Here is a 72,089-nt window from a genome sequence, read left to right on the forward strand (position 1 = left end):
ATGTGGGACAGGGACTGTGTCCATCCTGATTAGCTTGCATCTACCTTACCGCTTAGTTCAGTGCCTGGCCCATAGTAAGTACTTGACAGATACCATAAAAAGTCTTCTTGGAGGAGACTAGTTTCCTTCATTCATTCAATCAATCATATTTATTAAGCACCTACTGTGTACAGAGCACTGTACTAAATGCTTGGGAAAGTACAGTACAGCAATGAAATGTGTCATTCCCAGCCCACAGTGAGCTCACAGTCTACAGTCTAGTTTTCATGGGAGTACTGAAGGAGGGGAGGGCTGGATGGGAGGGAGAGGAAATATCAGGAGGGAAAGGTGGCACGTGCGGGGAGGGAAGGAGAGAAGTTGGGGCTTGGCATACCTCCTCCAAGAGGCCTTCCCTGACTAAGCCCTCGTTTCCTCTTCTCCCAGGCCCTTCTGCTTCACCCTGGTACTCGGGTTTGCTCCCTTTCTTCACCCCTCCCTCAGTCCCACAGGACTTCTCTACGTATCCATGGTTTACATATTTATCTATATTAATATCCGTCTTCCCCTCTAGAATGAATGAATTAACGAACGATGGTACTAGTTAAGCATTTACTATGTGTCAAGCACAGTTCTAAATGTAGAAATGGGGTAGATACAAGCTAGGCAGGTTGGACACAGTCCCTGCATCACCTGGGGCTCACAGTCATAATCCCCGTTTTCCAGATGAGGTAACTGAGGCACAGAGAAGGGAAGTGACTTGCCCATGGTCACGCTGCAGACAAGTGGCCAAGCTGGGACTGGAACTAAGGTCCTTCTGACTCCCAGACCTGTGTCTCAATTCATTAGGCCATGCTGCTTAGCTTGCTGCCGGTACGGAACGTGTCTACCAACCCCGTTGTGGTGGACTCCCAAGCATTTAATACAGTGCTGTGCACACAGTAAACTCTCAGTAAGTACCACTGATTGATAGAGAAGCAGCATGGCTTAGCGAAAAGAGCCCAGACTTGGGAGTCAGAGGACATGAGTTCTAATCCTGGCTCCGCCACTTGACTGCTGTGTGTCCTTGGGCAAACCATTTCACTTCTCTCATCTGGAAAATGGGGATTAAAACTGTGAGCCCCTCGTGGGACAACCTGATTACCTTGTATCTTAGAACAGTGCTTGGCACACAATAAGCGCTTAACAAATACCATCATTATTATTATCATTAATAAATACAATTGAATGAATGAATGGCTATGGCCTTCAAGCCGAAAAGGAGAGTCGTCCAAAGGAAGGAACAGGATTGGGATTCAGGAAAACTGGATTCTAATCCTGGTTCTGCCAACTGCCTGCTGTGACCTTGTGCAAGTCCCTTACCTTCTCAGTGCCTCCGTTACCCCAACTGTAAAATGGGGATTCACCTCCTGTTTTCCCTCTTACTAAGACTCTGAGCCCCTGAGGGGCTGGAAATGTGTCCAACTTAATTATCTTGCATCTGCTCTAGTGTTTAGTATAGTGCTTGGCATAAGAACCACAATTATTCTCTCCACCGGGAATTTCCCACCTCACTTCCAGCTCATTTCTATTGTTCCAGATAAACCCGTCTCTGGCACACAATATTTCACCTCCTTTTAGTCATCTCCCATGTTTCTTGCCATTTAATAACTCCAGGTCCTCATCACGGAAAATCTGTCCCCACTGAACACCAGCTCTTATCCAATCCACTAGCATAATCTTCTACTCAAATGCTCTTGGAAGAGTTATTTTTTTTCAGGATAAATTTATGCCAATTACACGATTATCGGTTGTGCATCTCCTTAGTAATAGGTTTTTTGCAATGGGAAAAACGTATACAGACTTCAGTGTAGATTTAGTGTTCTAGTGCAAATTAGATTTAAACCCACTTCCAGAACGAGAAGCGGCGTGGCTTAGTGGAAAGAGCCAGGGCTTGGAAGTCAAAGGTCATGGGTTCTAATCCCGACTCCGCCACTTATTAGCTGTGTCACTTTGGGCCAGTCACTTAACTTCTCTGTGCCTCAGTTCCCTCATCTGTAAAATGGGGATGAAGACTGTGAGCCCCACATGGGAAAACCTGATTACCTTGTATCTACCCCAGCTCTTAGAAAAGTCCTTGGCACATAGTAAGCACTTAACAGATAGAATCATTAATATTATTATTATTAACGTTTGTGCTAATACTTCTTGTCACTGGGAAAGTCAGTGCATGAAGAGAAACAGCTATTTAAGTCAATAAATCCAGAGCATATATGGGGCATTTACTGAGTGCAGAGCAATACAACAGAGTTAGCATAATTTTTATCATCATCACCACCATCATCATCATCATCAATGATTTTTATTGAGTGCTTATCATGTGCACTAAGTACTTGGGAGACTACAGGCACAATCCTTTCCCTAAAGACATTTACAAACTAGTGGGAAAGATTACAGATTGAGGGAAGTAGCTAATAATACTACTACTAATTATAAGAATACTATTTTTACCGACTTACTATGTTCCAAACACTGTGTTAAACTCTGGGTTTCATCCAGGATTATCCAGTTAGATGCAGTCCCTTTCCCACTTGGGGCTCCCACTATCTTAAATATATGTACTGGAGTCTTGTGGAGAGGATAAAAAAGACATTAGAAAGAGGAGGGGAGGATTTAGTGGAGAGATGAGAGATTAGTCGGTGAGGAGATGCGATTTTAGGTGTAATTCATGCATCACTGTCTACCTGCATGATTAAAGAGGCCAGATGCATGTGGAAAAGGTCTTAGAGACAACATGACAGATCAAAAGATGAGAGAGAAGAGAGGAGAAGAAATGAGTTTAGAAGATAAGAGCAAGAGAAATAACGATAGTAAAAAATGAGTGGTTTTTATTTTAATGAAGTATAAGGAATAAAGAAACCAAAAAGGGCATTGTGATGATGCCAAGCAAGAGTGGAAGACAGTTTTCATTAAGGACCAGAGTGAGCCATTGAGCGATTTACGCCTTGGAGATTGAAGCAGTCAATAGGACTCATTGTTTACCATTTCCGTGGCTCGAAACGTAAACTAATCTACTTAACTCACATTTTAAGACATTTCCAGGAAAAAAAAATAACAACAGCAAAATACTTTGGGCCAAAAAAAGAAGAAAAAAAAAGGTTGTTTCCCCAGTCAGTTCTTTTTATAACATTCTCCAGTTATTTCAATGTTAACCCTTTCACATCCTCAATCCCTACTCTTACCTCCGGAGTTACAACTCCACTTAGCTTCATTTTTATATATATATGGTTTTTGTTAACATGCTTACTTACTTTGGGCCAAGCACTGTACAAAGCACTGGGGTAGATGGAGATAATCAATCCCATATTGGCCTCTCAGCCCAAGGAAGAGGGAGAACAGGTATGGATTCCCATTCTACAGATGAGAGAATTGAGGCACAGATAAGTCAGGTGACCTGCGCCAGACCACAGCAGGAAGGGGAAGGAGCCAGAATTAGTTAAACCCAGGTCTCCTGCCTCTCAGTCCTATGCTCATTCCACTAAGCCATGCCGCTTCCTGAAATAAGAAGAAATTAGCTGTGGGTAAATGATTCTTATGAATTGTTGCATTTACACATTAGTAATGGTAAGTTAATGAATAATTAAATAAATATTCTCTCTGAGAATACTCCAGAAAACAAGTCTGTTACAATTCTCCTAAAGGATTTGATATAAATATATAAACTTTAGTTCCTTTAATCTTTGTTTAATAAACAGAAGATCTCATCCCAGATTTAGAATGCATTTGTTCATTAGAAGACATTACTACTTTGAAATAATATCAGTTCCAGTAAGTTTCCATTAGGTAATTTGCTTGGTGTTCTGAGTTCTCAACTTTTCCATCCAAAGGTAATACCTTCAAACTAAAAAAAAAAGAGGCAGAGAATTGCAAATAACCTGCTTTGCAAGTCTATTTCTAAGTTTTTCACTGCAAAGTCTTTTAAAACGTTCTCTGAAGAGCCATGCTTTTCATTCCATGCTACCTGGGGCAGAGAATTTCACCTGGGGCAGAAGAAAAGAAGGGAGAGATCCTGGTTTGAACACTTTGGCCAGGAAAGGCAAAGTGGAGGCTCTTTGTGAAAGCGGCATGAACTTCAGGAACAAGCCCAGGACTGGGAGTCAGAGAACCTGAGTTCTAATACCTGATTGACCACTTGACAGCTGTGTGACCTTGGTCAAGGCACTTAACTTCTCTGTGCTTCAGTTTCCTCCTCTGTAAAATGGAGATTCAGTACCCGGTTCCCCTTTCTGTCCCTTAGTGTGTGAAATCCGCTTGAGGCGATGAATGTTTGTGACCTGATTAATTTCTATCTACCCCATTCCTTAGAATAGTGCTTGGTACATACTGAGGCCTCAACGAATACTGCAGTTGTTATTATTGCACCCCAAAGAAGGGTGAACTAGACAGAAGTTTGTGCAGTGTAAATAGTGAGATGGTTATTAGTCCATTTCTGAAGATGATGCTATTTTTGGTGAAATTTCTGCATCCATGGGCATGGACATGAAAATATCTGCTAAACCAGCAGCAGTTCGTTCCACATTATATTCATTCATTCATTCATTCATTCATTCATTCATTCATTCATTCATTCACTCAGTCGTCTTTATTGAGAGCTTACTGTATGTAGGACACTGTACTAAGCACTTGGGAAAGTATAATACAACAATAAACAGTGGCAATCCCTGCCTACAGGTAGCTCACAGTCTAGAGGTGGAAGACTATTCCTCTCCAAACTCCTTGAGCAACTGGTCTACGCCCACTCTGTCCAGTTCCTCTCCTCCAATTCTCTCTTTGACCCCCTCCAATCTGGCTCCATCCTCTTCACTCCACAGAAACCACCCTCTCAAGGGTCACCAGTGATCTCCTTCTTGCCATCTCCAAAGGCCTCTACTCCATCCTAATCCTCTTCGACCTCAAGGATGCCTGTGATGCTGTGGACCATCCCCGTCTCCATGAAACACTCTCCAACCTTGGACTGGGCAACAACTAAGCACCTGGGAGAGTGCAGTGTTATAGATAATAGACACACTCCCCACCCACAACAAGCTGACATTCTAGAGGGGGAGACAGACATTAATATACGTTCATAAATAAATAAATTACAGATATGGGCTGCGAGATGGGAGGGAGGATGAATGAAGGAGGCAAGTCAGGGAAACACTGAAGGGAGTGAGAGAAGAGGAGAGGAGGGCTGAGTCAGGAAAGGCTTCTTGGAGGAGTTGGGTCTTCATTAAGACCTAGAAATGTAAGAGAGCAATTATCTGTCTGATAAGAGGAGAGAGGGCATTCCAGGCCAGAGGCAGGATGTAGGCGACGGGACAGTGGCGAGGTAGATGAGATTTGGCAAGAAAGAGGACATGGTGACCTCAGAGAGGGCAGTTTCTGTGGACTGAAGGGGACAGAAGCCCATCCTCGTTCGCTTCCTTTCAGCTGAGTGGTTCTAGTAGAGTTTCATGAGTAGATTGAGTTTATTTTTCTGATGAATGAAGTACACTTGTTACTCCAAAAAAGAAAATTCAGAGTGAATAGATTTAGTTGATCAGTATCAAGTGATTTTCCTAATTTCTTTAGGTAATATCTTAGAGCCATTAACGTGACACTCATTTAGACAAATGAGCCAAGTGTATCTCCCCCAGGATATTTTTTGGGTAGAAAGAGGGCCCAGGAAAGTCTGGTATCTGGACCACTGCTGGGACCTGAACACCTGTTCTCTTTGGCCTCACTCATCAGGGGCCCGTTACCAGCATCAGGTAATCCTTTGGAGAATTTGAGGTGAGAATTCACCCACTGGTTTCAGGGATATAGTCTTCTCAAAGAGAAAGCACTTTAACTTTCATATCATGCTAAGCAAAAATAATTTTTGCATATCCCAACTCCAGTGTTTTAGTTTCTATAGCCTGAACAGGCACCTTCTATTTCAGAAGACCAAAACCTTGTTGTTTCTCAAAAACAGCTTTTAGTTCTTAATGCCTTGTAGACTAAAACCAAGGAGCAAACACATGTATCCTCATGTTTATCCAAACCAAACCAAACAAACAAAAAAAAAAGTTTTAATTTTTCTGTTTGGCAACAACCGAGGATCTGTCTCCATCAGACATAGATCAAAAAGAAACTATCACACTATTGGAAATATTGTTTCCTAATGCGATTTCTTCATCTGCCCGGTCTTTTGCTTCTCAGCACCACTTTGAAGCTTTCCCTGTGGATTTGGATTTCAAACATTACTCTAGATTTAATGTGTAAATCTAGAGTAAGCTTTTGGCCTTCGAATGGGTTTAAAATCCAACTCCAAACATTAATCTAATACAGCTGGCACCAATTTGAGAAAATCCTCCATTACAAAAATCTCCTTAGAAGTATCCGGAAATTCTTAGCCTTAACAATATTTTCCAAAGTCTCAGTTTTCTTAAGGGGAAAAAAAGTATTTTTCCTTTTACTCTTTCTGCTATCTAAGTGTTTGACTAGTTCCTGCTTTAGGTGGGAAGAGATTTTAATGCCCTGATCCTAAATAAAATGCTGATAATTAGAGATCCTTTTTAGATACCCCTAAAAAAACATCAATTGCTTCTGAAGCAAATTATTTACCATTAAAGCGTTGGCTACCCCTATCATGTGCTGTAGGGGGATTTGAGGGGGAGAAGAGGAAAAAACCAAAACAGGTAGGAAGACTTAGAAGGATGGAAAAGATTGTTCAAACTTCAAATGGAAATGTCGTATAATACCTAAGGTTTCATCTTGATATTTGAGATTTTTGAGATTTGACCAAAATGCTTAGGTTCATTCATTCGTTCATTCCATCATATTTATTGAGTGCTTACTGTGTGCAGAGCACTGTTCTAAAGTGTGCAAACTATTTTAGGTCCACAGTCAAAAATGTTACACTGCTCTATCGATACCAATCAAATTTGCCCATTCTGAATAGTTCACCAAGAGCCTTAAGTTCCTTCAGGGTAGTACGTCTGTTGCAGTCAGAGGTGATAAGTTTGAAGTTTACAGATGAGGTATCTAAGGAACAGAGAAGTCAAGTCATTTCTCCAAAGCCACTCAGCAGGCAAGTGGTGGGGATGGAATTAGAACCAAGATCTCTGAGTCCCAGGCTTGTGTTCTATGTACTCTTTCCACACTGCTAATATGGGGGAAACTTCCTGACCATTTTAACATCAAAATTAGGGTAAAGCAGAGTTAGGAATTGGATGTTCAATCTTAAAAGTACTCATGGACCCATTCTCAACGAAAGATATGAAGCTGTTTTATGTTCTAGATCCCGTGGTGGTTCTTTCCAAATAAACCAAGAGATAGGCAGCTGACTGTGAATCATATTCAAGAATCACACTGTAGAGTAGCAATAACCCAGAAGAAGATCAAAGTATCCGGTTATCCGGGAGAAATCTACAGTAAACCCATATTCTCATTTGAGACACAGAATGTAATGTTGTCAGAAAACTCTGCCTCCTGGCTAACATTTTATCTAATGGTTTCTGCTCAATAAAGAAGTGGAAAAATAAATCAAAGAGCTTATCATTGTCCCTTGGGAGCTGAACAGTATGCCAATAATGGAATGTCAGTTTTCATATCAACCTGAAAATACTGAAAGCTGTATTAATGCCCAACCTAGGTCAACGGGAGAAAGGCTTCCTTACTAAAGGAAAAAGAACCTTCCTGGGCCACTAAAACTTAACTCAATTTACCCCAAACATCTACACAGCAACAGTCTAGCATGCTAAGGTATGTTTAGAAATGGTAGTCTGTGGAAAAAAAAATTCTGCAATCTTTTTAGGTATAAAATGCAAGTAGAGAGCCCAGGCTTTCATTTCAAAGTATCCCAAACTGTACACAAAAAGTACTTAATTTAGGACATCAAGAAATGGCAATCTGAAAAAAATTTGATTTCAGCTAAATGTTTTAAATTTCCCATAGAATTAAGCATTAAGAATCAATGCTTTCTTTCAAAAGCATTTCCAGTTCACTAACCCGATCAAAGGTCCAGACTATTCGACTCTAATCTGCTGTGAAGCATCTTAAGGGTGTGATTGGAAAGAGTCACCTGCGCTGTTTGGAGAAATGCAAATTTAATAGTACTGCGTGAGGACCCCCAGAGAGAAGCTACTCTGTTATTGTGGAATATTTTTACATTTGTTTTTCCTCTTTAGTCAGGAGACAAGGTGCTTAGCGAAGCAGCGTGGCTGAGTGGAAAGAGCCTGGTCTTGGGAGTCAGAGGTCATGGGTTTGAATCTTGGCTGTGCCGCTTGTCAGCTGTGTGACTGTGGACAAGTCACTTAACTTCTCTGTGCTTCAGTTACCTCATCTGTAAAAATGGAGATTAAGACTTTGAGCCTCATGTGGGACAACCTGATTACCCTGTATCTACCCCAGCGCTTAGAACAGTTCTCGGCACATAGTAAGCGCTTAACAAATACCAACATTATTATTATTATTATTAATGAATGCAAAAGCAATGGGTTCTCCAATTTACAGCCAATTTCATAGGCAAAATAAGAGGCAAATCACAGACGATGATTAATTTCAGGTTGGCACTTTTAGCCACAGGTAAACAGGTCTAAACATCTGTCTATGAATGTTCTTACACTGAAGTTCTCTACCTGGCAAGGGTGGGGATGTTCTGTCTGCTTCATATTCTCAGAACAGATTCACATGAGGATTTTAGTTTCGTGCTCATTCTCACCGCCATCATCATTATCACTGAGTACCAGTTCTAGGAATTTAGGAACACACAATAGAAATGAAAGATGAGGTCACTATTCTCAAGGAACTTATGATCTGATGAGCAGGGGATTTGTAAGGCCAAGAGGGAAATCATGACTTGAGTGAATAGCGAATTTAAGAGCCAGAGCATCTACCAATAATCCTCTAAAAATTTGCCACGTTACACATTCCATTTTTCGCTTGGGTGTGCACTCCTTACTTTGGACAGGTATTGTCTACCATAATATCTGGCTATTTCACCAGGGAGCTCAGCTACATGCAGCCATGACTGGGACAAAATGACTTGGAACAAAGTGATTAACTGGAAAATATTCAGCTCTACTCCTTTGGATCACTTTACCTGTATAGGTCACATTTTTTTACGCTGAGTTTGTTGAAGTTCAATCCCAGTATAACCAGTATGATACAAGATGATATGGAAAACCTCATGAAATTAGGCAGTTTTCTCTATCCCCAATTTTAAGATACATTTACGTCTTAATGCCGCAACTCTGAATCTTAGGATTCTTTACCTAAGAATCAATCGATCAATCAATAGTATTTATTAAGCGCTTACTACATGCAGAGCACTGTACTAACACTGGGGAGAGTACAATGCAACAGAGTTAGCAGACACACTCCCTCCCCACAACAGCTTACAGCCTAGAGGGGGAGACAGACTTTAATATAAAAAAGTATTGGGAGCTTCTTCAATTTTCTGAACCTTCGAGACTCTTTTCTCTGGGCTTTTCATACCTATTCTTGAAATCCTCAGGGAATCAGATTAGGTCCTAGTAATTACTCAGCCCAGTGCTTCCTTACCTGATGCCACCAGGTTCATTCATTCAGTCAATTGTATTTACTGAGTGCTTACCATGTGCTTACTTGGAAGATACAATTCGGCAACAGATAGAGATAATCCCTGCCCAATGACGGGCTCACAGTCTAAAAGGTTGATGGGAAGGAATGGTGAAGTGCTCCTAGAAGCGGAAGATATGGCAAGACTTATGGTAACTAAAACCAGCTGATGCTCTTCACTAACCATTCCTAGATTTAAACTGAAGGAAACTTGTGAAAAGACACTTTCCATGGACTTTCCACCTAACTGAGATTGTTTGATGACTAAGTATATAACTTCAAGGGACAGAGTACTGTCACTTTTAGGTGGGCTATAAAAGATCTAATAAATGCAAGAAAGGCGACAAGGACTGTGTCAGATCTGATTCCACAGTAAGCACCCCAACATGAAGCATAGATCTTGGTGAATAATGACCACTTAATAAATACTACAATTACTATTATAGTATTATCGGTTGTTTGGGTTAGCTAAACTTGTGGACATTCTTTCTGCTACTGGAAGGTGGATGAACTAAGTGTGTGTATATCTATGAGTGTATGTTTGTGTGCGTTTGTGTGTGTGCATGGAGAAAGAAAGGAAGAGAATGATAGTTTTTCTTCACATTTAAAGATGATGCTACTGACTGTGGGATTAATCAATTACTTCATTCAATCGTATTTATTAAATGCTTACCGTGGGCAGAGCACTGTACTAAGCATTTGGGAAAGTACAATACAATAATGAACAGTGACATTCCCTTCCCACAACGAGTTCATAGTCTAGGGGGATGAGTTATCATCACCAACTTGGGATGCAAATGTAAATTCTCCTTTGCGCTACTGATATGGGTGCCTTAAATTTTAATCTATCTCTTCGTCTCCCAATTTTCCTGATGGGGAATACTGGCTTGTTTATCTACTGAAGATGATCTCAGAAGTTTTGTGCTACTTGAAATTATTTTATACAGGGTTTCACTAGGTCTTCAAAGTTTTGGTTGAATCCCCTCCACTCATGTGTTTCATCTGAACCACCCCAAAGCAACACCTTGGATAGACTGCTATCATCCGTTCCCAACATATGTGGTCATCTAATGAAACTGTTTGGCTGTGAATATCGTTTCATTCAGGTGAGCAGACAGCATTTCAGAGCCTCATTTTAGGTGGTCCTGTCTTATTTCATTCAATAGTATTTATTGAGCGCTTACTATGTGCAGAGCACTGTACTAAGCGCTTGGAATGGACAATTCAGCAATAGATGGGCTCACAGTCTTGGACTTAGAGAGGTCACTGATTAAACTCTGGAGATGATACTATGCCATTTGGGTTAGACTAGGTTTTGCAGCCATATAATGACTAAGCATCACAACAGCTCTGCACACCTTCAAATTGAAATGAAACATATGCCCCTAGAAGGCCAAATTTAGTCGGTGTTCCAAAAGACATGCACAGTTAATTTATTTTTTTTTTCTGAAATGAAGAGGCCTAGGTAAGAGAAATGATACCTATTAGTAAAATGTTAATTTTTGCGTATATGATCTTTCAGGGCGGGGTCCTGGGCGTCAGAAGGTCATGGATTCTAATCCCAGCTCCACCAATTGCTCTGTGACCTCGGCTAATTTCACATCTCTGTGCCTCAGTTACTTGATATGTAAAACGGGGATTGAGAATGTTAACCTCCTCATGGGACAGGGACTGTATCCAACCTGATTTGCTTGTATCCACCTCAGCACTCAGTACAGTGCCTGGAACAGAGTAAGTGCTTCACAAATTCCCGCAGTTATTATTTAAGATACGTGTTTCCTCCGTCCGCTTTGGTCACATTATAAGGGAAGATGCTATCAATTTTTGGCTTATCATTTTTGAGATGCCACACAATGTTTTCTCGGCCCTGACCACCAGGACAAGTTAATTAAGACTTGATTGAAAGTCCAGAAAATTTCATACGCATTTTCTAAAATGTTTCCTCTCCCCTGGAATGTGTGCTGACTGTCATATTTTCATGCGTTTAGTGATCGCTATTTAATGTCGAGGACACATTCTCTCTGCTTAGCAAACATTCCTTGAAATATTTCAAAACTGGTCTGTAGAGTTCATCAACTTGTTATTTAGTAACATTTATGTTCTGTCATTTATATTCTGTCTGTCATTTATATTCCCCGAACTACATTTCACATTATACTGTATTTCCTCTCAGAGTTTCTTTCTGCAGATGTTGGACGGAAGCTGTTTTTTTCCAGAAGGTATCAGCTGAATATATATATATATATATAGATCCCTTTTTCTTGGAACATTTCCATCTGTTCCCTGGAATCTCATTAATCATATTTCAAATCTCAGCATTCTTAACAGACATTCTTCCAAATTTTTGGTTTCAAATAATGCAAGGAGTGGTTTCTGATGAGTATTTGTAATGAGCTGGAATTCCATAAGGCTGAATCATGTTTCAAGACTGAATAGCTAGGCTTTCTTTTCTTATAATGTAAGCATTCATAGCTGGAAGTCTAAAGGAATATAGAAAGTTTTTCTGTAAGGGTTATTTTTGTGAGATTTGTCCTTTTGAAACCAAAGGATAGGTTTCTCATTTTTACTAGTTTTCCTTTCCTTTGGCCCAGAGCTTGTGGGGTGCTGAGACTGTTTAAATACATTTCTCTGCTCTGGTTTTACAACTCCTAAGATTTTATGTGCAATCATCTTCTGGTGATTCCAGTGAGAGAGAGAGAGAAAGAAAACTTTCCTAGAGAATTTCGCCTTTCTTGACCCTCTTGCACACCTGTCACTACTAATTCCAAAAGTCTGCTCTTTCTTGGAATAAATTTTGAATGTTCTCCAGTTTATTATATTCCTAAGAAATATGATTCTTAATAACAAGAACAAAAAAAGGAGTCTCCATTTCCCTTGCTTCAGAACAAGAAATTATCTTTCTTCCCTACTCTGCTGGTTTTCTTCTAGTTCTCTCTTCTTTTCTACCGTGAGAATGACCCTAATCTCTAAGTGTGTATCTGGTCTGAGTTTTATTTTCCTGTTCTCAAGTCTTGTTCCTGTCTTAGATGAGTCTCTCTTCCTTTTTACCGCAATAGCTGTAAGAGACAATGGATGCTGCTTTTAAACATTTGGACTATAATTGTCTTCACAGATTGCTGCAAAGTGGCATTTCCACTTCAACTAGTTCAAAAAAGTTGGGGCCCACGTAAATCAAAAAGAAAAAAAGATTGTTACAAAAACATTGGGAAGTGATTTGTAAAATGGTAAGCTCGATCCAGGGAACGGAGCCCACCATTCCCATAAAAAAATAGCAAATTACAGATCATATGTGACTATAGGTTTACTGTGGTATTCTAGTTACAGGGACACCGAGGGAACGAGAATTCTCTCTCCCATTGCCCCACTGCCCACCATAGAACTGAAGATCTGATTACAGCTCCTAATTCAAAATGTTCTTGTTTTTCTCATGTAATAAAAGTTTCCTCTTTTGAACATCTCCTGTTTATGGAGAATTTGGTTAGCCTTTGATGAACATGTCCCATTAGCTTTTATTCCAAGTGTTGGGAGAGTAATTGCCTTATAAAGTTGCATCTGGGCCTCTCTTTGTCTGAGCCCGTGGAATGAATTTAATGTGAAATCTTGGGCCGGGACACCGCTTCTGGGTATTCTTCTCTACTTGATGACCTGGGTCAGTGTGAAGGGGTGATATCTGCCTTTGAACAAGGAGATATTAGAATGGACAGATTGGACTAAACCTGAGAATCACCTCAAACTCAACATACCTCAAACCAGTCTTAATGTTAGCTATTTTAAAAGACCTTATTGTGGCATTTAGGCCTGACTCTCCTGTCTTCTTGGTAAACTATGAGAACTCTAATTTTTCTGCTTCTCTGAGCTAGAATGAATCAGAACAGAAATTTCCTGGGAGTCTGTTTGCTCGGGGTTCCAACCTAGGAACATTCAGCTATTCATTCACGTAGAAACAAATGAATGACAAACTTAATCGAGTTACCTAAACACCTAAGGTCTTTTAAATATTGCTGCTTACGCTGGGTGTTTCAAGGAGGAGTACTGATGATCATTTGAACTTTTCTTCTCCCTTTGCCTCTTTTTCAAACCTACCCAAACATTAGCTGTAGAAGAGAAATAATAATAAAAAAATAATGTTTTCAGAAGGCTTTTTTTTCCCTAGTCAGTTTTATAGCTAGCACCCTGGTGGCTGGGACTATAAACAGACCCTTTGCAAAGAATCTCCACTTTCTACTGACTGCCAAATTCTGGAAACTGAGAACACATTCGATCCTCCTCATAAGCTCCCATCGGGGTGGAACAGCATGTGGAAGATGGAACTTTAAGTAGGGGGCGAATCTGATTTCAACAGAATGTATCCACTGTTCTCCCCTCTTCATAATAGAATGTAAATCTTCTATGCGAGTTAGGGTCTCCAATGACAACACCAGTAATCTGCTTTATAGATCTTCTGCCTTGAGGACCTTCTAGCCCTCGGTTGCCTCCTGACTTTTAATTAGGCTGAAATTGAATTCAGCCCTTCCCCCCTAAACATGTTCTCTCTCTCCCCTCTCTCCCCCCACTGCCCCTGTTGAAAGACTGATGAAAAGAAGCTGAATGTGCAAACCTGACTGCTCAGCACTTCTTTAGAGCCATATTTTCTCAAGCCCTTTTAATCGCTAATCGGTCGTTGGGAACGTGTGTATTTTACTTATCCCTCATTGCTTTCTATCCCGGTGATGTCATTTTGCTTTACCTACGCTTCCAGATCTGTTGAATGCTATTATTAACGTGCACGGAGTTAAGGCCAACAGCGCTTGTAATGTTTGCTTTGTAATGTCGTGAATAAAGCTTAATTGTTCCAGCACTCTCAATGGGCTTTCTGAATAGACATTTTTATTAACTGAAAATAGCTGTCTCAGGCAGGGGGAAAATAATAACCCCTCTCCTTCGATCCAGATGGACAACAAACAAGAGTTAAATGATATTTGCGGTCCTGTGACTGAACAAGATGGCAAATTGTAATTCATTTAGTCCTGGGTTCAAGGGTGAATGGGGCTGGGGGTGGCGGGGGGTTGGAAATCACATTTAATAGGGTTGGGGCTCTCCGTTCTTGTCCTCCGGCAGGCCTCCCAACCACACGACAGATCGAACCAGACGTGTCGGGGTACAGATACGCATGTACACAGGGAGAATGAGGCCGTTGTTTGAGGTATGTGCTTGTCGGCACGGAGGATCGGAGTTTATGAGATATTAGTTTCCCCGCCAATCTTTATTTAGTAGGTACCTGTACAACATCAAGTCGTGCGTTTAGGTACATGAGTGCGTGCGTGCCCGCACATGCTTTTTCATACTTAGCGTGGCCAAATGGCGAGATTACATTTAAAAAGGGGAACTTAATAGAGGCTGTCAGGGGTAGAATTTCTATGTCAATACATGCGTATGAACAGATGTCCCTTATCTGATCAATGTGACACTCCAAAAAAAATAGTAAAAGGAGACTCTTGAGAGCCTACACCATATCGCACTTGCAGAACGTTAGACTCGAATACTCTAACCGGAGACCTTCTTCTTAGATAATCCATGAACCGGGCCCGATAACCGTGGACCTAAAAAGGACCTATTAGAGTCTCAACCCTATCTCCGTATTTCATCTGGATTATTGTTTTCTGAACCTAGAAATTTTCCATCAGTTTATTGTTTCTTTTTTCCTAGCAGGGGGAGGGCTTTTTGAGCCTTCCCTTTCAGCAGCAGGCAAGCAAACAGCAGGGGGCTGTTGCAACTTAAAGAAAATAGCAATCCCAGGGTAGACGACTGATCAAATTGGGAACAAGGAAGGAGGTAAGGAAGGGGATCAGAGAGGGATGACAACTAACCCCTTTTGGAGAGCAAGACTCTACCGGAGGCACTGTGAGGAGAAACAGGCAGCAATAACACTTTTATTTTAAATTAGGCTCGAAGAAGTTAAAGTCATTTCTCTAAAATCTCATTACAAAATGCCCACAAAAGTACTGAGGAAAGTTAACCTGAATTTCATGAGAAAAAAGGATAAACATATGCCAGAGAGAAAGCTAAAATTGCTTTACCTTTATCTGATCGATCTCTAAATAGGCCAGTATAATTTATCTCACTTCACAGGAGAGGAACTTGGAGAGCAAAGTGCTTCTGACTTTCACATTTGCCCTTGGGGAGTTGAGTGAAGAGTGCATGATCACTATCTGTGATTTGATCTTTTTGGACCCCCTTGAATTCATTTGCTCTCCATTTCCTGGGCGTATCAACCAGGATAAAATCCAAGGGCTATTTGAAGGCTAGCATATGGAAAGTTGATAGAGCTTAGTGGATAGAGCAAGGACCTGAGAGTCAGAAAGTCATCGGTCCTAATCCCAGCTCTGCCTCCGGTCTGCTGTGTGACCTTGGGCAAGTCACTTCATTTGTCCATAACTGTGAGCCCCTCATGGGACAGGGACTGTGTCCGTCATGGTTGCTTGTAATTGCAGCAGAACTTAGTACGGTGCCTGGCACATAGTAAGCGCTTAACCAATACCATGATTATTACATGGGTCGGGGGTGCCTTCAAGAGAGCAGCTAGTGGACTAAAGAGCACTATCTTAACAAAATGGCAGTTTCAGGGGGAAATGAAAAGATGGAGTCAACACAGAATAAGTAAGAAAATGCTTAAACACATGTTCAACTTCACTGTGATGAAGCACAAATGTAACTTTGTCTCTTTAAAGAAATCTAGAGTGAAAAAGGGATGTATGTTTTGGCTGTGGATAGGAAATTCATTCAGTCATATTTATTGAACACTTACTGTGTGTAGAACAGCGTACTAAGCTCTTGGAGTGTACAATTCAGAATGAATCCTTTCATGTGGATGTGCCGTAGATAATTCGCCGTGAGTTTCATCAGGTTGAGCAACAGGTCTGCATGAAAGAGGTTTGAGGAAATTGATGTTGTAAGCGCTTCCTCTGCGCAGAGCACTCTACTCTGAGCTAGGAAAAAATATTTAGATGGCATTAGATAGGGTATCTAACCTTTCCGGGGCTCACAATCTAAAAATAAGATGGAAAATGATTTGGCAACAGGCCCAGTAGAAAGGATGAAATAACAAAAGTACCAAACATGAAAGACATAGTTCGAAGTCCGGTGGTTAAGGGGACCTGTAAATGTGATGGGTTGGAGGCAGAGGTGGTAGGTGGTTCCGTTCAGCAGTCTAATGGAGAGAGACTGAGTCTTCCGGTTACCAACAACCCTTCAGTGGTTAATATAATAATAATGTTGGTATTTGTTAAGCACTTACTATGTGCAGAATACTGTTCTAAGCGCTGGTGTAGATACAGGGTCATCAGGTTGTCCCATGTGAGGCTCACAGTTAAACCCCATTTGACAGAGAAGGTAACTGAAGCACAGAGAAGTGAAGTGACTTGCCCACAGTCACACAGCTGACAAGTGGCAGATCTGGAATTCAAACTCATAACCATTAATATAGCAGGCCACAGGAAAAATAGGCCAACTTAAAGGAATGAAAATGGTATTTCTGGAAATTATCTATCTATTGCTGGAAAGAAAGAGTAAGAGATGGCTAAGGTCCGGGCAACAGATCATTCATTTAGTCAATGGGATTCAATGAGCGCTTACTGTGTGCGGAACACTGTACTAGGTATATTTCGATAGAGCTGTTAGATACGGTTCTTCTGTGCCCACAAGGAGCTCATAGCCTACAGAGAGATGGACATTAAAATGAATTATAGATAGGGGAAAAAAAGTTTTAGTAGATCATTATACTCTAAGCTATCCTCATCTTTCTAGACCTCTCAGCTGTCTTCAACCCTGTAGATCACCCCCTTCACCTCGAGACTTTATCCAACCCTGGATTCACTGACCCTGTCCTCCCTTAGTTCTTCTCCTATCATCCCGACTGTTCCTTCTCAGTCTCTTCTGCTGAAGCTCCTCCTCTGCCTCCTTCTTTCTGTCAATGGGTGTCCCACAAGGCTCAGTTCTTGGTCCCCTGTCTTTTCCATCATTGTAGACAACACCACTATCCTCCCTACCTAGCAAGCCTGTAACCTTGGCATTATCTTCGACTCACTCCCCTCATTCCACCCACTTGTTCCACATCACCAAATCCTGTCGGTTCTACCTAAACACCACCAAAATCTGCCTTGTCCTCTCCATCCCAACTGCTTACTTGCTGATCCAAGCCACTTATCCGGTCCTGCCTTGAAAACTGCATCTGCCTTGTCGTTTACCTTCCTACCTCCTGTCTCTCCTCACTCCAGGCCATACTTGACTTTGCTCTATGGATCATTTATCAATCAAAACCTTCAGTCCATGGCTCCCCACCCCTCAAGAACCTCCAGGGGATGGTTATCCACCTCTGCATCAAAGAGAAAGTCCTCACCATTGACTTTAAAACACTCAGTCAGCTTGCCCCGTTCTACCTTACCTCACTAATCGTCTATAGCAGCTCAGCCGGCATACTCCACTCCTCTAGCACCAGTTTACTCACTGTGTCCCCATCTCATCTATGTCTCTGTTGTCCCCTTTGCAAGACTGAGCTCCTCATCTTCCCTCCCAAACCCGGTCCTCTCCCAGACTTCCCTATCACCGTGGATGGCACGACCATCCTTCCCGTATCTCAGGCCCGCAACCTCGGTGCCATCCTTGACTTGTCTCTCTCGTTCACCCCACACATCCTATCCGTTACCAAGACCTGCCGGCTTCACCTTTACAATATCGCCAAGATCCACCCTTTCCTCTCCACCCAAACGGCTACCTTACTGCTACGGACTCTCGTTATATCCCGGCTAGACTACTGTGTCAGCCTTCTCTCTGATCTCCCTTCCTCCTCTCTTGCCCCGCTCCAGTCTATTCTTCACTCCGCTGCCCGGCTCATCTTCCTGCAGAAACGATCTGGGCATGTCACTCCCCTTCTTAAACAACTCCAGTGGTTGGCTATCAACCTCCGCTCCAAACAAAAACTCCTCACTCTAGGCTTCAAGGCTCTACATCACCTTGCCCCTTCCTACCTCTCCTCCCTTCTCTCTTTCTACTGCCCACCCCACACGCTCCGCTCCTCTGCCGCCCACCTCCTCACCGTCCCTCGGTCTCGCCTATCCCGCCGTCGACACCTGGGCCACGTCCTCCCGCGGTCCTGGGACGCCCTCCCTCCTCACCTCCGCCAAACTGATTCTCTTCCCCTCTTCAAAACCCTACTTAAAACTCACCTCCTCCAAGAGGCCTTCCCAGACTGAGCTCCTCTTCTCCCTCTACTCCCTCTACCACCCCCCCTTCACCTCTCCGCAGTTTAACCCTCTTTTCCCCCCATCTCCCTCTGCTCTTCCCCCTCTCCCTTCCCATCCCCTCAGCACTGTACTCGTCTGCTTAACTGTATATGTTTTCATTACCCTATTTATTTTGTTAATGAAATGTACATCGCCTTGATTCTATTTAGTTGCCATTGTTTTTATGAGATGTTCTTCCCCTTGACTCTATTTCTTGCCAATGCTTTTGTCTGTCCGTCTCCCCCAATTAGACTGTAAGCCCGTCAAATGGCAGGGACTGTCTCTTCTGATGCCGACTTGTTCATTCCAAGCGCTTAGTACAGTGCTCTGCACATAGTAAGTGCTCAATAAATACTATTGAATGAATGAATTTTGCACACCCTCCCCTAGCCTGGAACTCCCTCCATCTCCATATACACCACATATCTCTCCACCTTCAAAGCATTATTAAGGTCACATATTCTCCAAGAGGACATCACTGATTAAGCCTTCTTTTCCCCAACTCACCCTCCCTCATTGAATCATATTCGTTCATTCATTCAATCGTATTTATTGAGCGCTTACTATGTGCAGAGCATTGTACTTAGGGCTTGGAATGCACAATTCGGCGCAACAGATAGGGACAAACCCTGCCCAATAACCAATAATGGGCTCACACTCTAAACAGGGAAGGCAGTTGGGAAAGCAAAACAGAACAAAACAAAACAAGTAGTCTGGCGTGGATATCACTGAGATAAATAGAATCAAAGATATAAACATATCATTAACAAAATAAATACAGTAATGAATAATATCTACAAATATGCACAGTGCTGTAGGGAGGGAAAGGGGGAAAAGCGGAGGGAGAGAGTGGGGGTGATGGGGAGGAGAGGAGGAGCAGAGGGTAAAGGGGGGCTCAGTTTGAGAAGGCCCCATGGAGGAGGTGAACTATTGAGCACTCCACACTCCAAGAACCTGGCCCTACCTACTTCTGATTTCCTGGTATCCTGAACCCTTTCTGCTCCAATATATTTAAAAAGCAAACAAACAAAAACTATCCCGAGAGAGAGTGTGTCACAAGGAGGGCTGTGTCTTTCCTCATATCTTGCACCAGTCCAGCCCTGTTCCTGTGCCCGGGGCTTTGGCCAAGCAAGGAGTAGGCCTGAAAGCCAGGGAGTTAGGCTTTAAGCTTTGTCTCTAGACTGTGGGTTCATCCTCCAAACTGTAAGCCCGTCCTCTAAACTCTAAGCTCGTTGTAGGCAGGGGGTGTGTCCATTTATTGTTCTATTCATTCATAGTTATTGAGCACTTATTGTGTGCCGAGCACTATACTATGAGCTTGGAAAGTACGATACAGCAATTGTACTCTCCCAAAAGTTTAGTACAATGCTCTGCACACAGTAAGCGCTCAATAAATACGATTGAATGTGATCGAGTGAGAGAGAGAAAAGATTACCCTTGGCTTGAAGTGACAGCCACTGATGTCAAACTGGTCAATCTTAAAAAAAAACAACAAGAAAATAATGCTGGAGCAAGAGTGAGAGCTTGGAAGTCCATGGAAGTGAGAGGAGAGTTCCGTGCATGGGAGGTGGGGGTAAGAGGGGTAGAGAAAATGGACTCATCTGGGGTGATTTTGAGTAACACTGTGATTGGGGCTTCCATATGCTGAGATAATAGTAGATGAGGCGTCTCTGACTGTCACTTACCAAGGGGTGATCATAGCACAGTGGATGTGACTCCTGAAAACATCTCTGCCCCTTTTATTCTGAAGACGGTGATTATGATGAGATCTTGAAAATCCTCTGGCATTTCCTCGGTGTCGCGCGTATTGAGGAAAAGCTTGTATAGATGTTTGAGGATGAGATGCCCTTCTAGCTAGTAGCTTCATGAAAGGCATCTATCAGATTTGGGTACTCTTCCATTTTTTATAGGCTTGTCTACCAAGGCTCTTTCTTCTAAAGTTGGAGCAAAGGTTATTCAATCACACATTGCTCTTTTTTCATAGACCGCTCGTCGCACCCACTCCGTCCTAGCTGGAATGTGATAGGTCAGGGTGAGAGAAGGTGGAAGACGATGCCCACACTGTTATTATTATCATCAATTGCCTTGCACAGAGTCTTGGGCTCCAAATCTTTGGAACTGAACTGAAGACTCCTTCCATGTGTGGGTACATAGAGCATCTTTAGGAAAGTGTGGAAATCATGAGTTTGGTGGTGGTCAGCAAATGGATCTCTTCAGTTTTAGCCTTACACCTTGATTACACAGGTTTATAGGCTTGATCTGTTTGCCCTGTCCTCGCTTTTGGAGGTCTCCATTTTGTGATGATAATGAAGAACTGTAAGGTACTGTTATTGTAGTCTCTATATTTTTCATTCCCTGAGTCAGTTTGTCATACCAGTTTTGCTGGCATCTCTTTCAAAGCACTGCGTTCTCCTCCAACCCCTATCCCAGCTGTCCTCTAACTAGAAAATGCTATAATGTGAATGTGTGAGAATATGTATTGCTTTTTTACGTAAACAGGTGGAAGGATTTCTTCCCAGCAAAGACATTGACATTAGCCACCAGCTGGTCCAGAGTGGTGGATGTGATGAAGGAGGTAGGTTGTTTTTCAATATACCAAATAAGCCGTAACCTCATGCTTAATATTACAATTTCCCTTCTTCCTTGCAAATTCTACCCCTAAACCTGACGCCACATCATCACTGTCAGCATCGTTATCATAACGATCCCCACCATCGTCATCTTCCGTAGCATTTATTGACATAAATGGGGTGAAGAACACTCTGATCAGTCTCAGTCAACTGTATTTACTCATCCCCTACTGTATAAAGCACTGCCCTAAGAGCATGGGAGAGTATAACATAACCATAAAAGTATAATATAACAATAAACAAACACGTTCTCCTCCCATAATCAGTTTAGAGTCTAGAGGGGGAGAGAGACATTAATATAAATAAATTAATGACAGACAAGTACATAAGTGCTGTGGGGCTGGGAGGAGAAATTAATAAAGGTATCAAGTCAGGACAACGCAAAAGGGAGAGGGAGAGAGGAATGGTGGGCTTAGTCAGGGAAGGCCTGAGCGGAGATGTACCTTCTGGCTTGCAAATCAAATTAAGAAGCTCTTGTACCAAATGGTATGATGCCAAAATTGAAAAGATTCCTGGCCACACACACAGTGCCTCCAAACAACAACTTCTTAAAGAACAACCCCAAGACCATATCATAGATGAAAAGGAATCCTACAGTGACGGGAAAATCACTTCAACCGTCTCTTCTAACCTCCACCTCTAATCTTCCTCCTCCAAGGATGAAACCTGTACAAAAAATGGAGAACTTGCTGATATGCGATGGATTAGCTCTTGTTCAAATTTTTAATGGAGTTGAAACTGTGGATCATAGACCTGAAAAGCTCCAGTAACAGGCAGTCTAGCTGCTAAAATCTACAATTAGAGTACAATTTTCTCCCCAGTGAATATCAACTCGGGCTTCATGTCAGTGCCTAGAATCGGAAAGAAATTCCCTAGGATTTCAAAGGTTTCCACCATCCTCACCAACTCCCAGAAGAAAATCACAAAAAGTGATTAAGATTGGTCAAGGGCTCAAAACCTAAATATTGAAAAAATTATACTTTCCCACCATTCATAAATTTGTTCAGATTCTCCATTTGTTATGCCTGTTTTTCATTCACTTTCTATTTTTGCAATACATTCATGACCTTGTTTTATTCTATGCATTATGGTAAATAATTGATTCGCTAAAAGTTCTTTCATTTCTTTGCCATATCATAGACCTTCATGCTCTAGCAATCTTCTTCATTTGCTAGATTTCTCAATGTCCTACTTCATTCATTCCCCTTCATCTGATTTAGTAATAATAGCTCACTCTGTTTTTGCTAATCTCCCTTTTTTCTCAGCATGACTCTGCTTACTTTGAGTAGGCTTTTTTAGATTTGGTTTTAATTCTATTTCCAGCATAGCTTTTTTATTCTAGAATCTGTCTTCTGCATTTTGCCATTTTGTCATATTTTTTGTGGTTTGCCCCACCCATAATTTGCTTTCTTTTTTTTTCTCCCTTGGATACACTAGCATCAGCTAGAAAAAAAGTCAGTTTTTGTTCAATATCCCTGTTTCACCAACTGCTGTACTCCACTTCACCATCAGTTTTGCCAGATTGACTATTTTTTCCCATCAGCTTTCTCAATTTCCACTTTCCAGGCTTTCAAACTGCCTTGTATAACTGCTTCAAGCTAGTGTGGGAAGCAGTGTGGCCCAGTGGACAGAGCATGGGCTTGGAGGTCAGGGGACCTCGGTTCTAATCCTGACCACCATGTATCTGCTGTGTAACCTTGGGCAAGACACGTCTTGGTGCCTCAGACACCTCATCTGTAAAATGGGAATTAAGATTGTGAGCCCTAAGTGGGACATCGACTGTGTTCAACCTGATCAGCTTATATCTACCCCAGAGTTTGGCACATAGCAAGCACTTATCAAATATCATAAAAAATTAGCTTACTCCTCACTCCCTATCCTTACTCTCCTCTCACTAAAACTCAGCCCATATTTTTCACTCATTTAATATTATCCTACTCACTCTGTCTTTGTCTAAATTTTCCTGCTGTCTACCCCTTGCTGATTCCCTCCCTTCTGACTGGAACTCCAAATATATATATATATATATATATATATATATATATATATATACACACACACACACATATATAAGAGGAGCCATATTAAAAATCCTACTAAAATCACATTTCCCCACAAGGTCCTGGCTAAGCTCTCATCCTTCCACCCAATTTTGGGTCCTTTCTGCCTCACCCATGTACTGAGTTCTTCCCTCTAAATACTTTGATATTCACCCTAACCCAATTCCAAGTGTGGGAGAGATAAATTGTACTCTCATTCATAATCTCCTTGAAAAATCAAAGATGCTGGTGTCTCCTGCTGAAAATGTCAGTGGGCTTCCATCCTGTCACTCACAGTTTGCGGTGAGGCATCAATCCAGTGATCAGTCATATTTGTTGAGCGTTTAGAGTTTGCAGAGGACTATACTAAATGCTTTGGAGAGTACAATACAACAGAGTCAGTAGACAAATTCCCCAATGACAACGAGTTTACAATTTAGAGGGGGAGTCAGACATTAATATAAATACATAAATTATGGACATGTCCATTAAGTGCTTGTGGGCAGGATATGTGGCGACCAACTGTGTTGAATTGTTCTCTTCCAAGCACTCAGTACAGTGGACTGCACACATTAAGCACTAAATAAATACCACTGATGGTGATGATTAGTGTCGAGGGACAGAAGATGGGGTGAGTGAAGGGTGGAAACCCAGGTACGAGGGGGATGCAGGAGTGGGAGAAGAGGAAATGAGGTCTTAGTTGGGGAAGGCATCTTGGAAGAGATGCGCCTTCAATAAGGCTTTAAATGTGGGGAGAGTGATGGTCTGTCAGATACAAAGGGGAAGAGTCTTCCAGGCCAGAGGCAGGATGTGTGTGAGGGGTTAGGGGTGAGAAAGACAAGACAGAGGTACAGCGAATAGGTTGGCGTTAGAGGAGGGAAATGTGCGGGCTGGGTTATAGAAGGAAATCAGAGAAGTAAGGTAGGAGGGGGCAAGATGATTGAGTTCTTTAAAGTCAAGGGTAAGGAATTTCCATTGATGTAGAGGTGGATTTTTTAGTAGCATTCATTGTTTGATAATATAGGTGGGAAGATACATTTCCCCTTAGCATTATGAATTAATGTTGTTTTCTTCAATTTGGCAGTAAAGCTACACACATGTGCCTCGTAATAATAATAACAATAATAATAATAATAATAATGAAGTATTTGCTCAAGGCTTATTATGGGCAAGTGTTGTACGGAGAAGTGGACTGTAAGCCCGTCAAACGGCAGGGACTGTCTCTATCTGTTGCCGACTTGTTCATCCCAAGCGCTTAGTACAGTGCTCTGCACATAGTAAGCGCTCAATAAATACTATTGAATGAATGGAGTAATCTGGTCACATGGGGATCACAGTTTAATCGGGAAGGAGAGCAGCTATTGAATCCTCACTTTACAGATGTGGAAATTGAGGCACAGAGAAGTTAAGTGACTTGTCCAAAGACATCCAACAGGCAAAGTGTGGCACTGGGATGAGAACCCAGGCCTTCTGACTCCCAAGCGTATGCTCTTTCCACTAGGTCAGCTAGGTCAAAGAGAAAATCCTAGATATATGAGTATGCAGATGTGGCTTCACTTCAAAATTCACTCTATTTCCAATCTCTTAGATAGCCATCTCCCTGAGGGACAGGGACTTTGTCTCATTCTCACCTGTGTCTTCTGTGTGTATTCTTTCCCAGGGCTTAGTACAGTGCCCAACAAAGAGTAAATGCATAAAAATACCATTACCACGACTAATGCTTAACTTCCATTTTCATTTCATCTTTCCTGATGCACCAAGCTTTCCAGCCCCTAATTCTATCTTTGTTGTTGTCCTCTGAACTTCTTTTCATTTAACTGTAATCCATCCAGAACCCAGCGTATTTATTCTAAGCATAATCTCCTGATAATTCCATAGTGGGAATCTATGAGTTATATGATCTGTAACTTGATGATTTGGAATAATTAGTTCCAAACTCTATTGCCTTCTTCCTAATGGATTTATCTGGGAATTCATGTGAGGCATGATGATGACCTATCCACGCATGATTCATTCAAATATTTCCCTTCTTTTGACCTTTTCTCTCCCTTATGAAGCACATTTCCCACTGAAAAATCTAAAAATCTTAGACGTAATCATCCTTTTCAGGTTGCCTAGTGGAAAGAGTGCCATGCTGCGAATCAGAGGCCTGGTGGTTCATAGGATTGTCTCTATCTGTTGCTGAATTGTACATTCCAAGCGCTTAGTACAGTGCCCTGCACATAGTAAGTGCTCAGTAAATACAACTGATTGAATGAGTGCTGTGTGCTTATAGATGACATTTCTGCCTCTAGACTGTAAGCTCGCTGTGGGCAGAGAATTTGCCTACTAGCTCTGTTGTGCTGAACTCTCCCTACCACCAGTGGAGTGGAGCGTAGAGAAGCAGCGTGGCTCAGTGGCAAGAGCCTGGGCTTGGGGGTCAGAGGTCATGGGTTCGAAACCCAGATCCGCTGCTTGCCAGCTGTGAGACTTTGTGCAAGTCACTTCACTTTTCTGGGCCTCAGTTACCTCATCTGTAAAATGGGGATTAAAACTGTGAGCAGCACGTGGGACAACCTGATCACCTTGTATCCCCCCAGCGCTTAGAACAGTGCTTTGCACATAGTAAGCGCTTAACAAATACTGCCATTATTATTATTACTCTGCACACAGGAAATGCTCAATTAATGCCACCACCTGAAAGACCCGGCAGTTTGAACAGGACAAAAACTCATTCATTTTTCTGGAAAATGACTCTGCCTGTCCTGGATCCATTTAAGATACATTTTAAGCAAATGAACACTAAGTCTCTGAGGTATTTTTAGATTGACAGACCTTATTTGGAAAGGAGATAACATAATTATCTCTGCATTAAGCTCCTTCTTGACTCTAAAGGATGTCCTGAGATTGCTACCTTGATACCTTCAGGCCAAGGAGTCCCCTTCTGTGGGTGGTAATGGACTGCTGCAGAGACCCAACACTTAGAACAGTGCTTGGCACATAGTAAACGCTTAATACCAACATTATTATTATTATGCATTAACCAATACACAGAATGCATCCCCATAGTGGAGAAGCGGCATGGCCTAATGGATAGAGCACAGGCCTGAGAGTCATGGGCCCTAATCTCAGCTCTGCCATTTATCAGCTGTGTGACCTTGGACAAGTCACTTGACATCTCAGTGCCTCAATTACCTCTTCTGTAAAATTGGGATTGAGATTGACCTGGAGCAGGGACTGTGTCCAACCCGATTTGCTGGTATCCACCCCCACCGTTTAATACAGTTCCTGGTACAGAGTAAGCGCTCAACGAATGTCACAGTTATTATTAGGATAGTGCATCTCTCTTCGATCCCCAGATGCTTTCCACTCCACTTCCTGACACATCATAGAAAAAGCTCCGTGATGGGCGGCCTTAGATATATATTTCTTGAATTTGGCAGGAGGAAAGGTTTTTATTTGTCTTAAGCAATCTTTGAGCCCTCCACGGGAAAGGTCAGTAATGGAGGCATTATTTCCAGGCTTGCATCTCTCCAAGGGAAAATCCTTGCCAATAGTTGCCTTGTGACTGTCATCTAAAATGGAACTCCTTCTTGAAAGGGAACTGCTCTACTAAATTTTGTTTGCAGGATTTCAGAAGGAAAACATTTCATTTCCTTCTTTCCCTCAGCTGTACTTAACTTGGCTTATTGCAGCTGGAAAAATTGAACTAATAGAGCAAAATGTTTCTCTTCCTCACTTTTAAAGTGCGAATGAGGACATAGATAGGATTGAATGAATGAATGAATAGTCCCATCTATGTCACGTTCCTATGAAATCCTTCCCCGGATGCTTTACTGAGAACCTCAGGACTGACATTATAAAACCACCCAGATTTATGATTTAAGGTGAATCACTTACTCACAAGCCAGATCATTTTTAAATAGAGATAAAATCAATAATTTAATTAATCAATTGTATTTATTGTGCACTTTCTGTGTGCAGTGCAATGTCCTAAGCACTTTGGAGAGTACACTGTAACAGAGTTGCTAGAACTTCCCTGCCCACGATTAGCTTACATTCTAGAGGGGGAGACAGACATTATCATAAATGCATAAACTATTGATTTGTATGTAAACGATGTGGGGCTAAGGGAGGGGTGAATAAGTGGAGGAAACTTAAATGCAAAGACAATGTAGAAGGGAGTGGGAGAAAAGGAAATGAGGGCTTAGTCAGGGAAGGCCACGTGGAAGCCAGTAAGGCTTTGAAGGTGGAGAGACTGATTGTCAGCTATGAAGAGAGAGGGCATTCCATTCCAGAGGCGGGATACGGGTGAGACATCAGTGGCTATGTAGGCAAGATTGAGATAGAGTGAAGGGGTTGGCTTCAGAGAAGCAAAGTATGTGGTCTGAATTATAGTAGGAGAGCAACAAGGTAAGACAAGAGGGGACAAGGTGACTGATGGGCAGAGATAGTCTCTGTTACCGAATTGCACATTCCAAGCACTTAGTATGGTGCTCTGCACATAGTAAACTCTCAATAAATACTATTGAATGAATGAATGAATAAAGCTGATGGAAAGGAAATCACCAAAATCACCAATAGAATCCCATGTTGAACTGGGATTAGAACTCAAATACCTTAATTCTAGTGCACATCTTCAATTTACTGACATGCTGCTAAATACATGGACTCCTAATATGCAATTGATATTAATAATGATAATAATAATTGTGGTTTTTGTTAAACACTTACTGTGTGCCAGACACTGTACTAAACTCTGGGGGAGATACAAGAAAATCAGATTGGACACAGTTCCTGTCCTACCTAGGGCTCACACTCTTAATCCCCATTTTGCTAATGAGATTACTGAGACCCAGAGAAGAGAAGTGACTTGCCCAAGGTCACACAACAGACAAGTGGCGGGGCTGGGGTTGAAACCTAGGTCCTTCTGACTCCCAGACCCAGGTTCTATCCACTTGGTCACTTGAAAAAGGATGGAGATTTGAGTCAGGGGACCCAAGGTCTTGTCCCAGCTCTGCCATGATAATGTTATGTGACCTTAACAAGGCTCTTAACTTCTTTCAATCATACATTTATTCATTTAATCATATTTACTGAGTGCTTACCATGCCGAATTGTACTTTCCAAGCACTTCTCTGCACACAGTAAGTGCTCAGTAAATATGACTGAATGAACGAATGCAAAACACTGTACTGGGTGCTAAGGGAGAGTACAATATGACAACAGACACATTCCTGCCCACAGTGAGCTCATGGGGAGCTCCTCTCCATCCCCCAGATATAATCCCTATGTGGGACAAGGATCGTGTTTTATCTGAACATCTTGTTTCTACCTTAGCACTTAGCAGAATGCTTTTCTAGGGAAGGGAGTATATTCAGTTGAAATAAAGGATAGTATTTTTATCTGAAAAACTGTCAATTCAGATTCACCTCAAGAATCATACATAATAGAACTGCTGTCAAGGTGAGTCAACAGTTTCACTTTTGTCTTTAAAGTGTGTTGTTCCGTTGCGGATTTACTTCGGGGTGTTCTTTTAGAGCACGGTTTCACTATGGAAAAGAATGTATTTTTTGGTTAATTAACTGTCTTATGACACTAGAATGAGTTTTAGCTTATCAAATCATATCCCTAAAGTTTCTGAAAGAGTAAATGGGAAGTGCAAAAATTGAATTTCAGTGATTTTTTTTGTCCACAGAGACATTTTTTAAGGGATGAATCCATCTTCTATTTCTACTGTCTTTTAGATCTATTTCACTCTCTCAAATACTTGGTAGAGTTCAGTGGATACTCAATTAATAAAATTATCGGTTGATTGTCCTGCTGAGTCTTGCTTGGATACTGTAATCAGATGGTCCTAAAGTCACTACAGGTAAAAGAGAATTATCAGGTGAAATCTGGATTTACTACACTCTAAAACTAAAATACTACTAATAGACATTTGAATTGAGTAACAGGCTAAACTTTTTTTAAACTTTATCGATCAGGACCATTTCAGATCTCAGGGAATTTTACTCAGGAGGTCTGCCTAGGCTAGAAACTCTATTCTGATTGTCCAGATCAGGATTTGCAGTGATTTGCCACAGTTATTTGATGATATTTGATAACTTTGGACTCTAAGGTATCCGAGTTTTCTTCAGCATCTTAGTGTCATGAAAATTAAATTTATTTAATATTTTAATGAAAAGACAGAAAATGCCCTGTTGATGGGTTAATTGTCTTTAAAAGGTAGTTGGTCTAGGTAAGATGGAGGAAGAAAAGCTATCTTTGGCCATCAGTCTCCTAGGTAACCTGAAGAGATTACAGTTGGAATCCATGACAAAGGCCAGTTTGTATCCCTTTATCATTTCAATCTAGCCTGTTTATAAAAACACTGCTGGATTTGATGAACACTGTGATTTAAAAAGAGCCTTGGAATCCCAAACTTAATCACGTATTGGGTTACTTATTCACTAATGATTTGTTATAACCTAAATGCTGATTTCACAATTTCAGGTGTTTCATTTCTTCTGTTAACTACAATAACAAGGTCAAATCGTATTTCCTTTTCAGATATTATGCCACTGTGATGATTCTTTCTGTTATAAATATTGTCTTGTAAAATTATTAAGCAAGGCCTTTAGTTAGAATTAAACACTAAACTGCATAGTAATCACTGTTCTGGGTGAACACGGTCAATGCAGAGACTGAAAAAGACACTATAATGCCATATCTAGAGCCTTTGTTTCTGACTCTCTTTAGAATAAAGGTGATCAAGAAACATGCAACCAAAATATAACGAGTTACAGTGAACATGCAAATAGCTGGAAATACCCTTAAGGAATGTTCTATATTGCTCACGGAGCCCGATCTAACAGAAACCCTATTCCCGGGGCTTCAAAGGAGAGTTGAAAATTTAAAAAAACAGAAACCTGTCAGGTAAATAATATCTAAGTTCATATATGTGTGAGGTGAGGACTCATGCTTATTAATAGTGTTACGTAGTAAGCTAGCTCGCTGTGGGCAGGGAACACATCTACAAACTTGGTTATATTGTACTCTCCCAAACGTTTAGTATAGTGTTCTGCACATAGTAAGTGCCCAGTAAATACCATTGACTGATTGATTGATTGATCCTAGCAGTGCAGAATACTCTACAGAGACCTGGGAAAAATGAGCTAGGTGGGAGTTAGATAGATGGCTGTACTTGTGTGTGTTTTTGTGAACGCGTATTTGATGACGCTTGTTCACTACTTTCTATATATGAACACCTTACTAAGCACTGAGGTGGATACAAGATTATCAGATAGGCTTGTGTGTGTGCCTTTGTGTGTCTGTGTGAGTATGCATTTAGCAGCATGGCCTAGTGGATAGAGCCCCGGCCCGGGAGTCAAAAGGTCATGGGTTCTAATCCCTACTCCGCCATTTGTTGGCTTTGTGGCCTTTCATTAATTCAGTAGTATTTATTGAACACTTACTGTGTACAAAGCACTGTATGAAGTGCTTGGGAGAGTACAGTACAACAACAAGCAGACACATTCCCTGACCTCGGACAAGTCACTCCACTTCTCTATGCCTCAGTCACTTCATATGTGAAAGTGGGGATTGAGAATGTGAGCCCCATGTGGGACAGGGACCGTGACCAACCGTATTTGCTGGTATACCCGCCCAGTGCTTAATTCAATGTCAGGCACATAGTAAGTGCTTAACAAGTATCACAGTTATTATGTGTGTGTAATAATGAAGTTGTCCTTCATAGAGTTACCACTGTCAGTAAAACTTCCATAAAGGGCAAGTAGGCCTGAGAAGACCGATGTGAATACAGCTGTTATGGCTATTGGCTCTGCCAATTGTTTGCTGTGTGACTTTGGAGATGTCACTTAACTTTTCTGTGCCTCAGTTTCCTCATCTGTAAAATGGGGATTCAATACCTGTTTTCCCTTCAAATTTTCCCTTCAAATTAGATTGTGAGCCCCATGTGGGACAGGGACTGTGTCCAACCTGATTAGTTACATTTAGTCCAGAACATAGAACAGTGTTTGACACATAGAAAGCACTTGACAAATAACATTAAAAAAAAAGAAAGATTATGATCTATCTGGCAGGAAAGATCAGAAAGCCAGTAAATGAATGGAGTGGTCACCAAGGGGAGAATGGGCTAGAACTGACAGGTGAGTCCTGTGGGAATTAACTTATTTTATATTTAAATGTTATCATAGTTTAGAATGTCTCTCAGAAAAAAAAAATAAACCAGGAAGTACTCTACAAAACTAAACCTTTCTCCAACAAATGGAAAAATAAATCAATTAATGGTATTTATTGAGCACTTTCTTTGTGCAGAGTAGAGTGATAAGCACTTGGGAGAGAATAATAAAGATAATTAGCACGATTCCTGTCCTTAGAGAGTTTACAGTCTAGAGGAGGAAATAAAAAGCCTTACTGACAGACAGTGGAAAGAATACAGGACTCGGAGTCAAGCCCGCTTTCTAATCCAAGCTCTGCCACTTACCTTCTGTATGAAGTTGGTCATATGACTTAACTTCTTTGTTGCCTCAGTTTCCTCATCAGGAAAAATAAGATTTGTTACTTGTTCTCTCTCTACCTTCCACTTTAAGCCCCATGTCAGACAGGAACTGTCATCCTCTTTGCTCATATTATGGCTACCTAGCATTTAGAATAGGGCTTGGAACAAAGAGATTAATGGCAAAATAATAATAATAGCAATAATAACGACTGTCATTATTATCGTTATTATTGTCATTGTTATTATTTTAATCCATTAATGGTGGTATTTGTTAATCGCTTACTATGTGCAAAGTACTGTTTTAAGATCTGGGGGAGATACAAGGTGATCAGGTTGTCCCACGTGGGTCTCATAGTCTTCATCCCCATTATACAGATGAGGTCACTGAGGCACAGAGAAGTGAAGTGACTTGCCCAAAGTCACACAGCTGACAAGCGGCTAAGCAGGGATTAGAACCCATGACTTCTGACTCCCAAGCCCCTGCTCTTTCCACTGAGTCACACTGCTTCTCAAAGGGCTGTGCTGAATCACAGTCTATCAAGAGTCCTTTCCCCTTCTATCAATATAACTCCCATGTCAGTTGTCCTCAGAACATAGATCAATCAATTAATAAATCGTATATAGTGTGTGCAGAGCACTGTACTAAGCAATGAGCTTATGCTCTAGAAGAGGTGACAGGCGTTATTATAAATATGCAAGTTATGGATATGTACATAAGTGCTATGGGACTGAGAAAAGGGTGAATAAAGCATGCAAATCCAAGTGGAAGAGTGGTTCAGAAGTGAGTGAAAGAAGAGGGTTTAGTCAGGGAAGTCCTCTTGGAGGAGTTGTGCTTTCAACAAGGCAATGAAGGTGGGGAGAGTGTCTCGTGGCTCAGTGGAAAGAGCCCGGGCTTGGGAGTCAGAGGTCATGGGTTCGATCCCAGCTCTGTCACTTGTCAGCTGTGTGACTGTGGGCAAGTCACTTCACTTCTCTGTGCCTCAGTTACCTCATCTGTAAAATGGGGATTAAGACTGTGAGCCTCAGGTGGGACAACCTGATTACCCTCTGTCTACCCTAGCGCTTAGAACAGTGCTCTGCACATAGTAAGCACTTAACAAATACCAGCATTATTATTTGAGGAGGGAGGGAGCTCCAGGCCAGAGGTAGGATGCGGGAGAGAGGTCGAAGTAGGAAAACAGCAAGGTAAAGTAAGAAGGAACAGGTGATTGAGTGCTTTAAAGCCGATGAAAAGGAATTTCTGTTTGTTGTGGAGGTGGATGAGCAACCACTGGATGTTTCTGAGGAGTAAAGAAAGTTGGGTAGGACGTTTTTGTAGAAAAATGATCCAGGCAGCAGAGTGGAGAATGGACTTGAGTGGGGAGAGATAGGAGGCAGGGAGGTCAGCGAAGAGGCTGATAGAGTAATCAAGGTGGGATAAGATAAGTGCTTGGAATTAAAATGGTAGCCATTTGGATGGAGAAGAAAGGACCAATTTTAGGAATGTTGTGAAGACTGAACCAGTGGGATTTAGTGACAGGTTGAGTATGTGCATTTTAATAGAGAGAGATGAGGATAACAACAAGGCTTGCGAGACAAGAAGGAAAATGATGCAGAAAAGTCAGGGAGAGGACAGGGTTTGAGTGGAAAGATGAGCTCTGTTTGGGAGATTCAAGGTGATGGCAGGACATTCAAGTAGAGATGTTCTGAAGGCAGGAGGAGATGTGAGACTTCAGGGAAGAAGAGAGATCAGGTCTGGAGATGGAGATTGGGGTACCATCTACATAGAGATGGAAGTAGAAGCCAAGGGTGTAAATGAGTTCTCCAAGGAAGTGGGTGTAGTTGGAGAAAAAAGGAGACCCAGAACTGATCCTTGAGGGACTCCCACTGTTAGCCAGTGGTAGGCAAAGGAGGACCCAGTGAAACAGAGAGAATGAGCAACCAGAGAGGTAGAAAGAGAATCAGGAGAGATAGTGTCAGTGAAGCCAAGGATGGATGTTTCCAGGAGAAGGGGATGGTCCACAGTGTTGAAGGCAGTTGAGAGAATTAGAATAGAGTAGAGGCTTTTGGATTTGGCAAGAAGGAGATCCCAGACCTTTGAGATGGCAGTTTCTGTGGATTGCAGGGGGCAGAAGCCAGATTGGAGAGGTTCGAGGAGAGAACTGGAGGAAAGGAACTGGAGGCCAGCGGGTGTGGATAACTGACTCAGGAAGTTTGGAGAGGAATGGTAGGAGGGAGATGGGGTGATAACTGGAGGAAGCCATGGGGTCAAAGTAGGGGTTTTTACAATAGTGAGGCATGAGCATATTTGAAAGCAGTGGGGAAAAAGCCACTGGAGAGAGAACAGTCGACATTGGTGGTCAGGGAGGAAAGAAAGGAGGGGTCAAGAGGTTTGATAAGGTATGTAGGGACGGAGTCAGATGCACGGGTGGACGGGATGGATTTTGGGAGAAGGCAGGAAACATCCTCAGATACTGCTGGGAAAGATGGGAGAGTTGAAGAAAGGGTAGCAGGAAGGAGGGACTGGGGAGGATCAAGGGAGATTTTAGGGAGATCATGCCTGATGGTTTCAAGTTTCTCAATAAAGTACCTGGTCAGAATCTTAGGAGGAAGAGATGGGGGAGGTGGGGCTAAATGGGGTTTGACGAGGGAGTTAAACGTCTGGAATAACTGGCGAGGGCAATGGGCAAGGAAGTCGATAAGTGGCAAAATAATTTTGCTGGGTAGAGGAGGGAGCAGAGTTAACCTGTGGAAGATGAACTTCAGGTGGACCAGTTCAGCTTGATATCGGGATTTCCTCCAGCAACACTCTGGGGTTCAGGCACAGTTGATTCAGTGCTGTTTGTTAGCGGTATGAGACTGATGAAGGGAAGTGAGTGAGTGCAGGAGAGAGGGTGGTGTTGAGGGTGTACATTTGGCTGTTAATGGAAGTTACTTTGGGTATGGAGATGAAATGAGGCAAGATGACTTGAAAAAATTGGATAGGGTCAAAATATTAGAGGTCTCTGTTGAGGAACAGGACAGATCTTTGGGGAAAAGGTGAGTTGGAGAGGAGTCAGGTGAGGAGGTTTTAGACATTTAGAGGGATTTCCAGAGTTGGTGAGGGTAGAGACTGTACCCTGAATAGAGACGATGAGATCAAGATTGTGTCCAAGTCGGGAAATGGGCAAAAAAGGGTGGGAGCAGGAGGTCAAACAACACTTTAGGACCATTTTACAATAAAATCCAAACCAAAAACAGATGGATATATTTTCATTGTAAATTTAAACATGAGAGAACTTTGATTTTTAAAGTCACAATCTGAACAATTTTATTCAAATACAACTTTACAACTGGGAAAGTTTCTGTCCACGGGTTCCTCAGCCAACTCACTTTTGTTCAGCACTTAGTCAGCCCTGCCACATTGTAAAATGCCTCCTGATCCATTGTCAAAGCTTTCAAAATATCTGTTGGCTTTCTTTATAATTAAAGCAATTAGAGTTTTTAGATATTACCCCGGAGTTCTTTTTCGTTTTCTTTTCTGCCAACAAAATGAAACAAAGTGTCCTAAATCACTAAATCAGGAGAGAGAGAAGTGGGGTGGAATGGCACTACAGAAAGCTTAATTATCTCCCAAGCGTATTTTGTAACATCGATTTTTATAAGTCCAGACTTACATCTGGTTTGTCTTGGGCTAGAAACTCTCAGAAACTGAAATTTGGAATGATCCTCAAGAATTTTATCTAATTCTCTTCACCAAGTCAAGGCTCTGGACAAACCATTGTCAAATGGCGTAAAGTTCACCCATATCCCATTTAATCAGTAAATTTTGCAAGGGTCTCATTTACCTGTCATATTCCCTCTTTGCCACTACCTCCCATATCATCAGCTGAGGGGTCAGCAACAGTTTAGCAGAAGATCCAAACAAAATGAAACACTGAACAGTTGGGATACGGGAAGAAGAGGTGTACAATTTGTGACCCCCACGTGTCATCATGTGGCATTATTACATCACTCAGAGAATGGTGCAAAGTGATGATGACATTTTACCAATCAGCTTCTCCATAGCAACAGCTATTGCTGCCAGGATGAAGGGAAAGGGAAGAGTTGGGAAAGAAGAGGGATTTGGAAAGGAGAAAAGGTAGGTAAGGGTGGGAATTAGCATTAAATCCTAACAGTTAATACTCAGTCATCAACAATTCAGTATCCAATTCTTCCCCCATCCTTACTGCTCCCAACTCTTTCCTCACAACTGCTTCCCACTCCTCTCTTCCTTTCTTGGGAGATTCCTCAATTTACCCTCAGTCTCTCCTACTCTTGCTGACCATTTCCATCTCTCCTGAATTTCCTCTCCTCCTTCCTCCAACAACCTTGACAGGTCTTCGTTTTTCTAGACATTACCTTTAGATTTATTCTCAAGGGATCACCTAATTTGTATTCCTTGAGATTCCCATGTGGTCTCCCAACCCACCCATCACTGAACCTTGGCAATTTAACTTCAGAGATGGGCATTATTCAGTGTTCAGTTTCCTCCCTACTCCTGCCCAACATTTTTTCCTTATCTCTATCGCTCTGTCTCTCTCTGTCTCTGATTCTCTCCCTCTCTCACTAACCCTTTGGCAAGTTACATTCCCGCCTATTCAGAGATTCTTTCCTCTCCCACCCTATTTCTTTAGGCTGCTCCCTTCTCTGAGTCTCCCAACTCCCATTGCTTTCCCTGCTTTCTCTGGGGATTTTCTACCTTTCCTTCATCCTCATTCCTTTCTGCCCAAGAGTGATTTCCTTCTTCTTTTTTAACCTCCCCTTAGGTGACTTCATCTCACTAGCTCACTTCTCTACTTTTCAGCTCACTTCTCTCCTTTTCACTCCTCCCATCTTGACCCTTAAGCCCAGAGATAGTATATGACTTGCCCTGATTAAAATAAAGATTGTAAACTCCTCGAGGACAGGGGCCATGTCTATCTACTCTATTGTACTCACCCAACTGCTTAGTAAAGTGCTCTAAATAACTGCTCAATAATTATCTCTGATCGAATGATAAAGTCAATGGAAGAGACTAAAATATGAATTGGAAGGTTAGTAGACAAGAATGTACAAAAGACAACCTTCCATAGTAATACAAATTAATGATAATTTAATTAATTACAAATTAATTTTATGGCTTTCTTATATTTCCTTCTAGAAGGTAATTGCCCTTTAAATCAATTGATCAACCAGTGGTATTTATTGAGTGCTTATTTTTATGCAGAGCACTGTATTAAATGCTTGGGAAAATGCAATGTAACAGAATTAGCAGAGACGGTCCCTGCCCACAACAAACTTATTAAAGTATTGTTAACAGATTTAGGCAACCGGTGTGCATTCGTAGTAAAAGACGGATCATTCTATTTGTTTCAAATAACCTCCTTAAGTACAATGTGAAATACAATGAGAACAAAAATGAGGCAAGATGAACAAATTTATGCAACAACCAGTCAATCACTCAGGTATTTATTGAGTGTTTAAGGTGTAAACAGCACAGTATTAAGCACTTGGTAGAGTACAATATAACAGATTAGGTAGATATGTTCCCTGCCCATAAGAGGAGTATTCAAAAATTAAAATAAATTAAGGATAAGTACCTAAGTGCTGTGGGGCAGAGGTTGAGGTGAATATCGAGTGTTGAAATTTGCACATCTAGGTATAGAGACAACACATCAGGGAGAGGGAGAAGGGGAGATGAGTCTTACTTGGGGAATGCCTCTTGGAGGAAATGTGATTTTAAGAAGGTTTTGAAGGTGGAGAGAGTGGTGGTCTGTCATATATAAAGAGGGAGCACATGGGCAAAGTGCTGGTGGGGAGACAGATGAGACTGAGGTAAAATTAGTTTGGCATTAGAGGAGCAAATCATAATGATTATAATAATAATAATAATAATGTATTTGTTAAGCTCATACTATATGCCAAGCACTGTTCTAAGCACTGGGGAAGATATAAGGTAAGCAGGTTGTCCCACATAGGCTCACATTTGCAGATCCCCACTTTACAGATGAGGTAACTGAGGCCCAGAGAAGTTAAGTAGCTTGCCCAAGGTCACACAGCAGACAAGTGGCGGAGTGGGATTAGAACCCATGACCTCTGGCTCCCGAGCCAGTGCTTTCCACTATGCCGCGCTGCCAAGTGGGCAGACTAGGTTGTAGTAGGAAATGGGTAAGGTATGTTAGCAGTAGCGTGGCTCAGTGCAAAGAGCACAGGCCTGGGAGTTAGAAGGACCTGGGTTCTCATCCTGGTTCTGCCTCTTTTCTGCTGCGTGGCTTTGGGCAAATCACAACTTCTCTGGGCCTCAGTTACCCCATCTCTAAAATGAGGCTTAATACTATGAGTCTCATGTGGGTTATGGAATGGGCCCAACCTGATTAGCTGAATCTACCCTAGTTTAGTATAGTGCTGGGTATATAATAAGCGCTAAACAAATGTCATTAAATAAAAGGGAGAAAAGATAAGATTTAATGGCAGAATGAATATATGGGTTAAGTGAGTGAAGAGACAGGGATAATACCAATTGAGACAGGGCTTGGGAGACAGGGAGGATAGTCGTGTGGTCTACAGTGAAGGGAAAGATGGGGAAGGACCCGGGTCTGGGTGGGAAGATGTGGAGTTCTGTTGGACATATTAAGTTCGAGGTGTTGGCAGGACATCCAAGCAGAGATGCCCTGAGGGCAGGAGAAAATGCCTAACTGCAGAGAGGGCGGGAACTCAGAACTGGAAAGGAAGATAATAATCATGTTGGTATTTGTTAAGCTCTTACTATGTGCAGAACACTGTTCTAAGCGCTGGGGAGATACAGGGGAATCAGGTTGTCCCACGTGAGGTTCACAGTCTTAAAGATGAGGGAGATGATCCTCACTTCCATCCGGGGTCTCAAGGGTGTGGAGCCCAGATCTTACCCTTTCCAAACTGGTTAAATGTCTAAATCTGAACAAGACACTAAAATAGGTAATCACGCAGCTTTCTGTAGTTCTCAAATGTCCACCGTTTATCCTTGGGAAGAATCTTTAGAATAGAAGATGGGGTATCTTTATAAACGTTTTTCACATTCAGGGATTTCATTGTTCTTTCACACGTAAGAAGCGAGAGGCAAATCTGGATTCTTGAACTGTTTCAAGTGAAGTGAATATCGTCAGCACTTCGAATGGTGCTTGGCACATAGTAAGCGCTTTAATATCATTATTATTATTATTATTATTTCTTATCCATTCTGTCTTTGGGAAGCAACATGGTGTAGTGGACAGAGCCTGGACCTGGAGGAAGAAGGTCATGAGTTCCAATCCCTGCTCTGCCACTTGTCTGCTGGACAACCTTGGCCAAGTAGCCTCACTTCTCTGTGCCTCAGTTACCTCATCTGTAAAATGGGGATTGAGACTGTGAGCCCCATGTGGGCTAGGCATTGTGTCCAATCCCATTTACTTGTATCCCCCCCCAGCACTTAGTACAGTACTTGGAACTTAGTAAGCACTAACAAATACTACAGTTATTATTATTATTATTTGTACAGACCACTAGAGTTTCTGCGGATCTTCAGATATTGCCAACTTTTCCATGAGTCTCCTGAAATAGCAGGGACTTGTACCAAAGTCGTTTGGTTGTCCGAACAGTTCCACAACAGGTTGGCATTGTGATACATTAATCAGGTGAAATCCTTCATCTTGATCTGATGAACGAGTGTTCTGTAGTGACTACTGCTAGAGAAGCAGCATGGCTCAGTGGAAAGAGTCTGGGCTTGGGAGTCAGAGGTTATGGGTTCGAATCCCGGCTCTGCCACTTGTCAGCTGTGTGACTGTGGGCAAGTCACTTAACTTCTCTGTGCCTCAGTTACCTCATCTGGAATATGGGGATTAACTGTGAGCCTCACATGGGACAACCTGATTACCCTGTATCTACCCCAGTGCTTAGAACAGTGCTCTGTACATACTAAGCACTTAACAAATACCAACATCATTATCATCATCACCATCATCATAGTTTAAATTACTAATTTGCCCGATCCTCCTTGACCACGAGATGGAACCGGGGAAAAGGGAGGCCGGATTTTCCATGACGCTCCATAGGAGGAAGGAGGCCAGGCTGCTGCCTTTCCGGGGGGATGAAAAGGAGGAGGAGGCACTGTGTGGGGAGAGGGAAGTGTATGCACTCAGTTTCTCCCACTAGATCAGGGGACAGAGAAGCTGACCCGGCAGAGGTGGGGATCAAGGTCCATCTCTCGCTCTGGAGGGCTCTGGAGGGGGTCTGGAGAGAGGAAGCCTTTCTTTCCCCTCCCCTCAGAGCAAGGAAGCATCTGTGACTTCTCTCTGGACTCTCTGGCCCTGGCCTGAGCCAGTCGAAGTAGACACAGATGCTACATTCACCCACACCCTCATGTTTGTTTTCATTTCATTTTTTAAAAATGATGAAAAATATGTCTGGATTTGATTTTTCTTTCCCCTTTCCCGAATGGGCCTGTGGGAGCCACTCTGGCCCTGGAAAGGCTCTGCCAAGGTTAGCGGAAGGGAGGTAGCCTGTTCCTCCATCCTGGCTAGCCGAGGCCAACCCTCGGCAGTACACACCCTGTGGTCCACACTGGGCCCACACCTGTGACTCCATCACGGCTGCCCGGACACCCAAGAGAGTCAGGTCCCGGGCTGGCATCGGATTTGAACTGATGGGGAATCTGGAAAATCTGTCATCCACACTGTCACAGTTCTGTCAAAGCTCCTCCTCTTGAAGTGTACCCAAGCACGTTCCTCAGTCAACGTGTATAGCTATATCAGTGAGATACATCGGTGGATTTTTGTGTATTCTGTTCCATAGTCTTCTGGTCCTTTTACAATCAATCGATGGCATTTTTTTAGTGCGGAGCACTATATTAAGTGTTTGAGATAGTACAAAAAACTAGAGTGAGTGGGCACCAATCGCGGACTTCGGGAAGCTTAAGATCTAGTGAAGCAACAGTCTTTTCCCACTCTCACCGACGTTCACATCTGGCACACTCATGTGCCCTGTTTGAAGTGTATGACAATATAACAGTTAGAGGGTACCATGAAGAAATGGGTGTCATTACGAAAAGGGATTGACTATAATCTCCCATTTCCCTCAGGAGAGCCATAAAATTCCTGGGTGGAGCCAAGCTGTTGGTTCTCTCTTTTGCCCTTGAGCCCTTGATGTTTTTCTTGCTCTCACTGAACTCCAGGGCCTGGCCAGAGGCTCATCTATTCCCTAGACTCGGAGTCCCCTGGGGATAAGCCATCCAGGTGTGTCATTCCTCATCCACCCTGGCACTCTGGGAATCTACCGAGGTTGATATAGGGAACGGGACCCAATAGCAGTGTGGTGGCCAAATTAATTCCTAGGTCCCTGATTATCAGATCCTTGTAAAACATTAGATTTTAATCTCCTCGAGGGCAGGAATCTTATCTACTATCTCTCCCAAGGGAGTAGCATAGTGTTCTGCACAGGGTAAGTCCTAAATAAATACTACCGAGGGACTGGATAGCCTGGAGTCACCAACCACTGCATTCGTGTGACTGACATCAGCTTCATGCTCCACTACCTCTGGCTTGGCGGTGCCATCAGTGGCCAGTGGCCTTGGGCCATGCAGAGGTGCTGTGACTATGTGCTGGATTTTTGCCAGTTCAGTGGGTTCTGGAGTGGCAGGTGAAAAAAGCCTCTGACCCATCCTGGATCTCATAGAGGTAGAGAAATCCCTGAATGGTAGCCTGGAAACTAACTGTGCAGCAGGGAGGGTGAGAAGCTTCATTTTTTACCTCCTCCTGCCTTGTTTCCTCAATTTTTGTCTCCTCTCTTCACCGTTTCCCCCCACCTTTTCCTTCCACTCCTTTCTTTCTCCCCTTTTCCTTCTTTTCCTCTTTTCCTTTCTCTCTTATCCCCCATTATCTTCTTTCCCTCCCTTTCCCTTTCCTTCTCCTTCCACTTCTTCTTTTTCTCTATTTTCCTTTCCCTTCACTCTTTTTCTTCCACACACCCTCAACACATGTCCTACCTTTGCTTAGGTTTGACCCTGCAACCGAAATGATGAGATGGCACCCAGGAGAATAAAAAAGTACAATCCCCAAAGAACTGGATAAAGAAGATGAGAAAGTTTATCGGTACACCTGAGCACGGTCTTTAAATGCATGGAGAGTGGCCAGGGTTCCTCCTGGATAGGCTAGGATCTCGCGAGAAGTGTGTTGTATTTGTTGAATTTCCCATTAACGGTGTTAAACCAACCTTCCCACCTTGAGATCTAATTTTTAAACTAGCCCTATCCTGCAGGAGTTTTACCATGATATCCTTTAGCTAGCCTTCGTTTCTCTCCACTGTTAACCGCTTTGAATAAATAATCTGACAGGGCTCATAGTCACAAGCTGTCAGTGAAGGGCACCATTTTAAAAAAAATACAATCAATGAATAAGAAAATGAATTATTACTAGTGGTCTACTCTCTCACCTACTTGCTGTTCATTCTTCCATGTCCACAGCCAAAACTGTGGGAAAAATAATTATATCTATTTTCCCCAGATTGTGGTTTTCCCTCAACATGGTTTTTGTTATCGTTTCTTATGGAAAAATAATAAAGTATTTTAAAAAATGTGGTTTTAGTACTGTGGTTACAATTGACCTCTTCAGATTCAGAGCAGTTGAAATGTGGTTTCAATGCAGAACATCCTCACATCCAGTGAAGATTTAGTTTAGTTTAGCTCAACAGTGTTTGTGTTCCTTCCCCTAGGATGGAATGTTTCATTTAAGAGCAGCCTGGCTGTTTTTTAAAATGTAGATTTCTATGCATATTTCAAGCCCCAGATCTTTGCCAAATGAGGGTAAAAATTTTGGGGGAAAGACAAAAAATACTGCATGCAAGTTTGGTCAGTAGTTTCATAATGACAGTGCTGTGAAATTGTGCGGTTTGATCGAGTCTCTCCTGTCATAGACAGGGACATTCTAACAAAAATAGTTCATTTATGACTAATCAAAAGAGCATAAACAATCCAATACTAGGACTGAGTAATATTGATAGTAGTAATAAAAAGTATATGATTACTACAAAAAAAATAATATTACTATTAGTAATAATAAATATTATTGACTGCAATTCACTATACTAAGTGCTTAGCATATTCACCAGAAGCACAGAAACAGGAAGAGACAGGAAAGATGCATTAATAATGACTGTATTTATTAAATGCTTACTTTGTGCTAAGTACTGGGGTAGATACAAGAATACGATAATAATACTTGTGATATATGTTAAACGCCTACAACGTACCAAGCAGTACACCGAAGTGCAGGGGAAGATACATCTGCAGAGTAGACTCGGTTCCCATCCCTCCTGAGGCTCACAGTCGAATGGCAAGGGGAAGGAGATATTTAATTCCCAATTTTCAGAGCAGGAAAAACGAGGGACCAAAAATTTCAGTGACTAGCCCATGGTCACACAGCAGACAGGAGGCAGAGCTGGGCATAGAACCCAGGTCTCCTGGCTCATAGCCCTGTGCTCTCTCCATTAAGCCATGTTATTTTCCACACGGGGCTCACGATCAATTTCATCTCTAGATGAAGAAACTGGATCCCAGAGAGTTTAAATGATTTACCCGGGCTGACTCTGTTTCCCTTAACTCCCAGCCTCTCTTTCCATTAATAATAATAATAATGTTGGTATTTGTTAAGCGCTTACTATGTGCCGAGCACTGTTCTAAGCGCTGGGGTAGACACAAGGGAATCAGGTTGTCCCACATGGAGCTCCCAGTCTTCATCCCCATTTTACAGATGAGGTAACTGAGGCACAGAGAAGTTAAGTGACTTGCCCACAGTCACACAGCTGACAAGTGGCGGAGCTGGGATTCGAACTCGTGACCTCTGACTCCAAAGCCCATGCTCTTTCCACTGAGCCACGCTGCTCCATTAGACCACACTACTTGCCCTTTCCTTATCCATGGAATCAGAATAGGTAAAATTGCAAGTTCGATCAATTATGCATTTATACCCAAATGCTAAGGATGACCATAAACATAAGTGGATGGAGGCTGATAGAAGTTGGAATGCTGATAATTAGTCAAAAAAGGGTCACTGGGGGAAGTGATATTTTAAGAGGGCTTTGAAGGTCGGGATGGCTGAGATCTAGCAGTTTTGGGGGAAAGGGTCTTCCAGATTCTGGGTCGGATGTGAACACGCTTTTGGAGGTGGGTATTATAATAATAATGATAATATTGGTATTTGTTAAGCACTTACTATGTGCAGAGCACTGTTCTGAGCACTGGGGTAGATACAGGATAATCAGGTTGTCCCACATGAGGCTCACAGTCATAATCCCCATTTTACAGATGAGGGAACTGAGGCCCAGAGAAGTTTAGTGACTTGACCACAGTCACACAGCTGACAAGTGGCAAAGCTGGGATTTGAACCCATTCTGTCTGACTCCCAAGCCCGGGCTCTTTCCACTGAACTAAGCTGCTTCTCTAATGACAGCAGAGGTTTGGAAGAAGGATCTGAGCATGTTAAGAGCAAAAGAAGTGAGCCAGGGATTAGCAGCCAGGGAGACGTGCGAAGGTGGAGGGAGAGCCAATGAGAAACCTTGGTAAGGAATCTCTGCTGGATGCAGAAGGAAACTGGCAGACGACAGTGGGTTTGGGGGAGAGGGGAAGAGTGACCTGAGCGACATTTCAGAGGATAATCTGGGCAGAAGCATAGAGTTTAGATTGCACTGGGGAGAGGCTGGAGAGGGGAAGACCAGGAGGGCGACAATGAGAAAATAGTCCCGTGTTGAATAGTATAATAATAATAATAATGTTGGTATTTATTAAGCGCTTACTATGTGCCGAGCACTGTTCTAAGCGCTAGGGTAGATCCAGGGTAATCAGGTTGTCCCACGTGAGGCTCACAGTTAATCCTCATTTTACAGATGAGGGAACTGAGGCACAGAGAAGTTAAGTGATTTGCCCACAGTCACACAGCTGACAAGTGGCAGAGCAGGGATTTGAACTCATGACCTCTTACTTCCAAGTCCGTGCTCTTTCCACTGAGCCATGCTCTTCTCTAAAATTAATTACAAATAGTGGGTTGGAGGGCATAACAGGACACGGTATGTCTGTCAGGATGAAATCACTCAATAAGCAGTTGAAAATACAAATATGTGTGTATATATATATTATATATATATATATATATATAAATATATGTGTGTGTGCTTGTGGAAAATACATATATGTATGTATATATATGTATATACATATATGATATATATTTATACATACATACATCTGTCCTTTATAATCAAAGATGATGCTATTGATGGTAAAGTCATACCCATGTATGCAAATGTAGTTGAAAATACTAATTTGGAATCAATTTGCATTTCTTCCTTGTTTACAAGCCAGGATTACTCCTGGTGGGTTGGGTCTCCTAGCGTGCCAGGCTTCAAGGAGTTGCTGTCCGAGGAAAGGGATCCCTCGCCTTACTTTTGCTCACCAGCCTTGTCTACTACGGTGGTCTTCAAACAGCACACTAATTAGTCATATCATTTGAGACCTCTTTTGATCACGGCACGAGCCTGAGGGTCACAAGACCTGGGTTCTATTCCTAGCTCTGTCACATGGCTGCTATGTGACCTTGGGCATGTCATTTAACCTCTCCTCTGTTTCCTCATATGTAAATAGGGATTAAATGTTCGCTCTCCCTACCCCTCAGTTTATGATCTCTGTCTGATCTCATTGTATCGATCCCAGGGCTTAGTACAGAACTTTGCACATAGTAAACACATAACAGATACAATCATTTGTTCTGCCATTTGATGTGGATTGTCATTTGCATATGATGCTGATAAAATAACTTCAGGATTCTACCTAGTCTTGTGAAGTAGATTCCGGCCCCATGGATAAATCAGAAGCTTGGACATCAAAACAACTTTGTCGACCTTTCAACTATGTATAGAGCTTAATACCCAATAGAGAAAAAGCGTGGCTCAGTTGAAAGAGCCTGGGCTTGGGAGTCAGAGGTCATGGGTTCGAATCCCAGCTCTAGCACTTGTCAGCTGTGTGACTGTGGGCAAGTCACTTCACTTCTCTGTTCCTCATTTCCCTCATCTGTAAAATGGGGATTAAGACTGTGAGCCTCATGTGGGACAACCTGATGACCCTGTATCTACCCCAGTGATTAGAACAGTGCTCTGCACATAGTAAGTGCTTAACAAATACCAACATTACTATTATTGTTAATTATACCCCCTATCTATCTTGCAGTCTTCCAAGTGCCATCCTGCCCTTTCATTATGTTTTCTATCTCTTCATCTGCATACACTATTGCATAGCTTTAGATGCAGATATAGATGAGAAGCAGCAGGGCCTAGAGGAAAGAGATGGGCCCAGGAATCAAAGGATATGGGTTCTAATTTCAGCTCTGACACTGGCCTGCTCTATGACCTAGATCAAATCCCTTCACTTTTCTGGTGTCTCAGTTTCCACATCTGTAAAATGGGGATTCAGTAACTGTTCTCCCTTCCCCTTGGACAGTGAGTTTCATGAGGGACAGGGACTGTGTCCAACCTGATCTCGCTTTTACCCCAGTGTTTAGTACAGTGCTTGGCACTTAATAAGTGCTTAACAGATACCATTGTCATCATCATGCAGGGAGCAAGAGGACTACGGCAGACCAAATAGCACAGTATTCAGACGTCCTTTTCTGATATCACCTTTATGCTTTATTGATCGAGAATTAATCTAGAAATGAACAGAAGGCACTTGCCATTTAGATCCTCCTTGTAACAGAATCTTTATATTTTTGGTGAAGCCACTGCTCTTAGTGTATTTTTATTCTGTTGGAAGAAACTTGCTTGATTTTCTATAGTACAGTCATTTATGCGTGGTTATGCAGCTGAATTCCTTGAGCCTCTAAATCCCATATAATTGTCCCGGGGAGGGAGGTGAAGATTAGGTAGGATTAATTTAGGATGTTTGTCTGGTGGACTGTAGGTGGTCAAAGCTTCAAAGGCAAAGACCACTGGAAATTTCATTTACTCAATTAGTATCTATGGAAGCACAGCTGCTGACATTTAAGAACACCGTTAACTACAGTAATCTTTACTGTCGGTCATATTTTCAAGAAACATTGATTCTGATATTCCAAAAACCTCGGCGTATGATCTGACTACACACAACACAATACCTTTAATTAGCACCTCTAGGCAGCAGACTCCCAAATCTACCTTTCTAGCCCTGACCTCTCACCTCCACCACAATCTCATAGTTCCTCTTGCCTACAGGACATTTCCGCATAGATGTCTGAACAACAACTCCTATTCAATATTTCAGAAATTGAACTCCTCATCTTGCCTCCCAAATCCTCTCCTCTCTCTAATATTCTCCATCTACTGTGTGCAGAGCACGGTACTCAGAACTGGGAAGGAATACACAGGGATTCGTAATCTAAGTATATGAGTGGCGGGAAAAGGACTGGCGATAGACTCAAAAGGAAAGTTGAAACAATAAAAACACTAAAACCACACAGAAGACATGGGCAAATAAGAAGGATAAATACACAAAGTAAAGATAAAGCAGTAGGGTACCATGACTAGAGGAGCTGAAGTTCTGTCTCCTTAGGACTCAGAGTGACTGCTTCAACTAGACTACCCGCCGTGGCCTTCCCAGAGTTCGGTATTTCACAGAGGCTTCTCGCTCACCTGCTTCTGTCCTTCTCAACTGGATAGTGCCAGGTAGGTCTGGACCGGTGCCTCGGGTGAGCACAGAGGGGTCTGAAACAGATGATACTAATAATAACAAAAATACCGTACTTAAACACATACTTTGTGTCAAGCACTGTACTAAATGCTAGGGTAGGTAGAAGATAGTCAGGGGCTCACAGGTTAGCAGGGAGACAGCACAGCCTTCTGGAGGCCGGGCTTGCACTTGGCAACACGACCATCCTTCCCATCTCTCAAATCCATAATTTTGACTCCTCTCTCCCTTCAAACCTCCATATTCAGTCTATCGAATCCTGTCAGTTCTTCCACCATTAAATCTTCAGAATTTACCCCTTCCTCTCTACCTAACAGCCACTGGTCATGGTGCTTTTCACCTCCCGGCTTGATTATTGCAATATTCTCTGCCTCCATCCTTTCTCCTCTGCAGGCCAGATCATTTTCTTAAAGCTTCTTTCAGCATGTCCCCCCAATCTCCTAATGACAAAACATTTCCCTCCATATCCAACATAATCTCTTGGCCAATGATCTTAAAGTACTCTATCAGCAATCTCCCCTCTCCTATCTGTTCTCTTCTCCCACTGTACCTCAACCTCTTCTCCTCCTATACACAAACTCACATGCTTCATTTCTCTCAAGCTTTCCTAATCTCTGTGTCTTGCTCTCATTTCTTCCGACTCTAATCTTCTCTTCTCAACATTCCTCCTGCTAGGGACTCCCTCCCTCTTCATATCTGTTAGATCACAGCTTCCCCCTTTCTCAAAATAATTCTGAAATCTCTTCTCCTCCCGGAGACTTCTCCGATTCATTTCTCCTTTGCCCTGCTTTTATCCCTACCAGCACTTTGCACCAACCAAGAACTTACATACTCACTTATCCCATTGTCTTCATTTTCCTATCTGAAAATTATTTTAGTGTCTATCTCCCCTTCTAAACTATATACTCCTCCGAGATAGGAATCATGTCTATGATCCTGTTGTATTCTTATAGGTATAGTGCTCTGCACACAATAGGTGCTAAATAAATATTATTACTTAATGGATCGATCAACTGATTGATTGGAAAGATAGGTCACCGTGAGAGTCATACGGGGATATTATAGAGCTGAGAAGGCCGGGAAGTCCTAGAGTCCAACCACTACACGGGTCTGCTATCGGTAGAGATGAGATGACCCCAGCAAAGTCCAGAGAAACCAGACTAAGGAAAGACTTGATACTAACTAGGCTTTAAGCTTGTGAAGGCATTTTTATAGGGAAGAGGTTGACCGGTTATTCTCCGTGGCGTCAGAGGTCTAGACTAAAGGAAATGAAATTAAAGCTGGAGGGATTTCATTTGGGAAAAAGGAAGAAATTTTTCTGCAGGGGTAATAAAGCATAGGAACCAAATACTTAAGAGGTTGTGGTGTCATCATCCAGGGAGCTGATTAAGATAATAAGGGGCATCCATCCCAGAGGACACATTTTGGACTATTAATCTATGATTCTACGATTAATGAGAATTAAGGATAAGGTAACAAATAGGAACCAACAAAATATATATATTATTTAAGTACAACTTTTTTGAGGGCAGGGATCATATCTACTAACTCTATTTTACTTTCCCAAACACTTAATATCGTTCTCCTCGCAGTCATCACTCAATAAATACTGTTGATTGATTGAAAAAGCCTCAGTTTGTTTTGTGTGTAATTTGATCTTCAAATATACTCTTCAACTTATCGCACTTTGGAAATATTTAGAGAATCATTTTGCCAAGTGTTACCTGTGAAAATCTCTACAAATGAGTTCAGTGAATTGATATGGAAATATGAAACTAGGAAAATCACAGGGAATCGTGTCAGTGTCTTTGAGTTCTTGCCACTTAGTGGTAAATCGATGAGAAACACATAATCACCAGCTGTTTAGAATATCTCTATCCACTCCACTGCACAGAATTTTGGACCTGCAGCAGGTATGTCCGTTATCCTGGCCTGGGCCGCCCTCCGCTTCATGTCAGACCTCCACTCTCTTTGTCTTCAAAGCCTTCCTAAAATCGCATCTCTTCCAAGAGGCCTTCCCTGACTAAACTCTCATTTACCCTGCTCTCTCTCCCTTTGAATAATCACAATAATAATTGTGATATTGGTTAACTGTTTACTATGTGCCAGGTACTGTACTAACCACTGGAGTGGGTACAAGCAAATCAGGTTATCAAACAAAAACTCCTCACTTTTGGCTTCAAAGCTCTCCATCACCTTGCCTCTTCTTACCTCACCTCCCTTCTCTCCTTCTCCATCCCAGCCCACACACTCCGCTCCTCTGATGCTAACCTTCACACTGGGCCTCAATCTCACCTGTCCCGCCGTTGACCATTGGCCCATGTCCTATCACTGGCCTGGAATGTCCTGTCTCCCCTCAGATCCACCAAACAATCACTCTTCCTCCTTATAAAGCCCTACTGAAGGTTCACCTCCTCCAAAAGGCCCTCCCAGATGAAGGCCCCCTTTTCCTCAGCTCCCCCTCCTTTCCACGTCACCTCGACTCACTCCCTTGCTCTTCCCCCCTCCCCCCGCCCTACAGCACTTATGTATATATCTATAATTCTATTTAAATATTTTGTTTTGATATCTGTCTTTCCCCTTCTAGACTGTAAGCCTGGTGTGGTCAAGGATTGTCTCTCTTTATTGCTGAATTTTGCTTTCCAAGTACTTAGTACCGTGCTCTAAAGACAGTAAGCGCTCAATAAATACGATTGAATGGATTCTATGTGCAGAGCACTGTACTAAGCACTTGGAATGTACAAATCAGTAACAGATAGAGACAGTCCCTGCCCTTTGACGGGCTTACAGTCTAATCAGGGGAGACGGACAGACAAGAACAATAGCAATAAATAGGATCAAGGGGATGAACATCTCATTAAAACAATAGCAAATAAATAGAATCAAGGTGATGTACATCCATTAACAAAATGAATAGGGTAATGAAAATATATACAGTTGAGCGGACGAGTACAGTGCTGAGGGGAGGGGAAGGGAGAGGGGGAGTTGAGGGAAAGGGGGGAAAAGAGGGCTTAGCTGAGGAGAGGTGAAGGGGGGTAGAGGGGGAGCAGAGGGAAAAGGGGAGCTCAGTCTGAGAAGGCCTCTTGGAGGAGGTGAGCTTTAAGTAGGATTTTGAAGAGGGGAAGAGAATTAGTTCGGCAGAGGTGAAGAGGGAGGGCGCTCCAGTACCGCGGGAGGATGTGGCCCAGGGACTGACGCGGGATAGGCGAGAATGGGGGACGGTGAGGAGATGGGCAGCAGAGGAGCTGAGCGTGCGGGGTGGGCAGTGGAAAGAGAGAAGGGAGGAGAGGTAGGAGGGGGCAAGGTGATGGAGATCCTTGAAGCCTAGAGTGAGAAGTTTTTGTTTTGTGCGGAGGTTGATAGGCAACCACTGGAGGTTTTTAAGAAGGGGAGTGACACGCCCAGAGCGTTTCTGCAGGAAGATGAGCCGGGCAGCAGAGTGAAGAATAGTCTGGAGTGGGGAGAGAGAGGAGGAAGGAAGATCAGAGAGCAGGCTGACACAGTAATCTAACCGGGATATTACAAGAGCCTGTAACAGTAAGATAGCCGTTTGGGTGGAAAGGAAGGGGCAGATCTTGGCGATATTATAAAGGAGAGACCAGCAGGTTTTGGTGACAGATCGGATGTGTGGGGTGAACGAGAGAGTCGAGTCAAAGATGAGAGCGAGGTTGCGGGCCTGAGAGACGGGAAGGATGGTTGTACCATCCACAGTGATAGGGAAGTCAGGAAGAGGACAGGGCTTGGGAGGGAAGATGAGTTCAGTTTTGGTCATGTTGAGTTTTAGGTGGTGGGCAGACATCCAGGTAGAGACATCCTGGAGGCAGGAGGAGATGCAAGCCTGAAGGGAGGGGGAGAGGACAGGGGTGGAGATGTAGATCTGTGTATCATCTGAATAGAGATGATAGTTGAAGCCGTGAGAGCGGATGAGTTCACCGACGGAGTGAGTGTATATGGAGAACAGAAGAGGGCCAAGAACTGACCCTTGAGGAACCCCAACAGTTAGAGAATGGGAGGGGGAGTTGGAGGATGGGAGGGGGAATCAATTCATTCACTGAATGAATGAATGAAAGGTTCGACACAGTCCCTGTCCAAAATGGGGCTCATAGTCTTAATCCCCATTTTACACATGAGGCAACTGAGGCTCAGGGAAGTTAAGTGACTTGCCCAAGGCCACACAGCAGACAAGTGACAGAGCCAGGATTAGAACCCAGTGTGACTTAGCAGAGAGAGAGCATGGACCTGGGAGTCAGAAGGTCATGGTTTCCAATCCCAGCCCTGCCATTTCTCTGCTCTGTGACCTCGGTAAAGTCACTTCACTTCTCTGGGCCTCAATTACCTCATCTGTAAAATGGGGATTATGAGTATGAGCCCTATGTGGGACAGGGACGGCGTTCAACCTGGCTCCCTTGTATTTATAACAGTGCTTAGCAAATTATAAGCACTTAGCAAGTACCATTATTATCAAGCAGTTAGTACAATGCTGTGCTCAGTGTAAGCACTCAATAAATACAATTGAGTGAATGAATGACTTTCTGACTCTCAGGCCAGTACTCCATGCTCCTTCTGTACCCTGTAAGAATTTAATAGTCATCCCTCCCACTAAGCACTTAATAGAGAGAAGCAGCAGGGCACAGTGGAAAAAGCCCGGGCTTGGGAGTCAGAGGTCATGTGTTCAAATCCCGGCTCTGCCACCTGTCAGCTGTGTGACTGTGGGCAACTCACATCACTTCTCTGTGCCTCAATTGCCTCATCTGTAAAATGGGGATTAAGGCTGTGAGCCTCACGTGGGATGACCTGATGACCTGTATCTACCCCAGCGCTTAGAACAGTGCTCTGCACAGAGTAAGCAGTTAGCAAATACCAACATTATTATTATTCATTCATTCATTCATTCATTCAATAGTATTTATTGAGCACTTACTATGTGCAGAGCACTGTACTAAGCACTTGGAATGAACAAGTCGGCAACAGATAGACACAGTCCCTGCCATTTGACGGGCTTACAGTCTAATCGGGGGAGACAGGCAGACAAGAACAATGGCAGTAAATAGAGTCAAGGGGAAGAACATCTCGTAAATACAATGGCAACTAAATAGAATCAAGGCGATGTACAGTTCATTAACAAATAAATAGGGTAATGAAAATATATACAGTTGAGCAGACAAGTACAGTGTTGAGGGGATGGGAAGGGAGAGGGGGAGGAGCAGAGGGAGATGAGGGGAAAAGAGGGTTAAGCTGCGGAGGGGTGAAGGGGGGTGGTAGAGGGAGTAGAGGGAGAAGGGGAGCTCAGTCTGGGAAGGCCTCTTGGAGGAGGTGAGTTTTAAGTAGGGTTTTGAAGAGGGGAAGAGAATCAGTTTGGCGGAGGTGAGGAGGGAGGGCGTTCCAGGACTACGGGAGGATGTGGCCCAGGGTAGATGGCGGGATAGGCAAGACTGAGGGTCAGTGAGGAGGTGGGCGGCAGAGGAGAGGAGCGTGTGGGGTGGGCAGTAGGAAGAGAGAAGGGAGGAGAGTTAGGAAGGAGCAAAATGATGGAGAGCCTTGAAGCCTAGAGTGAGGAGTTTTTGTTTGGAGCGGAGGTTGATAGGCAACCACTGGAGTTGTTTAAGAAGGGGAGTGACATGCCCAGAGCGTTTCTGCAGGAAGATGAGCTGGGCAGCGGAGTGAAGAATAGACTGGAGTGGGGCGAGAGAGGAGGAAGGGAGATCAGAGAGAAGGCTGACACAGTAGTCTAGCCGGGATATAACGAGAGCCTGTAGCAGTAAGGTAGCTGTTTGGGTGGAGAGGAAAGGGTGGATCTTGGCGATACTGTAAAGGTGAAACCGACAGGTCTTGGTAACAGATAGGATGTGTGGGGTGAATGAGAGAGACGAGTCAAAGATGACACCGAGATTGCGGGCCTGAGAGACGGGAAGGATGGTCGTGCCATCCACGGTGATAGGGAAGTCTGAGAGAGGACCGGGCTTGGGAGGGAAGATGAGGAGCTCAGTCTTGCTCATGTTGAGTTTTAGGTGGCAGGCCGACATCCAGGTGGAGACATCCTGGAGGCAGGAGGAGATGCGAGCCTGAAGGGAGGGGGAGAGGACAGGGGCAGAGATGTAGGTCTGCATGTCATCTGCGTAGAGATGGTAGTCAAAGCCGTGAGAGCGAATGAGTTCACCAAGGGAGTAAGTGTAAATGGAGAACAGAAGAGGACCAAGAACTGACCCTTGAGGAACTCCAACAGTTATAGGATGGGAGGGGGAGGAGGCGCCTGCGAAGGAGACCAAGAAGGACCAGCCAGAGAGATAAGAGGAGAACCAGGAGAGGACGGAATCCGTGAAGCCAAGGTGAGATAAGGTGTGGAGGAGGAGGGGATGGTCGACAGTGTCAAAGGAAGCAGAGAGGTCAAGGAGGATTAGAATGGAGTAGGAGCCATTGGATTTGGCAAGAAGGAGGTCATGGGTGACCTTAGAGAGAGCAGTCTCGGTAGAGTGGAGGGGACGGAAGCCAGATTGGAGGGGGTCCAGGAGAGAATGGGAGTTAAGGAATTCTAAGCAGCGATTGTAGACGACTTGTTCTAGGATTTTGGAAAGGAAAGGTAGTAGGGAGATAGCGTGATAACTGGAAGGGGAAGTGGGGTCGAGAGTGAGTTTTTTTAGGATGGGGGAGACGTGGGCATGTTTGAAGGCAGAGGGGAAGGAGCCATTGGAGATTGAGTGGTTAAAAATAGAAGTTAAGGAAGGGAGGAGGTCAGGGCCGATGTTTTTTATAAGGTGAGCGGGAATGGGGTCCAAGGCGCAGGTGAAGGGAGTGGCACTTGCGAGGAGGGAGGAGATCTCCTCTGAGGATACTGCAGGAAAGGATGGGAAAGTAGGGGACAGGGTTGGTGGGGGGGAGGGGAAAGGGGGAGGGGTGATTTTGCGGAGCTCAGACTTGATTGTGTTGATTTTTGTGATGAAGTAGGTGGCCAGATCACTGGGGGTGAGAGATGGGGGAGGGGGAGGAACAGGGGGCCTAAGGAGAGAGTTAAAGGTCCAGAACAATTGGTGGGGGGGACAGGCATGGGTGTCGATGAGGGAGGAGCAGGCGTTTTGCCTGGCAGAGGAGAGGGCAGAGTTAAGGCAGGAAAGGGTAAATTTGAAGTGTGTGAGGTTGGCTTCGTGCTTGGACTTTCACTCCTACTTAACCACTCCTACTTAAGGCCCACAGCATTTATGTAGATATCCTTGCATTCTGTCATTGTCTCTAGTTGTGATTTTTATTGCCTGCCTTGTCTTATGGTTGTAAGCTCCTTGATGGCAAGGATGGTGTCTACCAACTCTAGTGTATTGTGCTCTTCCCAGTGCTTAGTAGAGTAGTCAGCATGCAGTTAAGTGCTCAATCAATACTATTGCTTGATTCCTCAATGAGAGAGGGCTGGAGCTATCCCTTTCAGGGTTAAGACAATTTAGTTAGCAGTAAAGTGAGAGCCAGAATCCTAGAAACTGCTCAATAGGATCCTGGCCTGCTACTCAAAACACTGAATTGGGATCATCGGCAACCAGGGCTGAGAACAAGGCACCTTAATTCAGCATTTGGGAAAGGAGCTGGGAGCATAATTCCTGATTAAGAAAGTGAGACCCAATCTGAAAGACCTGAATTTTCCCTGTGAAGTTCTAGTTAACTCTTTCTGGCATTTGGGAAATTAAAACTGAGGCTGGGCTTTCCAATCAGGGCAACCATCTGCAGAGAAAGTGGCACAGGAGAGAACACAGAAGTTGGAACCAATGGAGGAGGGAGAAAAACCAACTACTGAGAGTCTTTAAAAGCAAGCAAGGGGTCCCAGCAGCTGCCCATAGGAGCCAGAGAGCCAGCAGGGAGGAAAGCCATGGGACAGAAATCTGGAAATTTCTGGAAATCTGGAAATCTGATCTTAGGATCATTTGAAGGAACGTGTGACGTTTTCCTTGGGGAATTTTATTTTGTCATATTTGAAATATTATCACTCAAAATGCTTTATGCCTGGGAGAATCTGTTTCTCAATTTCTGGATGGGGACTCATGTTCTGCATTCTTACTAAAGAAGTGAGTCTAGCCTCTCCTTCTGATAAGGTGTACAGAACCAGGTTTCAGATGATATATAGGGTCACACACTATCGGGGCTCTGTAGTAATCTCAAGGGAAGATGTGGGGAAAATATACGGCTCTGTTGAGGTGGTCTTGGTCATATCTTGAAGAGCGTTTGCGTTGCTAATGTCTTAAGTCAACTATCAAAATACTTCCCCTGAAAGAGGAGGGCACATAAGGTTTGATATAGGACACTTCTCCTTTTTGGATTACATCCAAGCAGAGTTTTAAGTTCAGGTCAGTTTTGGCCTGGTCTCCTAAAAACCTCAGGCTCTTAAGACTACTGCTAAATAATGATTTGGAAAGTGTTGGTCTCTATGTCAATCTGTTGTTATCCGGATTAAAGTACAAATGTTATTGTGTACGGTCAGTTGAAAAGATAGTGCTACATCTGTTCAAATGATTCCAGCCCTCCAGCTCAGCTATTTTTAAATGTTCTTTCCTAGTCATTCTTTAACAGTTTTTTCAAAAATATGAATATCACCAGGAGGTATGATTTAAAGGAAAGGGATGCAATCCTTCGGATCTCTGGATGTAGTAAGTACAGTTACACATGGAAGAATTGTAATTTCCAAATAGAGACTTATTATTTACACATGGTATGACACATGACAGGCTTGGAACAAATAGATTCCCTCAGTGAGACAATGGGCATTTGCTAGAGGCAACCAAAGCTCACCCACATCCTATTTTATCATTAGCTGTCTGGAAAAAGCAACCTGCGAATAATCAAATCCCACACAAAATACTTGGCTAAATTTAAAGTTGCTAAATTATCCCTTATTCTTAGGGAAAAGAGCTATAAAAGGTTGTTTCTGGTTTTTTTTTTAAAGACGATGCCAGTATACAAATGTCCAACAGAAATTCAGTGCCTGTAAAAATGAATGGGTGTTCATTTTGACTAATTTACACATTTTCTAGGAGAAAATTAAGGTTGAATTTGGTGGATGCAATGTACTTGATGATTCAAATCCAACATAAACACATAATCTTTTTTTTTTTTCAAATAGCAGGAGGAACAGCAAAAATTAAAGTAAACTTTTATCATTGATTGGCATATTTTTGCGAATCTCCCATGGACTTCATTTCAAATTCAAACTTCTCGAACAATCAACTATTTTCCTCATACCTGATATCCAATATAGAATATTTTAAAAAAGCTCTCTCTCACACTGCCTCTCATTTGAAGTGTTTTGAAATTTCATCAAAATTACCCAGACTTCTCTTAAATAAACTCACCTAAGGTCATTTTTCCTAAGCAGAAACAAAATCACCCTTCTGCCAAAGTGGAATGCACTGACTCTCTCCTCATGTGGATGTCATATTCTAAAAGCACTGTCATTCTTTTAGTTTTTTTGTGCCTGTTTGCTTTCAGCTTCTGAGTACTGAATGGCAGTGTATCGGATTATCATATTTTCACTAGATTCCTTCGCTAACCGCTCCTGTTTCAGATTGGCCTCTGTGAATTACTGAGTGAAAGCTCCTTAGACTTACAGTCTTATAATAATAAAAATAATGTTGGTATTTGTTAAGCGCTTACTATGTGCAGGACACTGTTCTAATCACTGGGGGAGATACAGGATAATCAGGTTGTCCCACGTGAGGCTCACAGTTAATCCCTATTTTACAGGTGAGGTAACTGAGGCCCAGAGAAGTGAAGTGACTTGCCCACAGTCACACAGCTGCCAAGTGGCAGAGCTGGGATTCGAACCCATGACTTCTGACTCCCAAGCCAGGGCTCTTCCCACTGAGCCACGCTGCTTTTTTCATATATTCATATACATATGCAGTTAGTCTTCAACATTAACCACGACTGGTTTCTGAAAATTGCATCTAGTCGTGAAATATTGATAATTGGAAACAATATTGCCCCGGTGTGATGTTATAAATGGGTGATTCATTCCTGACCCAAAGTTAGTTATTCTACTTTTACAGTATGACCTAGTGGAAAGAGCATTGAGCTGAGCAGTACAAGGCCTGGGTTCTAATCTTGGATCTTCCACCTGTCTGCTGTGTGAATTTGGGTAACTCATTAGACTTGATTCATTAGAATGAGCCTCCTCACTGACCTCCAGACCTCATGGCATTTTGGGCAGGGGATGTGTCCATTAATTGTTATAGTGTGCTCTTCCAAACTCTTAGAACAGTCCTTTGCACACAGTAAGCACTCAATAAATACTACTGAATGACTGACAAAGGCGCACATCTCCTCCAGGAAGCCTTCCCTGATTAAGCCCTCTTTTCTCTGGCTCTCTCTCCCTTCTCCCTTATGCACCTCAATCTGTGACCTTTGTTATTCCCTCCTGACCCCACAGTACTTCCGTACGTATCTTTTAATTACGTATTATAAATTGCATATTCATTTTAATGTCTGTCTCCCCTTTGAGACTGTAAGTTCATTATGGGCAGGGAACATATCTGCGATGACTGTCATATTGTACTCTCCTAAGTACTCTGCACATAGTAAGTGCTCGATAAATATGATAAATAGTTTCCTCATCTTCAAAATGGGGATTCAATACCTGTTCTCCCCACTATTTAGATTCCGATTCCCATGTGGGACAGGGACTAGATGTGACCCAATTAACTTGAATTTACCCCAGGACTTCATACAGTGCTTGACACATAGTAAGGACTTAACAGATATCATAATTCACTTTGCCACAAATGCCTGAATTGTGTAGTCAGTCAAAATCATCTTGCAGTGAGTCCTTCTTTGCTGGCAGAGCTGTCGGACTAAATTTTTTAGCTCGCTCCTTTGTCACTGGAAACTGTCAGTGATCTCTGTCCCTGAAATTCTCTGTAAGTCTTTTCCTTCCTTTCACCATCTGCAGGAACTATGATTTTGATGATCATATTTGCTCAGTGCCTTCCACATGCCAAGCACCTTTCTAATCCCTGAAGTGCATATGAGTTAATCAGGTCCAACCCAGTCCCTGTCCCACCCGGGACTACAACAGGTACTGCATGCCCATTCTATAAATGAGGAAACTGAGGCACAGAAAAGTCAAGTGAGTTGCCCAAGTTCACACAGCAGGCAAATGGAGAAGTCAGGATTAGAACACAGGTCCTCTGACACCCAGGTGTTGTATCCTCGTTTTACAGGTGAGGAGCCTGAGGCCCACGGAAGTTAACGACTTGGCCGAGTCACACAGCAAGTGACTGGCAAAGCTGGGATTAGAACTCAGGTCCTCTGACTCAGAGGCCTGTGATCATTTCACTAGACCACACTTTTCCTTCAACATTCCTTCTTACCTTTTAGTATGTTGGGAAGCTGCATTCTTCCTGGATTAGGGACTGGAAGCCCTAGTCCCTGGAATTCCCTGGCCTTTACTATTAACCTACCCCCTGTCCATTCTCTGATCAACTCATCCCTCTCCCAATTCTTCTTCTCTAGCTGTTTACCCAAATCACCTATCACCAGAACCTCATCCCACCTGCTTACTCTCATCCATACCTCCTCCATCCTCTCTGCTGTCTCTACTTCAGTACCTCAACCCACAGTCCTGTCTGTGGAACCCTGCTCCATTGTGGACAAACTCCCTTTCAACCTTGACCTCCTCCTAATTCAGTTACTCCTCCTCCTCTTTATCATCCCTTAAATAGTGTTCATTCCAGATGAGATCGTCTCCCCTGCCTCTCCCTCTAAAGGGGAACACGTCTTCTGTCTCTCCTCTTGCTCTCTAGACATACTTATCTGAAAGCCAAGGGACGGTGGAGGTACTAGCCAAAGGAGTGCAGTGGAATTCTTGTCCATTTCTTGAAGGGAAATAGCAGAGGGCTATGATTTAAGATGGAGGTGGAACCTTCTGGGAGAGATGTGTCCATGGGGTTATGATTCGGGGATGACTTGACAGCATATGAAGATCAGAAGCCTGGGCTCTCCTCCAATAACTCTGGGAATTGCTTTCACCTGGAGAGGATATGAGGAGGTCTTGGTCCACCTTGGCATAATTGCCTACGACAAGTAGAAGGGGTAAAGAGATTAATGGTTTCTTTGGGATGGAGCGGGCTTCTGGAAATGGAGCGAGCCTGTGGGACGTGGAAAGTTCAGTTGTTTCAGACATTTAACTCCCTCCTCACCACCCCTCATCGCTGACTCTGAATGACCTGGACACATACCTTATTGAGAAAATTAAAACCATCAAGCATATTCTCCCTAATGTCTCCCTTGCTCCTCTCCAGTCCCTCCCTCTTCTTGCTCCTTCTTCCACTCTCCCATCTTTTCCAGCAGTATCTCAAGAAGAATCCTGCAGCCTCTTCTCAAAATTCACCCCTTCTACTTGGGAATCCAATCCTAATCCTTCAAACCTTTTCGAAATAATTGCCCCCGCCCTGATGATCATCTTCAGCTGTTCTCTCTCCAGTGGATTCTTCCCCATTGCTTTCAGAGATGCTCATGCACACCCTAACCTAAAAACCAAAAGCAAAAACCTCTTCCTTAATTCCACAACTCCAGTTATATTGCTTCTGAAAAGGGATTCAGAACCATCTACGAATCATCTCTCATGTGTGCCTAGTCCCTAGCAATCAACATTTCCTGGATGAGAACTCATAGACTCTGAATGAAGCTTGCTGCCTGGAGAGTTGGACTCAATCAATCAAATAAATCATATTCACTGAGCTCTCACTGTGGGCAAAGCCCTATGCTTTATCCCATAGACCACACTGCTTTCCAGTTGAGAATTGACTGAGAGCTTACTATGTACAGAACATTCATTCAATAGTATTTATTGAGGGCTTACTATGTGCAGAGCACTGTACTAAGCACTTGGAATGTACAAATCGGCAACAGATAGAGACAGTCCCTGCCCACTGATGGGCTTACAGTCTAATCAGGGGGCTTACAGTCTAATAGGGGAAATATTGGTAAACACAATCCCTGTCCACAAGGAGTTTACAATCCAGTGGCATTTACAATCCAACTCTGATTCTACTGACCACAGCGTTGTAGAATAACTTAAAGAACTTAGTTGACTTCTCTGGCCAGCCAAATTTCCTCGCTTGTTACCAGAGTTCAGTTCTATTAATGGTTCTAAATCTTAATGAAAGAGTGAGGAAACGAGGTCTGCCCTTCTACATCCTTCTGGCTGCAAAGATCATGTCATGCTGAGCTTGTGGCTGAAGTCATTTTGGCATTTGGGTTGCATGTGGTTAATGATAAGCTTCAGCAGCCTGTAGAGAATGATTCTGGCTAGAAACTTGCTGATAGAGCAAAGCGGCAAGATATCATGATATTTTCCACAGATGGTGATTACTGTGGCATTTTGGGCATTTTTGTAGAATTTTTTCAGTGTTGCATATGTTGAAGACAAAACCAGGGAGCCAGCTAAGTACTAGTTCCCCCCATGTTGATTTCCATGTCCACAAGATTCACCATATCAAGGATGAAGTGATTCCAATAATGCTGCATTTCAGGACTTCTATTTTTACTGAGTCTCCATCCCAGGATCTGGAAGGTTTACTCTCCTAAGCAAAGACAACAAACAATTTTGGAGATAATAATGTAGACTCAGAAGCAGCTGACAGGTTCAATCTGAAATGGGGAGATTCGATTTTCTTTTCAGGGGCCGTATTTCTGTTGACAATAGAACCAAATCTAAAGTTTAGAGAATGCTGTTTCATCAGGAGTTTGTAGCAATCCTACCTCTTAAAATTTCCATATACAGTCAACACAGAGAACTTCTCTCCTTTGAACCCCATTTTTGTTCTGATAAATTCTGGCAGGTTATCACTTTCTCTTGATAACAACCCTAATACCACAAGTATTTTGTCGTGTATCCTTGGACTGATTAGCTATATTCACCACCTCTTGTAGTAAATTATCTTTCTTTGGATTTACAGCTGTCTTGAATTCGCATAAAACTTACTTTCTTATGCGGTCGTGTCAAAATAAGGGTGCAGTCGGGTCCTGAATTGGAATATATCTAAGAGCCCATTGAATCAGGCAGTGCTGCTGTGCTCTCAACTCCTTTTAAGCCTCTGAAAAGTATGCCGTTCACATTTTCACTGAAAACCATTAGTGGTATTTTAATGTATTTACTCCATTCAATTTTTATGTTTCTATCATAATGTTGACCACTTACCAAAGGGATGAAGTTACAGAGTGGTTACTATAGCAGGAATTGTATATAATAAGTGTTTGCTGTGTGTGCAGTACACTGAGAAATGATATACAGTTGGGAAATATGAATTATTAGGGAGGCCACTGAATAGGTAAAAGGGGACATCGGAGCAGGGCAGGTTAACTGGATTTGGGGAAGGTAAAGAACAAGGAAAGAGATATGTAGATCTAGAAATTCCGATGTAGCTTCCAATCAGAATAAGAAAAATTTGATGGAGATTGTAGGTTTGTTTTGCGCCGGGAACGTGTCTATCAACTTTTACCCTCCCAAGTGCTTACTACTTTGCTCTGAACACAGTAAATACCCAATAAATGCTATTAATTGATATTAGCATGAGAATCCAAGAGCCCTCACAATATGGCCTGCATGTAGTAAACACTCAATAAATACTGTTAATGATGATGATGGTGATGATGATAAGAAGAGTGACATAATAGCAGTTCCAGTAGTATAGTTGACATTAAATTCCACTTTCTTAGCAAAAGTCAACTTTTTTTATTGAATTAAAGATAGGTGGACCTAAATAGAATCCCACATGAATTGGTTAATTTCTCTTCTGGATTTATCTATTGTGTTGGTTCTGTTCCCTAGCCAAATATTGCATATTCTCTGTACAGTTATACATTTTTGGACATTTCCTAGCATACCAAACACTCCGTTTTTTCTATTTGAATTTTTTAAAGAAGAACTTGGTCAGATAATATTGTATATGGCAAATCCTACAACTCTAGACAGTTTAATTATAAAACATTATTTTTAAGTTCTCACAATTTACAAGTCAAGAGCTCTGTGGGAGCAATATAATGAAATGTATACAAAGAATTGATAGTGAAATCCATGAAAAGGAGCTAGATTAGTCTAATTTTTTCCTTGATTTAATCAAAGTATGAAGAAATATCACATATGTGAAATAATAAGAGTAATAATAATAATAATAATAATAATGTTGGTATTTGTTAAGCGCTTACTATGTGCCGAGCACTGTTCTAAGAGCTGGGGTAGACATAGGGGAATCAGGTTGTCCCACGTGGGGCTCACAGTCTTAATCCCCATTTTACAGATGAGGGAACTGAGGCACCGAGAAGTTGAGTGACTTGCCCACAGTCACACAGCCGACAAGTGGCAGAGCTGGGATTCGAACTCATGAGCCCTGACTCCAAAGCCCGTGCTCTTTCCACTGAGCCACGCTGCTTCTCAATAATAATAATAATGGTGGTATTTGTTAAGTGCTCACTATGTGCCAAACACTGTTCTAAGCACTGATGCAGATACAGGTAATAATCAGGTTGTCCCACATGGGGCTCACAGTCTTAATTCCTATTTTACAAATGAGGGAACTGAGGCACGGAGAAGTTAAGTGGCTTGCCCAAGGTCACACAGCAGACAAATGGCGGAGCTGGAATTAGAACCTGTGACCTCTGACACCCAAGACTGGGCTCTTTCCACTAAGCCATGCTGCTTTCCACTTGTGAAAGACACGAGCATCTCCACGAATCATTTAATTAATCATCGCTTGCTTATTTTGTGCTGAGCACTGTATTAAGCATTTGGGAGAGTACACTATAACATATTTGGTAGGCATTTTTCCTGTCCCCAAAGAGCCAACCATCTAGATGGCTAGACAGCTATTAAAATAAACTACAGCTAAGTACAAAAGTGCTGTGGGGCTGAGGGTGGGGTGAATATCAAGTGCTTAACAGGTCCAAATCCAGTTGCCAGGACAGAGCAGAAGGGAGACGAAGAGGGGGAAATGAGGGCTTAGTTGGGGAAGACCTCTCGGGGGAGATGTGATTTTGAGAAGGCTTTGAAAGAGGGGAGAGTGATGAAGGGAGTTCCAGGCCCAAGGGAAGTCATGGGCAAGGGGGTTGGTGGCGAAATGGACGGGATTAAGGGACAAGAGAGTAGGTTGGCCTGAGAGGAGCGAAGTGTGCGAGCTGGGTGGGAATAGGAAATCAGTGGGAGGGAGCATGATGGTTTAGGTGCTTTAAAGCCAACGATGAGGAGGCTCTGTTTGATCCCGAGGTGCATGGGCAACCACTGGAGGTTCCTGAGGAGTGGGAAATCATGGACTGAATTTTTTAATACAGTAAAAATCACTGTAACGCTCCGCTAGAAGGTATGAGCTGCTCAAATGTATGTGTGAGATAAGGCGCCAAACAGTACAGGTCGTTCTCTGGGTGGGGGCCAGTTGTCTCTTCACAGATTCAAGGAGAAGCTTTAAGAGATGAGAAGCGGCCACAAATGAGGTCGGGAGACGTTTCTACTCATTCTGAGGGCCCCTGACAATCACTGCCCATCTGAAGCTAGTGGGTCCGTAGCCCTTCTTCGGAAGTTGGCCAAGGCGGGAAGCAATTGAAGTTTCTACTCATCAGTTGTCCCTCTCACTCCAGAATTCTTGCTTCCAAAGAAACCAGCACTGGAGTCGGCAAGGAGTGACCATGCCTGAACATGGAACAGTGATTTGTCTCCAGGCTTTCTGTGAGTGTGGGATCAAGAGATGCAATATGTGGCGATCCCAGCCAAGAATATTCACTTTCCACCAAACCATCACTATGTAATTGCATTATCCCCTTTGTAAACAAATGGGTGTGGGGTTCTGGGTTTAGAAGTACTACAGAGCATGATGCCTTTGATTAGATTAGCCTAAATGATTTCCTTCCTTTGAAAACACAGAATCAGTTGAAGAAGAAGAGAGAAAGGGAAGGCATTAATTAGATGAAGAAATTTTGAAGCTTTGATATGATCACTTCAAAGACTTAGGCAGTGGAAAACCAAGTGGAAAACGGAAGACTAGATCACCTGACACTGGAAACGTCTCTCATCTGGAGGGTCAAGGAAAAGGAAATTGGAGAAGCAGCATGGCTGAGTGGAAAGAGCACGGGCTTGGAGCCAGAGGTCGTGGGTTCTAATCCTGGTTCTGCCACTTAAATGCTCTGTGACTTTGGGCCAGGCACTTAACTTGTCTGTGCCTCAGCTACCTCATCTGTAAAATGGGGATGAAGACTGTGAACCCCAAGTGGGACAACCTGATAATCTTGTATCACTCCCAGTGCTAGAAACAGTGCTTGGCACGTAGTAAGTGTTTAACAGATACCATTATTATTATTATATTATTATTATTATTAACTCAACAGTTCCTCCTGAGATATAATTTAAAAGCAAACCAGAAATTAGCAGTGGTGTGTTGATTGCTCTACCCTTGGACTTGTGAGAAATTATTTTTTTTAATCTTTAGATCGTTGCAAATACATCCATTCACTTAGATTAGTTGCCTGGCTAAAATCTGAAACTCCACCATCCGGTCAGGCACCATAGTCTCAGAATTTCCAAGTCGAACTCATTTCCTGATGCATCCTAAAGTTATCAACAGGAACAGTAGCATTGTTCCGGTCCTTGGAAGCAACCAGAGATGGAAGGCAATCTGAAAGTTTACTGCTAGGTTCTGCCTCGCTTTGAATGGAGAAAATGAAAATGAAGCATCTGCCTGGTAGATTTCCTTAATTCAGGAAGGTCTTTCTACATCTGTAAAGGGCCTGGTTTTATTTCTACCTGACCTCTTTACCCCATCCTATTTGACAACAAATATTTTGCTCATATTTCTCCTTTTTCCATTGGCTAAGGTCTGAAAATGCTTTGATATTTTCCAAAACATTAAGATGAAAAAAAGTGATTCATTTTCCCCTTAGATTCGATCTCTATGGAAAGAAATTTGGTCATTTAAATTTAAAAGTCAGGGTACAAAGGAGATCAAGTTTGATGTGAACTGGCTTTGACTGATGTGGCTCTAACCAAGGCCATCTGTCTGAAAAGAGTTTTTCAAACGTGGATTTCTGTTTAGAGTAAAGGAGATCAAGAAGGACCGATGGCTGAGATTGTCTAAAGGGAAAATAACACACCTAAGGGAATTTTTTTTCATCTCTCAATATTGGGACAGAGCATTCCTGATTTTCACTAAAAAGTTCAAGTAGTAGAATTCAACAGCTTCCAATTCTCCACCAAAGGAGAGTGCTCATGAGCACTATCCCTAAATCAACTTGGAGAAAGAGAGTGCCTTGAGCTGCAAAGTCTTCTCCACCTCATCTTTTAAACAAGGCCAAAAAAAAAAAAAAAACAGTCAGGACAATATCTGGTCACTAATGAAACCCCAGTTTTGTTTTGTTTTTTTCCAAGAGTAAGATGGCATTTGTCCCATTCTCTGAGCTTAATTCCAGTTTGGGTCTTCCTACTCCTGCAGCAGTTGCATGAGGAACTGGTATGGTATGGTATGGTATGAAGTATTATCTTCCTCTCCCCACCCTAAAATGATATTGTAGTTCAGAACAAATAATCCAATTTCCATTTAAGGAGATAGAGACTTTCTCTGGTGGCTATGTTTTCATCTTCTATTACTTGGTCAAGGAGATATGTATGCAAGCACTGTGGAATCTCTGTGACTAGAGCACACGCTATCCATTATAGATTCTTTTCTAATTGTCTCCTCAATCTTTTCGGGAGAGACAGAAAATGTTAGATCTGATTATTTTTAAATGAGAACAAGAGAGAAAAAGGAGAATGCGAGCGTGATATCTGTACTCAAAGACAACATTACGGATGGAGAGTTTCTACCCCTTCGTACAGATGTGGCTGAGACAACTGATATGTTCCCATGGCAATACAGCAGCCTCAATCTTGCTAATACAATTGATATGAAAGTGAGGGGAGGAACAGAAACATCCTTATATTTCTAGAAGTTCAACAACCTCAGAAAAGTATTAGCATGCACTGATGTCATAGTGCTTTGTGATACGGCTTTTATCTTTCATATTCCCCTTTTTCGGACTGTCATTATTTTCAGCACCTGCCATTTGGTTGAAAGTTCTCCCTTAAGCCTCTTCTTGAGGGGGACCACGAAACCAATCTGATTTTATGGAGTGCTGCATTTTTTTATGATATTTGCTAAGTGCTTACTGTGTGTCAAACACTGTTCTGTTTCCCCAACATTGTTTTAAAGGTGGCTGGACTAAACTATTCCCTTTGACGACGGTACTGAGCTTTGATTTTGGCACTTGTAGCAAAGATGGGGACTGGAAAAGGAAGAGGCAGGATAGAACAAGGTATGGACCCAGCTTCACCTCCCGGGAATCACTCATCTACCCCCAATTTTCCTTGAGGTGGAAGCCCGGTTCCACATTCTGCTCACCTCCTCCAGCATGCTCAACCCCCTTAGTCTCAGCAGCGAAGAAACCTGCAGCCAATCTGCCAGCCTGGGGCATACACAAGGAAGTGGGGAGAAAATCTGACAGGACAGTTTTCCTACGTCCCCCAGTCCCTCACTGTGCACCCCTTGAGAAGACTAATCCCTCTCCTTCTTGTTGTATGCCAGACTGGACTCTCCTCTAAGAGTTGTCTCTCAGAGGTTGACTGCTACACATTATGTCATTATGCAGGGAGTTTGGATCCTCTTACAACTTTATAGATGCTCTGAAATGAAAACTGTCATTTTGATCATATTATACCCCTATGTCAGATTCCAAAAACACAGCTGCCTTTTGAATCAGTTTTCTATACTTTTGACATTCCATGCATCTTTAAGCAGTACACTGCCTAGGTAGCAGAATCAGTGAGCGCATAAAACTGAATCACAGATGAAAATTCTTGGTTGGGAGAAGAGTTTCCATGGTGCAGGCTTAAAATGACCTTGATTCTGTTCAATGCATGACACTGAGCTGACTAAGGGAGTCAGTCCAAATGCTTAGTACAGTGCTCTGCACACAATACGCACTCAATCAATACGACTGAATGAATGAAGGAAGAACCAAGTCCAGAATCTTCTCAGATACGTACCTCCTTGAGCATTTAGCAGTGCATGGATCACTGGTCTTAAAATAAATGTTGGTATTTGTTAAGCGATTACTATGTGCAGAGCACTGTTCTAAGCTCTGGGGAAGATACAGGGTAATCTGTATCTGTAATCTGTTCCTTAAAGAAACGTCATGAAGCTCATAGCTGGTAGCCTTATAGGATTATCCTAATTAATTGAAAAATGTATCATTTCACCTAAGTTGCATCCTCTAGCCACGCATCGTAGAATAGGGGTTGAATAGGCCTAGTTAAGACACTGCTTTGCCATGATGACACTGTGGGGAAAGGAATCAAACTAGGCACCATGATTTGTGAGTCTTCCAGCCAAAAAGCAGTGGAATAGTCTGAGGATCTTTAAAAGTAAAGGGACAACCAAATTTGAAGAATAATCATCAGAATGTGGGTCTGCTGATATTCATTCATTCATTCACTCATATTTATTTAGCACTTAGTATGCGCAGAGCACTGTACTAAGTGCTTGGAATGTATAATTCAGCAACAGATAGAGATAATCCCTCCCCAACAACAGATGATAACGTCAAATATTTTTGTAAGGTACAACACCATCATCCTCTCCTTCCAAAAAACCATTTTCATCTTTTTGTTCTCATTCAGCAATCACATTCAGCCTACCACCAAAATCCTGCTGGTTCTCCCTATGTAAAATCTCCCAGATCTGCCCTTTCTTCTTTAAGAAGGTACAAGGTCTGGTCTTGTCATAATTGACTACTGCATTAGCCTTCTTTCTGGCTTCCCAATCTCCAGCTTCCTCCCACTCCCATCTACACTTCCTGCAGCTGAGCGGATCTTCTTCCTGAAACACTGCTCAGCCAACAGCTCTCTGCTCCCAGCCCTCCCCTGGATCCCCGTGTCCCTTTACCCAAAACAAAAACTCCACAAAATTGGCTTCAGGGCTCTCCACTACCTGACCCCATCTCACCTCTCTGCTCCCTTCTTTCCATGCCAACCTTCTAGTTACACCTCATTCTCAACTCTCCCATATTTGTCCCCTCTTGATATTCCTTTGGCTTGGAACTCCCTCCCTCCCGACATCAGAAAGACAACTGCTCTCCCCACATCCAAATCATCTTAAAACACCACCTCTGCAAACAAGTTTTTGCACTTTAATTTCCCAGCAACTTGGTCCAACTCTAGCATTTATGAACTTCTTAGCTCTCATAAACATATGTCTGGCTGATTTACTTATTTATGTATTTGTTCTTTTTTGTTTGTTTGTTTTGACAGGGTTGCAAATATGTTCGTGTTTGCCTTCCCCACAAGAATGTAAGCTCTTTGTGGGCAGGGACTTCTCACTTTATTATTCTGTATTTGCTAAGTGCCCTTTACCAAGTGGGTGTTCAAAAATGCTAATATTACTACTATTTCACCAGACTACTTGCTTTTTTGCCAGACTAGTTGTTTTGTTTTGTTTTGTTGTCTGTCTCCCCATTTAGACTGTGAGCCCTTCGTTGGGCAGGGCGTGGCTCAGTGGAAAGAGCCCGGGCTTGGGAGTCAGACGGGTTCAAATCCTGGCTCTGCCACTTGTCAGCTGTGTGACTGTGGGCAAGTCACTTCACTTCTCTGGGCCTCAGTTACCTCATCTGTAAAATGGGGATTAAGACTGTGAGCCTCATGTGGGACAACCTGATTACCCTGTATCTCCCCCAGCGCTTAGAACAGTGCTCTGCACATAGTAAGCGCTTAACAAATACCAACATTATTATTATTATTGTCTCTATCCGTTGACAAATTGTACATTCCAAGCGCTCAGTACAGTGTTCTGCACATAATAAGCGCTCAATAATTACAATTGAACATATGGATATTACTGCTACTATTTCTACATTCATTCTTTCAATAGTATTTATTGAGCACTTATTATGTGCAGAGCATTGTACAAAGCGCTTTGAATGTACAATGCGACAACAGATAGAGACAATCCCTGCCCAATGATGGGCTCATAGTCTAAATGGGGGAGACAGACAGTAGAGCAAAACAGAACAAAACAAAAACAAGACAACATCATCAAGATAAATAGAATCTGTAGAGGTCACGTTGTTTTTCAGCATGGTTCAGAGCACAGGCTTAGTAGTCAGAGGTCAGGGGTTCTAATCCCGGCTCTGCCACCTGTCAGCTGTGTGACTTTGGGCAAATCACTTAACTTCTCGGTGCCTCAGTTACCTTATCTCTAAAATGGGGATTAAGATTGTGAGCCTCACCCGGGACCGTCTAATTACCCTGCATCTACCCCAGCGCTTAGAACAGTGCTCAGCACTTAGTAAGCGCTTAACAAATACCAACATTATCATTATTCTTGGGTTTCTTCCATAATTGTTATGCTACACAGATCTAAAGTGCCTAATCTAATTTTGATTCTAACCACATTATAGTTCACAGAGTATCAAGGGCACAAGAAAATATTAGTACAAATATTACTACTACTCCTACTACTCCTACTACTACTACTAACTGTGGTATTGGTTAAGCACAGTATTTGCCAGGAACTGTACTAAGCGCTGGGGTGGATACAAGCAAATCAGGTTGGGCACAGTCTCTGTCCCACATGGGGCTCAGAGTCTCATTCCCCCATTTTTACAGGTGAGGCACAGAGAAGTGAAGTCACTTGCCCAAGCCCACATGGTAGAAAGGTTGCGGAATCAGGATTAGAACTCATGACTTTCTGACTCCCCGTCCTGGGCTCCCTCCACTATGCCACGCTAATAATGTTTCTTCGTATTTGTTCATTTCATTTATCGATTTATTTTCCTAGTGGGGATATGAAAATTCTTTGCAAGTCATAGTATGTGACTCAATTTTTAGCCCTGTTTTGAATAAGAATATATTTACGCACTACGTATTTAGTTGATTCTCCCAAGATCACACAACAAATGAATAACAAGACTGGACCTACGCTTCAGGCTCACAACTCCCACTCTCCCACCCTAACCACGATGGATTAACTAACCCACAGGACCAGAACAATTTGTTCCATCTTTCGAATTTCGGTGAATTGCAGCTAACTATGTCATATATGGGCATAGATGGGAAACAGATATATTGTACTGTTTCCCGAAACAATCAAACCAGAAACAGATAGAATGAGTCAAAGTGACAGATAAAGGAAAACGCTCCACAAGGAACAGGAAGACTTTCAGGATTGAAGGATTTTCATTCATTCATCATTCAGTCGTATTTATTGAGTGCTCACTGTGTGCAGAGCACTGTATTAAGCACTTGGAAAGTACAATTTGGCAACAAATAGAGACAATCCCTACCCAGCAACAGGATCTCAGTCTAGAGGAGGGGAGACAGACAAGAAAAAAAAGCAAAACGAGTAGACGGGTCTCATTAGCATTAATAGAAATAAATAGAATTACAGATATATACACATCATTAATAAAATGAATAGAATGATAAATACGTACCTATATACACAAGTGCTGTGGGGCGGGGAGGTGGGTAGAGCAGAGGGAGGGACTCGAGGCGATGGGGAGGGGAGGAGGAGCAGAGGAAAAGGGGTGGCTCAGTCTGGGAAGGCCTCCTGGACGAGGTGAGCTTTCAGGAGGGCTTTGGAGGGGGGAAGCGAGCTAGTTTGGTGGATGTCAGGAGGGAGGGCCTTCTAGGCCAGAGGGAGGACATGGGCCAGGGGTCGACTTTCATTTCAGTGCTTCCTGATCTATGACAAGGAATAATTTGGGAGGGAGAAGAAATGGAAATTATGGAAGCCAAGCCAGATTAATCATTCTGGAAGAAACTATTGGAGAATTCCACAGTTTACTTCAAAAGTAGACAAAATGTGTGGAAGCGCCACAGAAAATTAGCAGCTGCAACCCGGAACTTGGAGCTGAAACAACCCTTTTATTTAGAGCATGCTTCTCTTCCTGCATCTCAGTGGTTAAGTGTTTGAGTTTTCTTCTTCTCCGCTTCTCCGCATTAAGAGCTGCCTGTGGGGTATGCACGTTTTTTTCCATGTTGCGCTATGATGTCAATATCTGTAACTTTGAAAGTTAATTCCAGATGTGTTTCTCTTTTTTCTGAGCTATGAAATAACATTATTCTTTTCCATTAGCCTTTGATGATTACATCAAAAACAAAAGACTTTCTTAAAACTTGTACCACAACGTGATACATGAATCATTCTTTGCCACGCCGGGATAGGTGTGTGGGTAATTTTGACCCTCTGGGGGCCAGGCTGGATAGGATCCCAACTCAAACCTGTTTGACCAACTTCCTCTTTGTCCGATAGAATGTTAAAGAAGGGTGCTTTATATGGTTTGGCTGAAGTCAGAGCTAATTTCTCCCTTTTTCTTGTTTAAGCCTAATTCAAATTTGTCTATACTGAACAGGAAATTCTTAAAATGGTTCCCGGGATAGGGCAGTTC

This window comes from Ornithorhynchus anatinus, chromosome 4, assembly GCF_004115215.2.
Source record: "Ornithorhynchus anatinus isolate Pmale09 chromosome 4, mOrnAna1.pri.v4, whole genome shotgun sequence".
NCBI lineage: Eukaryota > Metazoa > Chordata > Mammalia > Monotremata > Ornithorhynchidae > Ornithorhynchus > Ornithorhynchus anatinus.